General features: G+C 35.1%; 1 protein-coding gene across 1 annotated transcript; it reads left to right on the top strand.

Moving 5' to 3' along the window:
* Positions 1-38,399: 38,399 nt before the first annotated feature.
* On the top strand, positions 38,400-67,236 carry LOC149558201 (uncharacterized). The gene is made up of 4 exons (XM_089830679.1): positions 38,400-38,448; positions 38,546-38,659; positions 38,751-39,157; positions 66,355-67,236. Exons 1-4 carry the CDS (start codon positions 38,400-38,402, stop codon positions 67,234-67,236), a joined length of 1,452 nt encoding a protein of 483 aa, XP_089686805.1.
* Positions 67,237-72,089: the final 4,853 nt, after the last annotated feature.

The following is a 72,089-nucleotide window of genomic DNA, read 5'->3' as shown; positions in this document are numbered from 1 at the left end:
GAAGAGTTCCCAAATGGATTTCCTCCTCAAATAGACATCCCCATATTTGATATTGCCATGTTTTTGAGTGATTCTAATGATCTCTATAGGTAAAAGGAATTGAAGAAACTTGGTATTGCATGCCAGTAATAGGGATTTTTTCAACTGTGTACATCCAAATTGATTATCTACATGACTAATAATTTCTTAAAAAGATTTTCTTTTGTGTATTAGGAATTTTTGACAATTTGAAAAGAGGATCTTGTAGTTTAAATGACCAATATTCTCAAGGCTAGGAATCAGGATTAAGGAAAAACTTTGCTTTCTTAGATTATTGTTGTTGCAGGATATGGTCATTTATCTATGTGATGAGGAATTACTCTCTAGTGGATTCCAATCACCAAATCATCTTTGTTCTCCTATTTTGTTTATTTTACTAAGATAGTATCTATTCCTCTATATTGTCAGGTTGTGAATCATGGAGTCCCTTTGTCTTTGATGGAAAGAATGAAGGAAATCATTAGGGAACTCATTCAACTACCTCTAGAAGAAAAACTCAAATACAAAATGCAAGAGTTAGAAGGCTTTGCCATGCCTTTGTAGGCTCAGATGACCAAATACTAGATTGGGCAGATATCATATCCTTGACTACTCTACCTCCGCAAAATAGAAAAATGAATGAGAGGTTGGGAAGGAAAATGATATACACTTACAATTTGATGAGATTTTTCTCTCATGGGTATTTTTGGATTTTTAGTTTAAGTAAGTGTTCAGAGATCACTAATGTAATGAATTGCATGATTTTGGAAAAAGAGGGGTAAAAATTTATTAAGATAAAAAGGAATACAACAAGGAGAGCTCAACAAGGAGCTAGATCCTGAGCAACAAGATCATCAAATTCTTGCACCATCTCAAAGGAAAGTTGCCACCTATCCATATTATTCCAACCCGGATCATGACTAGAAGCCCATTTGGCTAAACAATTAATAGCTCTGTTCCATTCATGAGGAATATAAGTGAATCTAATGAACTGAAAAGATGTAGAGAAGAGTATAATCTGATTCATAATAGTGGCCAGCTACCAACTTACATCATCAAGCTCCTGCGAGGAAAGAAAGTTCACCACCACTTGGGAATTAGACTCACAGATAATCTAACTCCATCCCCGCAAGCAACACTATTCCATAGCATATAAAATAGCTTGAGTTTCCATGAGATTGTTAGTGTAATCACCCTTATGAACTGAGAAAAAAGAATTTAACATCACCAAAACTAAAACGAACCACTCCCCTAATACCAGCAGGTCCTAGATTCCCTCAGGAAGAACCATTAGTGTTAATTTTCAGAACTCCATAGGGAGGAGGAGTCCACTGCCCATCCTGATTTACCTGACCTTTCCTCTGATGCTGAAGCTACTTGGACATGAAAGGAAACCTTTGAGCTACAACCCCATCCTGAAGATGAAAATTGAGGTAATTGCATATAGCAAGATCAACCAGATCCATACCCCCATCTAGCTCACACTTCACTTGAATAGTTTCCTAAAGAGAATGTGAGATCTTCCACCAAAGATGGAAAACACCAAGTTGAACATCTTGGAATATTCGATGATTCCTCTCCAACCAGATATGCCAAAGCATGAATGATGGGCCAGCAATCCAAGCAGAATGGAGAGGAGAAGACTTGGAGGGAGCACTACCCAAGTGGGCCCAGAACTCAGGCAAAGAGGAAGCATGCCTACAAGAGCAACCCCAAGCACTCCACCAAAGGTGCCATAGCTAAGTCAAATAGGAGCAATTGAAGAACAAAACACAATAAGAGGGGCCCTAAAATCCATGTTTACAAAGATTATCCCATGTAAGGCTGTGGTTGTGAGCCACTAGCCACATGAAAAAATTGCACTTGGACCAAGAAACTTTATTCCAAACTTGCTTCCACCAAGGGACCTCAACATCCCCAAATAATTGTCTGGTTATCTCGTGATACCTAGCAAAGACATGATATTTACCAGACAAGGTACCTCCCCAAGCCAAAAGATATGTACCTAGCAAAGAGGAATACTCTCTAGAGGCTAGAATCTGAGAAAGCACCTAACAATCCACGTCTGTGCCTCCAAGAGGCCAATCAGAAGAATGCTTTCATTTATAACCAACATTTCCCAATTGATAAGGAGTCTTGTAATGAGCCACTTTATCCCATCCAGTAGCATGAAAAGAGTCACAAAGAGACTGAAGATGAGGATACATGGATAAAATGGAAGGGAATCCATCCCAAGCATCAGACCAAAACAAAGCCTTAGAACCTCCTTTACATATCCAAAATAGACCCCTCTTGACTAACACCACACCTGTCTTCAAATTATGCTAGACCATTTAGCCATGACCTTCAAGAGGAAGTGCAGAAACAGAGTAAGGATCAGCACCATGAAAATATTTATGAGTGATAATATGAGCCCAAAGTTGATGTTGTTAGAGCACCATCACCAATAGAGTTTAGCAGCTAATGCTTGACTACTCAAGAGAGTTGATCGAAGACCAAGACCACCTTCCTTTTTAGGCCTACAAATAGTTGCTTAACTAATCAAGCTCCATTTAGTACTATGAAAATTACCACACCAAAGGAATTGCTTAGAAAGAGCATCAAACTCCTTGAGAAAGTAAATAGGAGCAGCCTGAACCATGCTTCTATAAGTAGGAAGAGTTGGATAACAAATTGAAGAAGAGTAACCTAGGCAGCAATAGAAAGCCATCTATGACTCCAATGAAACAACAATAGGAATGCAAAGATAAGTCAGAGGAAGTGACCCAATCTGAAACTGCAGGATACCAACAATCCTATGCTAAATAGGATTAGGAGTGTTAAAAAATTAAATGGAAGATGTGTACTCATTAACTTTCTGGCCTGAAGTTGCTAAATAAATGTTTGAAGCATGTCGAAAGGCTTCAGCTTCCTTGATCATAGCAAGACCCACAAGAGAAAAATCATCAAAAAATTGAAGATGGGAAAGAGAGGGTAAGCCATTACCCCACTGCCACCCTTGAACAGAATTCTAGGACACTTGATACTTAATGAATCTACCAAAGCCTTTGGCCATGATGATGAATAGATATGGGGAGAAAGGATCACCCTAGTAGAGGCCTCTAGAGGCAACAAATAGCTAAGAAGGTTGACCATTAATAAGAACAGAAAAGGAGGTAGAAGTAACACAACTCATAGTCCAACTCACCCAGTCAGAGCTAAATCCAAAAGAAAGAAGAATATGCCTTAGAAAGCTCCATTTAACTCTATCATAGGCTTTAGCCATATCCAGCTTAACAAACATAGCTCTCTCCCTTGAAGTAGCCATAGAGTGAATAGCCTCAGTAGCAATAACCACCCCATCCAAAATTTGTCTTCCCGCAACAAAACCACCTTGTTCTTCTGATATAATAATGGGAAGCCACTTTTTAGTTCTCTTAGCAATCAACTTAGTAATAACTTTGTAAACCACATTACATAAGGCAATTGGTCTAAAAAAGTCCAATTGATTAGCACCTTTTCTCTTAGGAATAAGAGTCAAGAATGTAGAATTCAAAGTCCAAAGCATCTGCTTGCTAGAATAGGATTCCTTAACCACCTCCAACAAATCATGATTAATGATGTCCCAAAATTCCTAAAAGAACTCAACTAGAAAGCCATCAGGACTAGGAGCCTTCCCCTTAGGCATGCCAAAGACCACCTCCTCTAGCTCTTCCAAAGATATTGGACGCATGAGATAATCATTCATTTCCTGAGTGATAAGGGAAGGAATACAAGACAAAATAATATTTTCTTCATTATTAGCAGGAGGAGAGTCCTCAGAGAAGAGGGTAGAAAAGTACTGAGTAGCCTCCTAGAACAAAGCCGGCAAGGAATTCAGTTGGATACCTTGAGAATTAACCAAAGAAGAGATATTGCTCTGATTCCGATGAGATTGCACTATTTTATGGAAAAAGGCAGTGTTTCGATCACCTTCCTAGAGCTAATCAACTCTAGCCTTTGCTTCCAAAAAATTTCCTCTTGAAGTTCTCATTCTTCTAAAGCTCTAGAAGCAAAGAATTCAACCCTTCCAAGATCCTCTGAGAAACCTAGATCTCTAATCTCCCTTGTGATGACATCAAGATCTTCTTGAGCAAGTCTCTTCATAGAGTGAAGGTTCCCAAAGCATTGTCTATTCCATATCCTAAGCTACCTTTTAACATATTGAAGCCTTTTAGAAAATGAGAATATTGCAGTACCATATGCAGGAGCACCATCTTTCCACCAACATAAAACAAAATCATGAAGAGAGGAGTCACAAAGCCACATCAACTAGAACTTAAAAGGAGGATTCTTTGGAACACAAGCTCCAATAGCAAAAAATTTGATTGGCCAATGATCAGAACCTCTCCAATCAAGGATTTCCAAAGAGAGAGTAAGGGTGCCACTAATCCAGAAGCAAGAAACAATAAATTTGTCTAGACATTCTGAGATAGCATCAACTCTAGTCCTTCAATTATTCCAAGTATAGAGACCAATAGAAAGCTTAACATCAGAGAGATGCAAAAAAGATATGTGTTACCAAAGAAGAGCAGAAGAAGGCCCTAGTCTAGCCAAACCACCTTGCTTCTCCTCCAGACTTAAAACTAAATTGAAGTCCCCTACTAACACCTAAGGATGATAAGGGTGAAAATTTCTAACATATTGAATATGGCTCCAAAGTTCCTCCTTTCCCACAAGATCAACAAGCGCATACACATTATTAAGCATGATTACCTCTCCTAAGTCTAAAGCAGAAGTTACCATAGAGAGAGCTGAGCGAGAAGACACCCAACCAAGGGGAGAAATTTTTTGTGGATCCCAAAATATAGCTAAACCACCAGCACTGCCTATTGCCCCAACACACTAGCATTGGCCACGAGACCAAATACTAGAGGTATGTTGGACCATAGAATCCATAGAGAGCTTAGTCTCTTGGATACAAAAAACATGAGGACTGTGGTCAACCACCAAGTTCTGAATAGCCTTTTGTCTAGGGATTCTATTCAACCCCCTAACATTCCATGAGAGAATAATCCTCATTGGGTAGAATTGGGAAAATGAGCATCCAAAGGTTTCACTAACCTAGACTCAATCAATATATCTCCTATGAGTTTTATCTTCTCTTGGTCTGTTTTGTGCCCACTCCTTAGAGGGGGAGTAAAAGAAGCTCACTTAAAGGGTCTAGGAATCAACCCCAAAGGGAGAGGAAATCCCTTGCCCTTACTTGATGGCAGCACATCCTTAATCAAGTCAGCCAGAACAAAATCATTATCCTGCAACACCACAAGTGTCAGTAGAGCCTCTGACATAGGAGCTACAAGGACCTCACAGTTTTGATATACCACAACTTGGGGTGCACCACAAGCATCATTAGGAACAAATCCCTCATCTAGGAAAACTGGATCAGAAGAGATAGGAGGAGGAATACCCTCCTCTAGAACCATACTATCTAGCACCTCAAAGTGATTAAAACTTGAATAAGATAATCTTTCTTTCAAAGGGCTCTTTTGAAATTGCCCCTTAGCTCATGGGTGAGTAGGGGTAAATCCATCCTTATCTTGCATTTGAGCCTTACCCTTACCTGTAGCATCTTGTGGATTCGACCCCTTGGTAGTATTAGCCATCTGAGATTGTCCTTTCCCTATAGTATCTGCCAAACCACCAGCATTGCTAGCTATAGAACCATCCACTCCTTTGGAAGTCAAGTTACAGGGGCACTAACACTGTAAATGACCACACTCATGACAAATTCGATAGCAAAAAGGGAGGGATTCATAATCTAACTGCTACACCCAGGAAGAAGCCCCAAGACAAATTTCCAAAGAATCTAGTAATGGGTTATTCAAATTAATTTCAACACAAATTCTAGCATAAGAATTAACCTTTTTATCAAGGGATTGATGTGCAATCGGAGTCGGCTTTTCCACCAAAGTAGCAATTTTTTAGAGGATGTCTTCACGCCAAAATTTCAGGGGAAGGTGAGGCAAGAAAACCCAAACTGGCACTGTTGAAGGGAGATCCTCAGCAGAATTAAATCCTGAATGCCAGGGTTTGACAAATAACCCCACATAATTGTAGAAATAAGGGCCTCCTTCAAAAACACGATCATGATCAGACATGTAAGAGAATACAACAAAAAAATAACTATTCCCTGCCAACATAATCTCCATATCACCTCCCACCTGCCATGAGCGGCAGATCCATGCCTGAAGAGCGGATAGGGAAATCCAGATTCCAAGAAATTTGCATATCAAAGCATGCTTGGTCTAATATTCAATGTCCTCCATTACAACTGCTAGAGGAATAACCAAAACAAGGTGATCATGGCTACGTGGAAAACAACCATTAACTTTTTTCAACTTGGAGCTCTCCTTGAATAAAATGATTTAGATCTCATTGCATGCACAGTTGGAGAAGAACCATCTGTTTTCACCAACACAGAAGAAATCCCAGGCCCTGCCATGCAAACAATAAAATCCTCAATCCGAAATTGACTACAAAAGATTTCCAAAATCACCCACGCAAACTATATCTAGCAGTCGGCAATCCAAATAGAACAGGGAAAAAAATCATTAAAGATCAAACAACAATTACAGGCTAGGGAAAGAGCCCTAGCCTAGCGGGCAGCCAACACTTCTATATTTTAAGAAAGATAAATGTTCCAATTGCATGATTAAGTAATGTGGAGAGTCCTAGTTTTTAACATTGACAAGACTATTACTCATTTAAAATGTTTCAAAATTATTAATGGAAGAAATTTAACTTTAAGATCTATATTTTGTTTATAGATTTTTCAACTTAAATAATTCTTAAAACTGTGTATTTTGTTATCTTTAGATATATTATTTGATTTGACACTATTTTTACTCCTTGTTACTATTAAGTAAAGTAACAAGAATCGAAATCAGATCGGCAAGGCTGAATCGAATCATGAATTAGCCATGAATCCCAACCGAATTGGCCATGAATCAGCGAATTTAAAAAACCTTTGAAATTTAGTAACTTATTTCATAAACCCTTTATCACTGATATCATTCACCAATTCAAAAAAAATCGTTTGACATGAATCGAATCACCGAATAGCATGAATTGCGTGAATTGCAGTGATTGTTGAAACTAAGTCTATGCTGACAACTATGCTATATTTAGAATCTTTGATTTAGAGAGAAAATGTTGAGACTTGTTAAATTATTCTAATGTGTATATAATAAGACCAATGAGATTGAGATTCGTTGAATTAGCTACACAGAGATGTATATAATAAGGCCAATGCTGATGAACATTAGAAAATGTAGTAGCGGGTCTCAAATTTCTAATTCATTTAATCTCAGAACATTTAGTTGCCCTTTGTTATTCATTGACTTAATAAAGAAATCAAATTATCTTATCTGTCCAGGCTACGTCATCTGATTTTCAGATTGGTTACACTGTTACATTATCTGTCACATGATTCCTTATGTATGTACCGATTTAATCGGCAATAAAATTGAAATGAAATTATTGGAGATGGTGGTGAACCTTTAATAATGTCAAATAATGCTAAACCATCTGCAATAACTAATTTTCATAACTTTCATATCATGCCTATCTTCTTGAATCATATTGAGTAAATCAGTTGAAGGTAGTTATATCACCTTCTTTCTTGTTCTATTTTGTGGGAAAATTTGGGGAAAAATAGGAGATTTGTAGCTGGAGAAGCCCATAGAAACACTTTTTTTTCCCTCCTACAATAGGAGGCCTTGAAAACCAACTATCTTTATCTGAGTGCGGGATCCACCTTGTATCAAAAGAAATATCCATGATATGATAGATGGCTATAGCAAGAGATCATGATTAGACCAAACCACGACATTGTAGATGGTAGTACTTGGCAAATGAAGCTTTCCAAGGCTCCAGCCATGCCTCACAACAAAGATTGGAGTACAAAGCCATCTTCCTAAATAAAATAAAAATAGAGATATTTTCCATTAGATTAGGTTTTACCATCTACAGAACACGGAGATATCACTCGGAGCTAGAGAGTTGGAGAAGAAATGAGGAAAGACAAGAAATGATATAGGAGGAAAATGAACTTGAAGTCGGTATATATCGTCTGACATTACAGGTTCCCATTCTTGCAAAATACTCAAATTATTGTCTATATATATATATATATATATATTGGAAGAAGATATTCTCTGTGCATTGAAGCTTGTTCATATTGAATGATCATGCTCTCAGTATATTAATTTAAAAGAAATAGGATAATGTTTATAGAAGGAATCGTTTTTTGCTATATATATATACTCTTATATACAATAAGAATCTATGTCATTCTGAGTGTCAAATGTCATACGGCATTAATAACCCATTTTCAACATGCTTACTGATTTCATATCCAGTTCTTGGCTGATGAAATCTTGATTGGGATCAACTATATTCTATGTATGCTCTAACCCTTGTATCAGCTCATGAGCTAGTCTGAAGGATTGCACAAGTTGCACTATTTTCTTTCTTGTGTGGATGGATATATCTACATGTGGTCCTCGATTTGGTCATTTCCATGTTGTGTTGCTCTAATTGCTTGTAAAAAGTACAAAGTTGTGTCACCTTTTAGGCTGAGTTATCAGAATGACTAAATTTGAGTATTTCTATCTAAATATCAATTTGGTTGAAACATATGATCTAAATAAATTCATTCTAGCTAAGTTATATATGGTCTTATACTTTTTCAATTGGAAACGTCTATTAAATGCATGTTTTATACTAGTTTGTATCCAATTATTAAATAAATAAAATTATTTGAGAAAAGTGGTGCTTCAATAACTCTTACTATTTGTGATGATATATATTTAATAATAAACACCATTTTGTATAACTCAGAGTCAAGACTATTCTCATATAGACTTTATAGTGTTTTCATTAGTTATAGTATTTTATAGTTAAAAAATTCTATAACCATGCAATTTAACACTCAAAAAAACGTCAGATTTGAGAAAGAAAAAAATATTAAATCATATTAAAAAAATTTAAAAAATTATATGACATTCTAGAGGAGAGAGTTCTCTTCTAGAATGTATAACTTTTCTCCCTGTTAGAATAGATTTATTGTGAAAAATGTGGTAGGATATGAAAACTACCGATGTTAAATGAGTTGAAATTTGAATTATTATAAAAGAGAAAATATAGGTGTAAAGCTGATTTTAACTTTTTGATTGTTCTAGCTATATATGTTATCTATAACATAGTTTGAGATCAAAGGAAAATCAGTTTATTTCCATATGGTTTTGTGGTAGGAACTAGACCCCTAATTTTTAGTATTTTTTAGCAGCTAAAAAATTATATATAAAAATTAAAAAAATATATCAATTCTTATTCCAAATAATTATTAAAAATTATAATACTAAACTTCCTCCATTTCTACACATTTCATTAGTTTACTTCATTTTCAAATTCAAAATAATAATACCAATTTTAAGTCATTCAATGTGAACAATTATACTTTTCTTAGTCTTTTCCTTTACAAAAGGGTGACATAGGTTTGTGCTTTGACTTCACTATCTCTGACTATACCCTACTTAATTAATGTTTCCACGCAAGCAACCAGCTAGAATAGGGTGCTCAAGAGCTCTTTGTTGCTATTCTTATTTAGTTTATTCCTCCAAGCAGTCCACAAAGATGTATATTTGGGACCAAAAGCCAAATTGTAGACAATTCCCTTGTGATCTGTGAAGCTTAGATGGAATCGAGCCATTATTATTCGATTGAGAACTCCATTGTCTCACTTATTGTGCCACAAGTTTCTTACTTATTGTTTCTTGCATTAAGTAGGATTGAATTAAATTCTAGAAGTTTACTAGATCGCTTGGAGCACCACTTTGACTAGTCGACCAAATGAAACATATATGTTATGTTATGGCATGTGGTGGCATGCATGTTTGAATGATCCTCTAGAAATTTATGTCTTTGACATTATTAAAATTACTTTTTGAATCACACATTGAGACTATAAATGTGTGTTCTTAAATTCATTCAAGCACATTGAGTACCTTAGTACCTAGGATTATTATTGTGATATAGTAAAACTATGTTATTTCAAATGAGTACTTACAAAATTATATTTCAAATGTGTTCTTACACTGTGATATATTCTTTTTATTGAGAAAGGCATAATAGACACCTTTATCTATTGATATAGAACCTTAGATCTTTATGAGAGTAAATTTGTAAGTGTAAGTCTTGCTTTCATGACTATGTAGATTAATGGAGTGTCCTAGGTAAGAATTATATCCAAAATATGAAGTCATGATTTGTTTTAAATTGTAGGTTGGATCATAGGGATAGTAAAGACTCTTTTTTTTATGTTTCTTCCAACCTCTTACTGGTCTCTAGAATTGGTGTTGCTAATGGTGCTACTACAATTTACTTATAAATTGAGAATATCTCAGTATCCATGTTTATTGTGTAATATGTTACTGGTACACATCACAATTATTTTACAGTGAGATTGTCTTAAAATGCATATTTTTATTGAATTCATGCATATGAGATAGCTTAGACAATACATGGTTAGTGGAACCATGCTCTATTATGGTAGACTTTCTTACATGATTAAGAAAAGTAAATGAGATTACTTCATGGTGCATTTGAAATTCAAATATGACAAATAAAATTACTTTATTAAAGCTTCTTATTCTCTTAGTGATGTTAGAAGTAATTAAATGTAGTCTTTTTAGTCATTAATGTTTTCATACATTCGATTATGTAGTCATTTTATCCTTCATTCTGGTTATCATATAGATTGCATATATGATTTGATGATGATATGTTCGAAGAAGTAATTTGAGAGTCTTATACTAATTGAGTGATGGTTCTATATGATATGTTCAATGATGTCACATTTGAAATTACTCATGATGCTTATCTTCCATGTTTCACATGCATTTATGATGGTTATGATGTGAATTGGAAATAAGGATGATAAATTTATATTTGATTTTGTTAAGCTGGATACTGACTTAATTATGTGCTTTGTGAGTGTCTCAATGGTTTTAGAATACAACTTCCTTGACCACACAATTCAATTATCACTCTTGATTTTACCTTATTAGACTTTCTCATTTCCAAGCTGAGCATCTTTCATGTTAGGAAAGATTCTAAGGAAGCTTAATAGCTTTGTGGTAGGGAGGTAAAGCACTCATACAATATTCTTGTCCCTCGTGTTCTTAGATAGGGTCTACAACCCATTTCAACTTGGTCATAATGTTTAGACCATTTGGTATCTAGTATATGTATTCTTTTAAATTTGATGTTAATTAAATATTAATGTTGATTGGTAAATATTCAAATTACCTTGACTCTCTTTGACCTTTTGCATTTTATGGAGATCGTTGATGTGGCACTCTAGGAAGGTCAGAGACCCTCCTGTTTCTCTATAGATATGAAAATGCTATAATTTAATTTCTTTCCCTTTGGGGACAACATGTCTATGACCAGACTTTAGTGTTGTGTAGAAAAATCATTTGTAGAATCAAATCTAGAATCATGCTTGACATACCCGCTCTATAAGGTTTTTGTTTGTGTCCATCATTTTTCTCCATTATCAGGGCTTTCATTTGACCGTTGATTGAGGTAAGTGAAATTTCTTAGCAAACAAATAAAAGGTAGCTTTTATTTTTTCTTGCCTTCAAAATTATATATTAAGGTTTTATTATTAGACAAAAAATGTTAAATTGTAAAAAATTTCTTACCTTTTTTATACTCACATTTTGGAAAATTATAATAGGTTGCTATCTTGAAAATAACAACTTCCTACTTCTTTGTCCATTTATAATTTACAGAATTTTGACACTATTATATTATATAATGAATAGATGGCATAGAAATAGGTTGCTATCATGAAAATAACAACTTCCTACTTCTTTGTATATTTAGACTTATACAAAAAAATTGCACTATTACACTTTATAATTAATAGCTTTTTTAAACATCACATTAAAACTTGATTTCTGAATAAAATTATCAAATAGTCAAATATGTAATTTATAAAGGTAGCACCCACATAAAGGTATATTAATTCCAATCAAAAATTGGATGGGAAAAAATGTTGTCATTGGGTTAACTGGACGATTGTGTATATTTTGTTCTCAAATTAAAGAGAGGCTTAGTAGTTTTAAAATGTTGCCAACCTAACATCGTGATTGAATGGATGATGACTCCATTCTCCTGCATTGAATTCAAGCCTTGCTATTTCATACCTGAAAATATTGTACTTTGAATTTTGTTCTAGGTTTTTGTAGGCTGGATCAAACTATATTTGAGCATAAGAAGAGAAAATAAGATGAATAAGGAGCTCTTCCTTGCTCTAGAAATTGGAGATGTCACCAAAACTAAAGTGATAGATAGGCAAGTTCTTCTTGAAGTTACTTTTGAGGGAGATACTCCTCTACATATTACTGCGAGAGAACGCCATCTACATATTGTTGAATGGATTATTTTAGTGAAACTTTCTCTAGATTGAAAAGTAAATTAGTTATCAATTGTATTTGGTTGGCATAGTTGAAGCACTGGCCAATAAGCTCAATCGTCTTCATCACCAATATCAACCACTTATCATTAAAAATTTTAGTAAACTTCATGACATAGTGAAATAGCATTTATTATGTATTTTGCTATAAATATAATGAATGGGGCATGTGTTTAGTAGAGCCCATTGTTTGGGTTTCTCCTTTGGCTTCATCTATGTGATATTATAATTGGGTTTCTCTCCTATATTGTGTTATGGTTTTTAACTTCTGGCATAATCTTGAAATAAGATTTGGAATTCGTTGTTGCATGAAGCTACTAAATATGGTAATCTAGATCTAATAAGATATCTCCTTCAGCAGAGGAAATATTTTGCGTACAATTACAATATGTTCGAAGAGACATCAATGATAATAGCTTGCAAGTATGGTCTAAGATGATGGATAGGCAGAGGACAAAAAAATAAATGCACAGAACAATACAATGTGATGCCGCACAATAAACTATATTATATTTCATTCCACTGTAATATCAAATGAGTACATACAACCTTTTATAAGAAAGCATACAATATTCTAGAGAAATCTATTATTAGCCAAGAAGACGAAACATCTACAAACTTCTAGAAAAAATATTACAGCCGACTCTTTGGAAAAACCCTAAACCTAAACCTAACAATCTAGAAGCATAGTTTAAAATGAGAGATCTAGAACTCTCGATGAGAAGAAGCAATAAATGAAGTAGTTGGAGTAGGTAATGGCAGGGAATATTAAACCGACAACTGGAAGCCTACATCACCAACACTCCCCCTTAATCTTCACTGCCATGTATGTCTATAATGTCAATACTTTCTCGAAGACGTTCAAAGACATTCTTTGCAAGAGGCTTTGTGAAAATGTCTGCCAGTTGTTCTTTGGACCTGCAAAACTTAAGACATATATCACCATTGTTCACTAATTCACGAATATAATGATATCTTATATCTATATGTTTACTATGTTGATGAAAGACATGATTTTTTGATAAAGCAATTGCAGAATTATTATCACAATATATTCTTGTAGGTTCTTCTTGTGGATGCTTCAAGTCTGAAAGTACTCTTCTCATCCATATTGCTTGATAGGTTGTTGATGTTTCTATAACATATTCTGCTTCAGCTGATGATAAGTTCACAATTGGTTGCTTCTTTGAAGCCCAAGAAATAGCTCCTGACCTTAGGTGAAAGATATGTCCTGAAGTGCTTCTTTTGTCATCAAAGCTACCTGCCCAGTCACAGTCTATATAGCCAATCAGCTTGTAATGATTTGAATGTGCATATAAGATCCCAAAGTTCTTTGTTCCAGTTATATACCTCAGAATCCTCTTTCCAGCTTTCCAATGAGTTTCTTTTGGTTTATCCATGAATCTTGAAATGAGACTAACTCCATGCATTATATATGGTCTTGTAGCTGTCAAATATAAAAGGCTGGCAACTAATCTTTTGAATAAAGTTGAGTCTACATTAGGACTTTCATCATTCTTGCTAAGTTTTATACCCAATGCAACTGGTGTAAGGGCTGAATTCACATTTGACATTTTAAATCTTTTCAACAAATCAGTAGCATACTTACTTTGACAAATGAAAATGCCTTGATCATTTTGATTTACTTGTATCCCAAGAAAATATATCATGAGTCCCAAATCAGTCATATCAAATTCATTTTTCATGGTTGCCTTGAAATTGTTAATTGACATATTACCTGTGAATATCAAATCATCTACATATAAGCAAACTATTAATTTTTCTCCTTCATTGTTCACTTTGACATACAAAGTTGGTTCATAGCCACACTTACTAAAACCATTATTCACAAAATAAGATTCTATTTTGCTGTACCAAGCTCTAGGAGCTTGCTTCAAGGCATATAGTGCCTTCTTCAGCTTGTATACCTTATGTTCTTCTCCCAAAATTTCATATCCTAGTGGTTGTTTTATATACACTTCTTCTAAAATGCCATTCAAGAATGCTGATTTCACATCCATTTGATAAACCTTCCAATTATTTTGAGCTGCAATGGATAAAATCATTCTAATAGTGTCTAATCTTGCCACAGGTGCAAATGTCTCATTGTAGTCTATACCTGGTTGTTGTGTGAAGCCTTTGGCTACTAGCCTTGCCTTGTGTTTCTCTTCTTTTCCATCAGCATTATATTTTGTTTTATATACCCACTTAACTCCAATCACATCCTTGCCTTTAGGAAGATCTACTAAGTCCCAAGTATCATTCTTTTCTATTGACTGAATTTCTTCATCCATGGCTGAAATTCATGTGTCATCTTTAATAGCTTCTTCAAAATAAATTGGATCAACATGTGCTAAGAGTGCAAAATTAATGCTTAAGTCATCATTTTCAGCCTCTTGTAATTCATCATATATATCTCTAAGACTTCATGTCTTCCTTGAAGTATTTATAGTTCTTGATCTTAATGAAGCAAGTGTTGGATTAGATGATTCACTGCTATTAGTGCTTGCTGGAGTAGTAGTGTTTTGAGTGGTAAGTACCCTTGTAGGTGTTTTAGGAACATTTTTTTGTGTTGTAAAATGCACATCTTGAGTTTCATTTTCTTCATTTTCTTGTGGAACACTAGCTGCAACTATAGTTGACTTATCCAAGCTACTATCGCATGCTTCTTCTTCTACAAACTCAACGTCACGACTTATTATTAACTTCTTTGTGATAGGATTGTATAGCCTATATGCCTTGGATTGTTCACTATATCCCACAAATATTCACTTCTCTCGTCTATCATCTAATTTTTGTCTCACTTCTTGAGGTACCAATGAGTATGCCACACAACCAAACACTCTCAAATGTGCTATATTGTGCTTCCTTCTACTCCAAGCTTCTTCAGGTGTTTTATTTATTACTGCTTTTGTTGGACATCTATTTAGTATGTATGTTGAACATGCAATTGATTCAACCCAATACTCATTTGGCAAGTGTTTTTCCTTTAACATACTCCTTGCCATCTCTATAATTGTTCTATTTTTTCTTTCTGCTACTCCATTTTGTTGTGGAGTGTACCTTGCTGTAAATTGTTTCCATATGCCATTTTCTTTGCAAAAATTCAGAAAATCATTTGATATGTATTCTCCACCTTGATCAGTTCTTAATGTTTTAATAGGGTATCCACTTTCTTTCTCAACTTTTTCCTTGAATTCTTTAAAGACAAAAAATACATCTGATTTATACTTCACAAAATAAACCCAAACTTTTCTACTGAAATCATCAATAAATGTCAAGAAATAAAGTTTTCCACTTAAGGATGGTGTTTGCATTGGTCCACAAAGATCTGAATGGACTATCTCAAGTGGATGTTTTGCTCTATAAGACTTTCCAACTGAAAATTTTTCTCTATGTTGCTTTGCCAAAATACAACTCTCACTTGTTGTCTTAAGTGGCTCTATTGATGGCAACCCATAGACCATTTGTTTCTTATATAAGATTTGTAACCCTTTAAAGTTTAAATGACAAAACCTTAAATGCCATAGCCAAGATTCATTTTTGTGGAAAGCTTTGAATGCAGATTCAGCTACTTTTTGCAATTCATTTGGCTCTAAGAATAATTCACTTTGGATTTTAAGTGGGAACATTCTATTTTGAGTGATTTCAACTTTTGCAATCAACCTATTGCTTGGTCTTTTATCTAGAATCACACATTCACCATTTTCAAAATGTATTCTATATGCCTTTTATACTAGTTGTCCAATGCTTATGAGATTGTGTTGCAATCCGGGAACATAATATACATCAGGAATTTCCTTTTCTTCACCTTTCTTAGTTCTTATGCTAATTGACCCTTTTCCCATGTGTAATGTCCCTTTTCTGATTTTACATGATATTTCCAACCTTTAATCAGATCTTTAAGATCAAACAACTAATATCACAAAGATCCTCCAAATTTCTCAAGAAACCCCAAATCGGGTATGTTGAAAATAGTGCTAAAAGCTTCACAACATCACAAATTATTAATGAATCTGAAAATGGAAATTTTTACAGAACTTTCAGCAGCATAACAGCCTACAAATTGACATTTCCAGATCCGTATAGCCTTTACACAACAGCTCGAAAATGTAGGACCAAAACTATGCTCATCGGGCTCCCGAAATAACACAAAATATGCCCGGAAACACCACAAGAACACTAATAATCTATCTCAGAAGTTTAATCACATCCCAATATATATATTCAGATCTATTTTAACAGCTTAAAGTATAAAATACAGCAGCAACCAAAACTGATATGAAATACTCAACCGGAAACACCAAACTCTTACAAAAATACACCCGGAAACTCACAAATCTGCACTGTTCAGCACAAAGGCAAACTCTGTATGAGCATGCACATGGAATGGCTTCAAACTCCCGTCCTTAGCCTTCCTGGAAACCTGCAAACTCCCGTTCTTGGGTCTCCCTGGAAACCTGCAAACTCCCGTTCTTGGGTCTCCTTCTCCACAGGTTTGGCAGCCTCTGAAGAATAACAAAGAATGAGCAAAAATCAAGTTCTGGAATGAGCCCAAAATGCCTCCAAACCCCTTAAAAGAGGGCATAACTGTAACTCACGTCCAAGAGAGGTTAATGAAACTTATTTTAATAATAATTTTCATTTATTAGTGCAACGGTTTCCAAAGATTAACCCCCTTTTTCCGAAACTTCACTTTCTTGGGCCTGCCTGCCTTAGCAAAGATTTTCTTTTTTAATTATTTGAAAAGGGGACATGACACCATGACTAAGATTTGATGATCATTCCCCAACTTAACCTCTGATTTTACTGATTCATCTATTGTTGAGAATATCTCCTTAGACCCACTCATATGGTTACTACAACCACTATCTAAGAACCATACTTCTTCAGAACTCTCTTGTGAAACATTGCATGTTATCAAGATGGTGTTTTGCTCACTAGTGTTGGGCTGACTTTCATTTGTAAAATGTGCCTTTTGCCTATTCATCTCATATTGTCTTCTTCTACACTTAGATGCAAAATGTCCAAATTTATTACAATAATGACATTGGATGTTAGATTTGTCATACCTTTCTCCTTGATGATGGTTGCTCCCCCTTCCTCTTGTTGATGTGAAATTGGTTTGTGAGCTTCACGTTGGCCTTCTACTATCAAACTATGGATTTTCTCTTCCTCCTCTTGGTGTAAAACATCCCCTACCTCTATTGTGATATGATCTTCCTCTAGTTCTTCCAAATGAAAGTTGAGTCTTCAAAGCATTCCCCAATGATGAAGTTCCTGAACGATTCAACCTTTGTTCATGTGATAAGAGAGAAACCATTAACCCATCTATTGATAGCAAGGAGAGATCCTTAGATTCTTCAATGGCTGCAACTCTTGAATCAAACTTATTTGGTAGACTTCTAAGTATTTTCTCTACAACTTGTTGATCTCCAAGGGTTTCTCCATATGATCTAATCTGATTTACTATCCCCATTGTTTGAGTGAAAAATGAGTCTGTTGAATCTGAATCTTTCATTTGCAAATTTTCAAAATCTCTTCTAAGATTTTGTAACTTTGAAGTTTTTACTTTTCCTGTGCCCTGGTATGTTGATTGCAAGTTGTCCCATGCTTGCTTTGAGCTTGTGGTAGCAGCTACCTTTGGAAATATTGCTTCCTCCAGTGCCTGCTGAATAAAGAATAGTGCCTTAGCATCCTTTTTCCTATTTTCTTTTAATAAATCCTTTTCAGCTTGTGAAAGAGCTTGATATGCTTGCTGGTCTACTGGTTCAAGGAACCCACTTTCAACTAGATCCCAAACATCCTGAGAACGAAAAAGTGTTTTGATTTTGATGCTCCAATAATCATAATTTTTGCCATTAAAAGTAGGAATTTCTGGCTGTGAAATACTTCCACTAGTTCCTGCCATGATTTGATAGTAAAACTTTCTGACTTGTAACCACTACAAACCATTTTTCTTCCTTCCTCACATAGAAACTATGATCTCCTCCTTAGATATTTTTGCTCTCATTTGCCCTTCACCCACAATGACATCTTCCCATTAAAACAATGCCCAGAATTTCTACGGCTCTGATACCAATCTGATGGATAGGCAGAGGACAAAAAAATAAATGCACAGAACAATACGATGTGATGCCGCACAATAAACTATGTTATATTTCATTCCACCATAATATCAAATGAGTACATACAACCTTTTATAAGAAAGTATACAATATTCTAGAGAAATCTATTATTAGCCGAGAAGACGAAACATCTACAAACTTCTAGAAAAAATATTACAGCCAACTCTTTGAAAAAACCCTAAACCTAAACCTAACAATCTAGAAGCATAGTTTAAAATGAGAGATCTAGAACTCTCGATGAGAAGAAGAAATAAATGAAGTAGTTGGAGTAGGTAAGGGTAGGGAAGATTAAACTGATAGCTAGAAGCCTACATCACCAACATAAGACTCGAAGGTTGCATGGGATATTCAGGTTAGCATGCGCCTTTTTGTTTAAAGTTATAGAAAATATTATGTATTTATATTATCTATGTAAGCTAGTGACCATTGGGCTATGTGATTCATATGAGGCATGTTGGAAGCATTCATTTCTCTACCAGCCCCTTGTTCCTCAGCTGTTTACAACCCATTTTATGTATTCAATGCAATAGAGAATCCAACTATTTTAGTCTTTCATCACCACTTGACTTCTAGCCTCCCTATCAACCCATAATAAATTCAATGCATTGATAGAATATTTTAAAATATTTGCCGATAGGCTTTCATTTGTGGGCGAGATTAGCCCCTTGAATTTCCTCACACTACAGCTTCCAAACTAGAAATTTGTCGTTGAAATGTTTTTTGTCTAGCAGTGTTGGCAGATGCTCTGACTCACAATGTCCAAACAGGTTTGCAGAGGAAATATTTTTCTTTGTGGGACACGGATATGCTTTCAAAATTCGTGGTGTAGTGAACAGATAGTGATTGCCATTGCGTTCTCCATCAGGGATAAAGGCAAAATCCCTGCATTCAACATATTATCCTTGAAAATTTCTAGGTACATCACCATATGTATATTATTATTTCAAGTAAATTGTATGGCTACAGAGGTTTTGTTTCTACAATAGTACATCAATTCATTCCACAAAGCATGTTAATAGAATGTGGATGAAGCTATAGGATATGGTCTTTGCAAATAAATTAGTCGGTATTTGAATATGGAAACATCTTCACCTTTAGTTCCCCATGAAACAAATAAAAAAGAAAGATATGAAATTGCTAGTGAAGAAGAAATAGGCCCTCTAACCTCTAATTCAATAGGCATGTTTTTAGTTTCCGTTTCACCCATTCTATGTGAAACCGATCTTGGTCTTTCTAGTGCTATGTTGGGGATGCCACTGAATTTATGGTGAACACATTACTGCTTCACCACCACTACACCCATTACAAATTGTAGGAATCAATTTCAACGAAATGTCATTTCTCCATTAACTGTTAGTTCATGATTAATTTATTGCGCTTTTAGGTTACTATTTCTAATTATTGTATTCCAGCCCCAGTTAATACATACTTTAAGATCATACTGTAAATACGCTTGCAAATGTAATTTGGTCTCTTTCTCAACCTTCTTGGTTCACCAAGGTAAGGGCCACATGGGTGAGTTCGACATGGTAGTCCCAATTTATCAAAACTTGTATGCTACTTCAATGTCTGATTTCATTTAAACATGCAACTTGAATTTGTTTGTGTGATGGTAGTTCAATGATTTTCCAAACATGGTTTTCAATTCAACACCAACAATTGCACTAATAATTGCAGTATTTCTAGACAATACACTACAAGTTCACAAAGCAAAGAAGGATAGGGGAATGGCTTGGTGGCTTAAATTTTGAACATTCAAAGATGATAGCCATAGAGAGGAGTTCTACGCACTTCCATTCAATCTCAATACATTCTTCCCTCCTACATGTGAAAATATTTGTTATCTTTTATATATTTGAGTGTACAGAGAAAACTGGAATGATTTCATCGCAAACATGAGAGTAGATATGAGGTTGATATGAATTATGGTAGCTCATTGATCAGTGCTTGTGTTGTTGGAAATTAAAATGCATCTTTCCTCAATTGCACTTATGAGATGGGCTTAAATTATTTTTTGGTTATTTTGTTCATCAAACTTACATCCATTTTTAATCAAAATGAGTATCTCATTCAAAAGTGAATTACAATTGCAATATATCTAGGATATTGAATCATTTTATGCGATTCTTTTCATCTATAGTATCTCAGTAGTAAAGCTTGGCATGCTTGCTTCAGTAAGTAAAACATGTTTTTTTCTAGCTCCTTTTGCTGCTTCGTTTGTCATCACCCAATCATCTATCCCCGAACCCAGATTAGTACTTTAACTTAACCTAGCCAATGAACCCATTCCCTTAGTAGCAAAGAAAGCATAGGAATAATGGGATGGTAATCATAAGAGCTCGAGGAATAGGGTTGTTGATGTGTTGACAGAGAAACAGATGGAGGAGTGCTCTTGCTAATTTTTACAAAACAAAATTGCCTCAAAGTCGCTGCAACTTTTTAAATTTATTTTGCCAATTTTCTATTGTTTGTTGCAATTCATGTTGATTTAGATTCTAGATATGGACGCCTATCAGCTATACTCTTGGACCATCCTGGGTTACAAGGGCTAGTTGTATTAATGTGTTTTTTATTCAAGAAGGTTCTCATACCTCTATAAATAGAAGATTTATATAATGCATTTTACAAAGCAATGAAATCAATTTTTCTTTGTTTAGTATATATATCTTCTCTCTCATTTTCTTCAAATTAGTATCAGCACATGAAGAGTTGGGCCTAGGAAGAAACAAAATTATTGTTGATATTTATAACTATTGTAGTACTGAATGGATCTTCTAATGTTTTATTGATTGTACGTCATAAGCTTCTAAAGTTGGAGATTGGTGATTGTGAAGATCTAAAGAAGAGAAGATGTCACTTTAATGTTTGAGAGGTGTGAGTTTGATTTCAAAGACTGGAGTCTATTGAGAAGATATTTGTTAAAAGGGGAAAATATGTATTGTATTATTGTTTGTTTAAGCTATACTTCATTGGCTTAGAATTTCTTTGTGTTTTTTCTTTGTAAAGAAAAATTTAAAATTGTTTACTATAGTTGTTATTGCAAGTATTAATATGACATCAGGGAGTAGTATAGTTCAACTACAAATTCTAATATTTTCTGGTAATGATTATGAGTTTTGGGCTATAAAACTCATAGTTTTAATGAACCACAAGATGAGTTTGGTTTATCACAAGAAGAAAAAGACAAATTGCAAGATAACAAGGAAAAGGATGCTAAATCATTATTTCTAATTCAACAATCTTTAAATGTATCATTTTTTCCTAAGGTTTCTACAACTAAAAAGTCTATAATTGCATGAGATATTTTAGAAACAACATATCAAGGGACATCAAAAGTTAAGATACCTAAATTGCAAACTTTAAGACATGATTTTGAAAATTTGTGTATGAAAGATTTACACTGAGTCGATCAATTTCTAAATCAAGTAATGAGTGTGATTAATTAGATTAGATCATATGATGATGATTTGACTGATCAAAAAGTAGTTAAAAAGATACTTCATAGTTTGCATAGAGAATTTAATGCCATTATCATTGGCATTGAAAAGTCTAATGATTTCACAATACTCTCTATTGATGATTTAATGGGGTCTCTTTTATCTCATGAATCTAGAATGAACAAAAATGATAGTTCTTCTGTAGAGAATGCTTTTAGATCATGGGTATCTTTTGGCTGAGGAAGAGGAAGATCAAACTACAGAGAAAGAGGAAGAGGTGGAAACATAGATGGATGTATAAGTCAAAATCAAGAAGAAGGAAAAACTCAATCCATCCAAAGTTTCAACAGAGGACATGTGAGAAGTTCATTCCAACATTCATCATCAACGTTTGATAAATCTCAAATTCAGTGAAATTATTGTAAGAGATTTGGTCATTTTGCAAGTGAATGTAGAAAGAAACAAGAGGAGATTGGAAAGAATGGTGTTAATTACTCATATGTATTTGATAACAATTAAGGATGTTTATTCATAACCTGTAATGTCTCTCAAGAAAGTTCTGGTGATATATGGTTCCTAAATAGTGGATGTAATAACCATGTGATTGGAAATAATGATTTATTTACTAGTTTGGATGATTTTGTAAAAATTGAAGTAAAGATGGGAAATGATAGTAAAGTCTCTATAATGGGTAAAGGTGTTATAAATGTCTTGACCAAAAATGGAGGAAAAAGGTTTATTGCTGATCTATATTTTGTGCCTAGATTAAAGCATAATCTCATGATTGTTGGTCAACTAATGCAAAATGGGTACAAATTCTCCTTTGATAATGATGTTTGCACAATTTTGGATAGAAATCCTAGTGCAAGATTAATTGCAAGATTAATTGCAAGGGTCAACATGACACAAAAAAGAATGTTCCTACTCAAGATTAATTGCATTCAAGGAGAAGAAGTTAGTTTCAAGATGAAATTTTTAGACCATTCATGGCTATGACATTTGAGGTATGGTCATCTCCATTTTGATGCTTTGAGCTTGATACAAAAGAAAAATATGGTGAAAGGATTACCTCAAATAGTGCAACCACCAAGTTCATGTGAAAGTTGTATATTGACAAAATAACATAGAGAAAGCTTTCTAGTAGGAGATTCATATAGAGGTAGAACACTATTGGAATTATTTCACACTAATATCTATGTACCTATGTAAACTCCATCATTAGGAGGAAGTGTATGTTTCTAAACATCTATTGATGATTTTAGCAGGAAGAGTTAGATATACTTTCTGAAACAAAAGAGTGAAACTTTTGAAGTATTCAAGGAGTTCAAGAATTTGGTAGAAAAGAAAAGTGGTCTATACATCAAGGTATTGCAATCTGATAGAGGTGATGAATTTAGTTCTAATGATTTTGTAGACTTTTGCACATGTTATGGAATTAAAAAGCAATTTATGACATGGTACACACCACAACAAAATGGTGTAGCAAAGAGGAAGAAAAAACCATGATGGAAATGGTAATGAGTATGTTGAAGGCCAAAAATTTATTGAATTATTTTTAGGCAGAAGTAGTAGCATGTGTTGTATACATCTTGAACATAAGTCCTACAAAATGTGTTAAGAGCACAATTCCACAAGAAGCATGGAATGGTAAGAAACACAATGTATCCCATTTTAGAGTTTTTGGATGTGTTGCATATTCATCGATGCCATCTGAATTAAGAAGGAAATTAGATGATAGAAGTGAAAAATGTATCTTTATTAGTTATAGTGAGGAATCAAAAGCTTATAGATTGTATAACCTTGTTTTAAATAAATTGAATCAGTAGGGATGTTAAATTTGATGAAGAAGATTTATGGGATGGAAATGATAATAAAAAATCAAGAAGAGGAGCACCAATATTTCAAACTAAAACTGAATCAAAGGAAGAAGGTACTCAAACACCACTTAGTACTCCACCAAGACACTTTGTGCAAGGAGAATTACCTATAGGTTCAAATGTAAGTGATGAATCAAATGCTACATTCTTAAAATCAATGTATGAATGTAAGAAATAAAGAACCTTAAAAGAGATATATGATCAAGAAGAAGACAATGTAGACATATGCTTAAATTTTACTTTATTTTCTTGTGATCCATTGTATTTTGAAGAAGCAATCAAAGAAGCTAAATGGATTGAGGCAATGAATGAATAATTTGACTCTATTGAAAGGAATAAAACATAAATTAATCTATTTAACTAAAGGAAAAGAATGTATAGGAGTCAAATGGGTCTATAAAACTAAATTTGATGCAAAAGGTGAAATTGTTAAGCATAAGGCAAGGCTAGTTGCTATAGGTTTTTCAAAACAATATGGGGTTGATTATAAAGAAAAAATTCTCTAGTTGCTAGACTTGATATAGTTCTAACAAAATGATTGGAAAGTGTATCAAATGGATGTAAAATCATCTTTTTGGATTGTTTTCTTAATGAAGTGCATGTTAAATAACCACCTGGTTATGAGGTTTGTTGGCATAAAAATAAAGTATATAAAGTAAACAAGGCACTTTATGGTTTGAAACAAGCTCCTATGGATTGGTATAAGAGGATTGATTTATAGATGATAAGTAATAAATTTAATATATATAATAGTGAGCCCACATTGTATGTTAAGACTAATAATGAAGATTAGAATTTGGTTGTGTGTTTGTATATTGATGACTTGATATTGACAAGAAATAAATTAATAGACATGTTTAAGTAAAAAATGATGAAAGAATTTGAAATGACAGATTTGGGGTTGATGAGATACTTCTTAGGTATTGAAGTTATTCATTCTAACAAAGGTATCTTCATTTGTCAATCCAACTATATAAAGGATATTTTAAAGAGATTTAAAATGACAAATTGCAATGTAGTGTCAAATCCTGTTGCAACAAGAACAAAAATTAGTAAGTAGGAGAGGGCTCAATCTTGATCCAACTATGTTCAAAACACTTGTTGGAAGTTTAATGTATATGATAGCTACAAGGTTAGACATAATTTATGGTGTATTTTTTATCTCAAGGTTGATGGAATCACCACAAAATTGTCATTGGAAAGTTGGCTTAAGGATATTGAGATAGGTTGTAAGAACAACAGGCTATGGAATCCTACACTCCAAATCTAATGGATTTGGTTTGATTGGCTATACTAATAGTGATTTTACAAGTAGCATTGATGATAGGAAGAGCATTTCTAGATATATCTTTCACTTTTTATCAGGAGAAACATCATGGGAATCAAAGAAGAAGCCTATAGTGACAATTTCATCAGCTGGAGTAGGATATGTAGATGTTGCTACTATTACATGTCAAGTAATATGGATGTGTCAAGATCTCATAGATCTACAACATAATCAAGAAGAACCAACACCAATATTTTGTGATAAGAAATCAGCAATTACATTATCCAAGAATCATGTATTTCAAAAAAGTAGAAAACATATTGATACAAAGTATCACTTCATTAGAGAAATGACAAACAATAGAGAAATCCACCTTGAGTTCTATAAATCTAAAGATCAATTGGCAGATATTTTCACTAAGGTATTACAACAAAGTAACTTTGAATGTCTACGAGAGAAACTGGGTATTATTGATGTAAAATATGTTAATGGTACTGTCATTACCAAATATTATATGGCAATGTCATTACATGTGCATCAAACCCTCAATCCAAAATTTAATATGGTATTAGATTAGATACAAATTCTTGGATTATGATATTTATGAGAAAATATAATCCATTTTGATGTGAATATTAATTTATTTGACCTTTCTAAGACCAAATATTGGACATCTTTATTAACGATAATTGAATTTATTAATATCTACCACCAGTGTCTTCAAGCTTCAATGAGGAGTTTCAGTTCATGGGGGAGAATAAAAAGTACTTTAAATACTATTAATGGATCAAGGGTAGTTATCTTGGGACATTACTCTGAATAGGGATAGTAAAGATAGAAAGGTCCACCTTTCTAATAAGGTTTAGATTCATAAATTGTGAATATATGGTGAAGAACAAGAACAACAACCAAGCATAGAGAATGGTGTTGTAGAGGCTATAATTTTTCCTTGTGTAACAAGAAGAAATTTTTAGGAAAGAAATGGTGTAGAAACACTTTTTGAATGCCAAATGATAGGGAAATAAGCATTAAAAAAAATTACAAAAATGTACAAATTAATAAACTATCAAAAAATGTATCGGACAAAGGACACAAAGAAAACATAGATTTAAAATGGGAAACCATTCTAGGAAAAACCCACCACCCAAAACCTCGAGCAAGCTTTTGTACTACAGTAAACAAAATTTACATACAACACTCAAAATTTTCTTAGGCTCAAATTGCTTTTACAGTCAACCCTATTTCATCAATATATATTCAAATGAATTCTTGCAGCCATTAAAACACCCTGCAAGTTTGTTACATAATACCACAAATGATTACAGGAAAAACAGTCTGTCAACCATCTGTCACACATGGATGCCTTCAGTGAACATGGATAGCTTTAATCACATAGATGCTTCAGTTAATCCATCATTTATTGTACTGTCTGGCACCATGACACCACTATACTATCACACCACTATACTATTTGACACACAACATCATTCACTTTGTGTCGCACCACTATACTGTCTAACACCACTATACAATACAATGTTCACATCCACTGTACACCTCTTTACATCTCTAATTATTAAAAAAATATTATCACTATACATTAAAAAAATATAACTATCATTGTATAGTGACTTACCTCCACCATACAGTTGACTCACTGTATAGTGCACTTCATCATCGTAACAATCTCCCACTTGACAAAGTGCAGAATCACTCTCTTAGTATGTTTAACAAAAGTCATGGGTATTAAGCCCCATGGAGTTTGTGCACCATTTGAACTTAGTTGTGTTCACTGGCTTTGTCAATGCATTTGCAACATTTTTTTGAGTATCAACCTTTTCAAGATTTACCTTTCCATCTTGACCATGTCACGTACAAAGTAGTATTATACATCAATATTTTTTGTTCTATCATGAAAAGTAGGATTTTTCATCGAACATATTGCACTTTAATTGTCTCAAAGAATTGTAATTCTTCTTGCATTATAGCCAATATCTGAACTTAAATGCTTAAGCCAAATTGCCTCCTTCATACATGAGTAGATGCCATGTACTCTATCTCCATTGTTGACAATGTAGTTACACTTTGTTGTTTTCTCATCCAACTGATAGCAACATCATTCGCCATGAATACATATCCACTGGTGGACCTTCTCCTGTCAATGTCCTCGGCCTAATCTACGTCAAAATAACCTTGAATGCTAACTGACCTATTAGATCCCACCAAATTACCTTGATAACATAACGTGTAATGTGACATACCCTTCAAATATCATAGAACTCTTTTCACAACATCCCAATGTGACTTGCCCAGATTCACCATAAACCAACTCAATATTCCCACTACTTGTGCAATGTCTAGTCTCATACTAACCATTGCTTACATAAGGCTTCCAACAACACTTGCATATAGTTCTCACTTCATCTCTTCAACCTCATTAGGATTTTTTGAACTGTCATTAACTGATAGCTTTGTTCCATGTAACACTGGAACTACCTGTTGCTTGTAGTCAGTCATATTAAACTGCTCCAAGACATTGGTAATATATTTTCTTTGGCTGAGCCAAATTTTTCTCCGTACCCAATCCCTTATGATTTCCATCCCAAAAATAAATTTTGTTGACCCTAAATTTTTCATTTCAATGTTCAGGGATAACTGAAATTTTAATTCTAAAATCATTTCCTTACTATTTCCTATAAACAACATATCATCTACACATAGAGCAATAATAAGTATCTAATGACCTTCAACTTTATAATATGCATAGTGATCTAATTTAGATCTTCTAAAACCCAAAGAAAAAACATATGTATCACATTTTTGGTACCACATTCTGGGTGATTGTTCCAAACCATAGAGAGATATTTGTACACCAAATGTACTTTACCTTTTTCTACAAAGTACTCTAGTTGGGAGATATATATCTCTTCTTCAAGATCACCATGAAGAAATGTTGTCATCACATCCATTTGCTCAATTTCAAAGTTATGTTTCACTACAAGTGACAGTAGAAATATGATAGATGTTAGCTTAGCTATAGGAAAAAATATTTCTCCATAATCAATCCCTTCTTTCTGAGAACACCCCTTCGCAGCCAATCTTGCCTTGTACTTGTCAATCCTTCTGTCAGGACTGTACTTCTTCTTAAAAACCCATTTACATCCTATGGGTTTCCTCCCATAAGGTAAAGGTACTAGATCCTAGGTTTTGTTCTTTTCCAAAGATTTCATTTTATCCTTCATGGTTGGCAATGAGGAATCTAAATTTGGCATATTAATTGCTTCTTTAATAGTCCTAGGTTCATCAACATCTATAAGAAAATCATAGGCACAATTAACATTCAACATGGAATACCTAAATCTCTATGGTGAATAACCATACCAATCAGGTTGTTGCCTCTCCTAAGTAGAACTCGTCACTTGTTGTGGTAAAACTTCTTGGGCTTCATAATCAAGTTCAGGATCCTGTTCTTCTTCAATTGCATGATCTCTCAAACTCTCCTTGTTCTCATTCTCAACTTCATTTCAAGTCTAAAATACCTCCTATTTGGAAGCTAAAGGGATTTGAACTGCTTCCTTTATCTTCCTAGTTTTCTCTAGCTGATCAAGTGAGTTAGGTTTCATTTCATGAAAGATAACACTCCTACTATACAAGACCTTTTTAGTGAGAGGGTTCCACAATTTGTATCCCTTCACACCAATTTCATACCCAATGAAGGTACACGTCATAAATTTGTTATCCAACTTTGACCTACTCACTTCATGTACATGAGCATACACCTTATACCTAAAAACACACAAATGCCTTAATGAGGGATTCTTACTAGACCATGCTTCCATAGGCAAGTTGTCAATTAGTGCTGCCATAAGAGAATGGTTCAACAAGTAGCACATTGTTGCCACTACTTTGGCCCAAAACTTTTGTTCTAGCCTAGGACCTCCCAACATGCTCCTTGCTCTTTCCATCAATGACCAATTCATCCTTTCCACTACTCCATTTTTTAACAAATTATAAGGCATCATCATATGCCTCTTGATGCCATGATCTACACAAAATTTTTCAAAATCTTCATTGTAAAATTCTCCACAATTATTTGTCCTTAGGCATTTAATCTTTCTTCTAGTCTAAGTTTCAGCAAGGCTTTTAAATTCCTTAAACTAACTGAACACTTCTAATTTGTTCTTCAAAAACTAAAAAAATGTTCTTCTTGAATAATCATCAATAAACGATACATAATGTCTTGAATTAGATAGAGAAGGAACATCCACATGACCAAACACATAATAATGAATAAAGTCCAACAAACCAGAAGATTTTTGAGAAATGGAATAAAATTGAACATGGTTTTGTTTTCCATAGATGCAATGTTCATAGAAATCAAATTCAAGATTACAATCAACCAACCCCTCAACCAAGTTTTTATTTTTCAAGGTTTTTGAACCTTTCTCACCAATATGGCCAAGCTTGTGATGCCAGAGCATTGTTTTCTCTATAGGAAGTTTAACTTCCATAGCATTTGCACTATGGGTTGTGTCATTACTTCTACTAGACTTTATAGAGATACTATTACATCATACAGGTTTGGCATCTAACTTATATAGTGTTCTACTACGTTCACCCCTAGCTAAAACAATAGAACCCCTAGTCATCTTGCAACCACCCTGGACAAACATTACCCGAACTTTGACATCATTCAACTTGCTTATAGACAAAAAGCTTCAAGCTAGTCTGGGAACGTGAAGCACTCCATCAATTCCTTTTATTCTGCCATTAGGAAACTAAATTCTAGCTCTTCCTCTACCAACAATTTCTAGTGTAGAATCGCTCACCAAGAATACCTTTCCACCATTGTATGGTTCACATTTTGAGAACCATTATTTATAAGATGTCATGTGGAATGATGCTCCTAAATCTACCAACCATATGTCATCAGACATGGGCACTTCCAAGGTTTTTACAAAGGCATCAACATCAGTTTGAGAAGATTTAGTGTTGGAAGTAAATTTCTTCTTCTTCTTTTTCTCCTCCTTATAGTCCTTTTGCAAATGACCTTTCTGCCTGTAGTTCCAACACTTCTACTTGGACTTCTTTCCAAGAGTGGTAGATCAATCCTGAGACTTCGACTTCGTGTCCTTTTTCTTACTCTTTTCCTTAAATCTTCCTCTAACATTTAGAGGTTCTTTGGTTTCCTTAGAGGACTTCTTTCACATCTCCTCCAATAGAAGTGTAGCAACTATTTCGTCCATTTTCAACTTGGTAGTCGTACATCCAAGGGTTATTACCAAATGATCCCACCAATCAGGCAATGAGCATAACAGTAATATGCATCAATCTTCTTGATCAATAGACACACCAATAGATGTTGACTATGCAATCACCATATTAAATGAGTATAGGTGATTTACCACAACCATTCCTCTATCCATCTTCAAGGAGTTTAGTTTCTTTCTCAAGAAAATCTTGTTTACCAAGGATTTTCCCTGATAAATGTCTCCTAATTTTTTCCACAAGGAATTGTGGTTTTCTCTTCATGGACATTTAACAAAACTGATTCTACAAGACTCAATCTTATCAATCCTCTAGCCTTTTGATCCATTAGTTCCCAATCTCCCTATTTCATGCTTAAAGGCTTAATGCCTGACATGGCATTCCATAGGTCTCGATCAACTCACAAATCTTCTACTTTAGGTTTCCACAACTCAAAGTTTGTGACATCAAACATTTTAGTTTCTACTCATCCTTATGTACGTTTCACCTCAATTTACAAAAAAAAAAATTGTAAAATCCCATTGAAACCAAATTGGCACAAAAAACCAAACCCTACCTAAGAAGGATAACACAACAACCCAGGCTTTGATACCACTTGTTAGGAAAGTGATGATGTGGAAATTCTTTCCAAATGCCAAATGAAAGGGAAATAAGCATAAAATTTTTTATAGAGATGTGCAGATTAATAAACTATCAAAAACGTATCGGACACAAGACACAAAGAAAACACAAGTTTAACATGGGAAACCCTTCCAAGAAAAACCCACCACCCAAAACCTCAAGCAAGCTTTTGTATTATAGTAAACAAAATTTACATACAACACTCTACATTTTCTCAAGATCAGAATGCTTTTAAAATCATCCTAATTTAATCAAGATATATTCAAATGAATTCTTGCATCCATGAAAACACCTTGCAAATTCATTAAAAAATACCACAAATGGTTATAGGCAAAATGGTTTGCCAACTGTTTGTCACACATGGATTCCTTCAATGAACATGGACATCTTCAATCACATAGATGCTTCAGTCACTCCATCATTCATCATATTGTCTGACACCGTGACATGACTATATTGTCACACCACCATTTTGTCCAACACACAACATCATTCACTATGTCTAGCACCACCGTAGTGTCTGACACCACTGTATAGTACAATGTTCACATCCACCATACAACTCTTTACATCTCCAATTATTAAAAAAAATATTATCACTATACATTTTTTTTAAAAAACTATCACCGTACTATGACTTATGTCCACTGTATGGTGCACTTTGTCACCATAACAAAAATCACATATGATGCACTGTATAGTTTGTGGCTATAAATTATCCAACCTGAGTGGTGTATCATGAAGAAAGGATCTCATAATAGGAATTTATATGTTGATAGAGGATCAAAAATATAAGAATAGCGATTGAATCCAAGGGAACCATGGATACCTTCAATTCAGAAGTGGAATTGATAGATAGCACCTAGACGAATTCATTGTCATTGATTAGGAATTTATTTATGTGTTGTACAAATTTGAATTAGAGGATTAAACTCATATTTGAAAGAAAAACATGATATTATGGACCATAGTGTCTGCACCACCATGCCAAAAACTATGTATGTCAAAGAGGGAGTGAATGTCAAACAACAGTCTACATGGATAGTACCATACAAGGGGATGTGAGGCATAACTAAAGAAGAGGGCATCAAAGGAATTGGAAAGAAAGTGAGAGGACTAATTCATTTTTATATTGAGGAATGCAACCAAAGGACATCCATGATCAACTCTTTGTAAATGAGAGGAATAGATACACTGACTTCAAATCTCAAATAGTGTGCTAACATAGTCAAAGGTTACAAAGGTGGCAATAATAACTGAGAAATGTTGCATTGAGACTTTGGTATGATCATAGACTAGTAAGATGCAAAACATGAAGACATAACAAAAATTGCTTTCTTTTGACAAGGGATGTATCAACTACCAAAAACATCAATTACAGACTGTTAGATTTATTACATTAATCAAGCTAGTTTCTAGGTTTAGTTTAAATAAATAAATTAGTTAAATGTATAGTTGCTGGAAGTTATTCTCATAACTAGTTTTTGTAAGGAAAAATAAGGCTATATAAAGATTCTCAGACATCAATGTATATAATATTAAGTATCATTTTAGTATCAATTATGTTTATATCAGAATGTATCTAGAAAATTTGAATCAAGTAAATCAGCATTTTATATTTTAGCTCTTTCATTTGATATCGATGGGGAGAAGAGTGCTTTTAATGGATTTTAGATGACCATAACCTAATTTTTGTGAATAAATAAGGAGGTTGGAGGTAATAGAGGTTGGAGGATTTTTATCATGTTGAGCTAGCTTCTTGCTCAAAGATGATTACTACATCAGAAGCACCTATTTGTGTCCCTATAAAGTCAAGGCTTGGCAAACTCATCCCTGAAGATAAGAAGGAGCTTGATAGATTTTTGTCCCTAAAGAAAAGAGGGGCCTTTGCTACTTGATTGTCCTTCTATGAAGTGAGGAGAGGTAGGATTTGAAGAACGGCATTAAAGACACTCGGAGGAGATGTCGACTTTTAGAGGAAAGGCGTCCATGACATATTAGTGGTGATTGTTTCTACGACACTTGAGGAGGTGTTAGACACACTCGGAGGAGATGTGGACTTTCAAAGGAAAGGTGTCTCATGTGCAACACCAGAAGAGGCATCAAGCACACTCTATGGTGATGTCAAATTTTGGAGGAACTATGTCTCACTATGTAAGTGAGGTGGAAACAATGTTATTATGAGGACAACTTTTGGATTTGCAGTCTAAAGTTGGGATATGAGGGCAACTTCAGGATTAGGATTTGCAATCTGAAGTTGCAGAGAGAGAGAGATCTACTTTCAAAGATTGGTGAATGAGCTTCATCAAAGTTTCTAGAGAAATAATATTGGTAAAGGCTTTCACTTTTATTGGATTAATGTAATAAGGGGGAATGTTGGACTTATTACATTAATTAGGTTAGTTTCTAATATGTGAGAATGTTAGATATGTTAGATTAATGTAATAAGGGGGAAATGTTAGACTTATTACATTAATTAGGTTAGTTTGGGAATGTTAGATTTGTTGGATTAATGTAATAAGGGGGAATGTTAGATTTATTACATTAATCAAGCTAGTTTCTAAGTTTAGTTTAAATAAATAAATTAGTTAAATGTATAGTTGCTGGAAGTTATTACCTTAAGCAGTTTTTGTAAAGGAAAATAAGGCTATATAAAGATGCTTGGACATCAATGTATATAATATTAAGTATCATTTTAGTATCAATTATGTTTGTATCAGAATGTGTCTAGAAAATCTGAATCAAGAAAATCAGTATTTTATATTTTAGCTCTCTCACAAAGGACATCAAATCACCATTTCTATATCTTGCAAAGTGACCACTATTTTGATTAGTGATAACTGTCAAATGAGTATGCAAGTCTTATGAATGAAGATAGCCCAAGCATGGACTAAGTAAGGAACAATAAGGGATGAAGTGAATATTATAACTATGTACAATTGATCATTTCTAGTAGAGAAATATAGTAGCAACGATTTCATAGCTTGGTCATCAACGGATGTTATAACAAATATTATCATTCATACAACATAGGCATACGACATCAATCATCTCACAATTATCATAACTAACATATAATAACCATAATGTCATCAAAGGATTAAGATCACCATTCATCACATCCTACGTGAATGTATATTAATGTGAACGAAGACTTATACAAGGAGATAGAAGCTTCAGGAATAAAGATTATGGACGTGATTTTAAAAGGTCCCAATATAGAAGCAAAACTGTTAGATACCTCCCTTGCCATGAAGATTATTTCCATTAGAATATCTCCAAGTGGACATCATATGGATATAATGATATGATCATAAACTGATGGCTCATTACCGTATGCTATAATGGTAGATTAAATTTAGATAAGTGACGCCAACAGACCAAAAGGTAGTGAGCAGATTTACAATCACACAGATATATTGAAAAGGCGACTAGATTATTATGCATCCATGCATGACATACCAATCTGGCTCCGCATGCAAAGGTGACAATAAATCCAAAGTTGTCATTCTACATGGAGTGTGAAAATTCATAAAATAATAGAAAGAATTATTTTTTGAAAAATTAAGAGCGATGTGAGCAAGAAAACCGAGCACCTCAGATTAGGTGAGTTGAATGTGGACCCAACAATTGACCAGACCTAATCACAAAAACATTTTCAAATCATCCAACCTACCCACTGCGCGGAAATCCTATAGACTGACCACTCTAAACTGAAAGACTTCCAAGACAGTTGAAGGGACGGTCATGAGCAAGCCATGTGACGAAAACATTATCTTTCATGCCCAAGGACATTAATTGGTCTAGGATCAGCCTCGGTGAATAACCAGACCTCGTACATAATAAGTGATCCTTAGAAAATAAATATCGTATCATTAGAAAAACAAACTATATTTTCCAAAAATAGAAACATTGTAAATTGTCTATTCGGGCCACGTAATCTGATTCCATTCAGACTGGTTACAGTATATTATATTGTACACAGGACAGAAATGTAGCGCTCTAGGAAGATGTGTACATGATATTTTACTTTTTTCCGTGTGGGGACAATATGTCTGTGATCAGATTTTAGTGCCGTGTGGGGACTGGGTAAATCACTTGTGCGATCAGATTATAGCCGTGGTTGACAGCCAATGGCTACGGCGGCATCAAAACGGCACTTCCCTGTTTTTAATAATTAAATTTAAAATTATTTTAGAACTGTATCTTAAATTTTAATTTAATTATAGATTACTGTTTCGATGCCGGTCAATGTGTTACATCCCAATTTTTGCCCTAATTTATTTTTAAAGGATAGTCGTTGTGATCATGTGAAATGAATATGGTTTATAGCCGTTGTGTTCATGTGAAATGAATAGAGTTTATAGCCGTTGTGTTCATGTGAAATGAATAGAGTTTATAGCCATTGTGTTCATGTGAAAATGAATATAGGTTATAGCCCAAACGAATATAATTTTTCTTTAACCATTGTTCAATCAATTATTATGTATGATGAAATTCCTAACGATATTATTTAATTATGAAATTGACGTTTTGGCGAGGATGATTGTTTTTTAAGGTTGCAGGATAAAGACTCGAAAAGTAGGGGAAGCATTATGAAATGAGGTCATACGGAAATGGAATGATCATATGATATAGTTATCAAGAATATCAGGGTTGATCAAAAGTCGCCATGGCAGGACTGTCAAAGCTTGACAACAAATAACAAAGTGGGAATTTTCATGAGCTAAAAATAATATAAGATTTTTTTTAAAAAGAACTAAATAAGAAAATTCTTACCTTTATTTAATAGTAATATCATTTAATAATATATCATTATTTTGATTAAAATCATAATTAAATATTTATAAAGTGGCACTATTATATTAGATTTATAATAAAATAATGTCACCTTATTTATACTTAACTATAATTTAACCAAAATAATAATACAACATTAAAATTTATATTAGCAAAACCTTTATCCACCTTTTGTTCCAACTTTTCGTATTCCAATCGTTGGAATTTCAAAAACGCAATGCATTCTTGTAACAGCGGAAGATGTAAAGCCATGCATACGAATTTATATGTTGTCTTGTCATTTTCGAGAGACAAGAAGGAACATCTGCCTATTCATGTTCTTGCCTTGGTCTGAGTTTTTGTTTTCTCTGTAACCCAAGCTAGTGCATGAAGAAGTCTCTCTCTCTCTGCTGCGAGTAGCCGGCCCTGGGTCTTCCACCCAAATATCCTTTGACCTCTCTGATCAGTCTCCAGCATATTCTTTTAAGATCTAATTCCATTACCAAGCATTCAACAGTATTTACGTGAAGCATCCTTGCATACAGTTTGAGCTATGAATTTTAGTGTGGGCGGTAGACTTCCTCAATCTGAACGCACAGTATACTATAGACAAGTAAGAGTGAACTAAAAAATTTACATTTTTTTGCATACGATTCATTTTTCCATCTCATTTCCTGTCCTCTTTTCTGAGCCGAGTTGGATCACTGTGAATAAGATAAATATACAGATTGAGTCATATTTCATCACTTGTGCTTATCACGTTAGTTGTTCAGCAATAACAGTGAGCAATGTCTTAGATTGAGTTGATAAAATTTTATAAAACCTCTGATCTCTTTCAATGTCTGACTCTACCTCAATGATATTTCTTTCTTGTGTGAAAATTGTACCAATATCAATCCATGACATAAAATTGTGAAGTTATGTTTTAAACTGTTATATAATAAAGATCAAGTCTAAATACTAAGGAAGATCTGAGTAGGTAGAACCAAATATCTTATAATTAAGATGTAATGGATTCAGGCACCGAGGAATCACTGATCTAACGATCTGCTGATGATGAAAAGTGTAGATGAATCTGTCACAAGATAAATAAGAAAGGTTATCAGTAATTGTTATTAAGAATATAATTTGATTTAGCTCATGTAAAAACCTACTTTGAAGAATAAATTGTCAAGCTGAGCGGTGGAGATCGGGTTATAGAAACCCACCTCTGAAATTCCTGGCCAGGGCGATAAAAGGGCGAACATGCCACAACAAAATGGTCATGTTGTTGTCCTGATACTTCAACTATTCAATCGAATAGTTGTTGGGACCTCAACCCACCTGAGTACTCCGATGACTGGATCGATAAACATCCCAAGCCTGACCTCAAGGTAGGGAGGGCCGTTATATTTATTTAGAACTTGTGAGGATAAGTAAAAAGGTCCGTGGTTGGGAGGTTAAGCCTATGTTAATGCTTCTCCTCTCTCTAAAGTCAGAGTTTGGTCAATTAATTTGGAAAAGTCTTTCAAGTAAATCAGTACGTATCTTTGTTTCATTCATTCTTTTTTTATTTCTATAACTGATAGATTCTTCCCTGTAATTAGATGTTTTATATATTGATTCTTAAAGTAGAATGGATACAATTTCCTATCAATAATTTAGAATAAATTTGATGATCAGTAATGAAATTAGATGTAGAATTTTAGGTTAACTTCAGTAATAGTTTAGATATTTCTTATCAGTTGAATTGTAATTGTAGAATACTCTGATGTAAGATATGGAGGTAGAATACTCTGATGTTACATAAAATACTCTGATGTTACACAATGATTCCAAAAAGTCGGTGAGAATAGTCTTACCGATGGACTGTGGACATTTCCTAATCAATTTTAAGAGATGCTTACCGACTGGTGCCTGTAAAATGTTCCCAACTTCACATCCTGACCGAAATAGATGTTGATTCGATCCTCCTTCCCTGAATTTAAGCCTTGTTGTTTCATCCACATCTCTCAAAATACAACTTTTGTTCTACCTCACTAGTTATTTTTGGTGGGCATAAGAAGAGATAATAAAATGAATAAGGAGCTCTTTATCGCTCTGATAGCTGGTGATGCCTCCTTGATTAGAGGGTTAGACAGGCAAGTTCTGCTTGAAGTTACTTTCGAGGGAGATAGTCCTTTGCATATTGCTGCAAGGGAAGGCCATCAGCCTATTTTTCAATGGATTCTTTCAGATAAATCTTGTAAGGCTGTAAGGGAAGGCCACCTGCCTTTTGGTGAATGGATTCTTTCAAAGAAATATTGTATGGCTGCAATGAAGAACAATAATGAGAATACTCCACTGCATGAAGCTGCTAAATGCAATAATTTAGATATAGTCAAAGATCTCCTTCAACACAGGAAACAATCTGCCTACTGTTACAATAATTTCGAAGAAACAGCCATGGTAATAGCTTGCAAGTATGGTCATGTAGAAACAGGCAAACTCTTGTGTGATGCCAAGAAATAAATTGACACAATGGAGATGCAGAAGTGTCTTAGACTGGCAGGTTATATGGGATATTCAGGTCAGTTCGCACTTTGTTTTTTGTGTGTTGCATGAAATATTATATTTGTAGGTTGTCTCTCAAGTTACTAACTATGGGCAATGTGAATATGAGGCAGATATAGTGACTGCGATACTTGATAAATCAAAAGTCCCTCTGTACTCTAATTCTTGCCATCGGTTACTTGGCTTTCTGATCGGTTTATTGAGTGGTTCACTTGTTGAATATCAAGGTAAATTTATACATCATTTGCACATATTGAATTGTACTTTTTTGTACTATAAATAAATATATTGATTTTAGGTAATGCAAAATGTAAGCAGATGAAGCTAGTATTGAAAATAGAAGGGCAATACCAAGTCTGGTTGCAGTCATCCATGGAGAAAATCTTGAGACTGTAAAGGCGGTGCTAAAGTTGGTTTCAAGCCATCAAGATTTAATGACCAAAAAAGATGAATTCGGAATATGCGCAATTCATGTAGCAGCCATCAAAGACTGTTCGGACATGATAGAGGAATTTATATCGACGTGGCCAGATTGTGTTGAAATCCGGACTTCAGATCATAAAACAATTTTCCATATTGTGGTGGAATATGATAAATTTACGGTGGTGCAAAAATTACTGGCATATAAAGATGCAGAAAAAGTTGCGCAATTGGTGAGCCACGATGAGGACTGCTTTCAGAATACAACACTACATTTGGCAGCCGAAAAAGGAGTCGATCCCCAGGTTTGACAGCCTCAGCTTCCTTATCGTTCTGCTTCTTGCTACTTACCCTTGCTTAATTAAAAAGGTTTACTATTGAAAAAACGTTGACAGCCACATATATATATTTATTTAATGTTTAAAATAAAAATAAAAATTAAATAGTTCATTTCTATTAATAAATTAATATACTAGTTACAAATTTACAAAAGGGGGCCGGTGTATACAAGATCACCCCACGAAAATTCATATGGCCGAAGCCGGAATCAACAACTATTCATCAAAAAATCATATAAGCAGCTCCTTCAGGCCACAAGAGTGCCAGCTGAGGGAGGTGGATCATCACAATTATTATATCCCTAGGAATCTCTAGGATTGACATATGGATTAGGAACAATCCAGCTATCAGTAGCGCCATCATCAGCAACTTTTTCTTTGTCTTTCTCCTCCACCCACAATGGAGAAATAGTCAATCCAAGTGGGGGAAAGACCACTTAGAGCCACCAAAGCCAGGAGGAGCAACAAGAGGGGGAGCCACAGGCAATAGGGACCAGCTAGAGCTGCGATAAGGTGGGGAAGCCAAGTGTTGCCACCAACCAACATCACCACCACTTGGAGAGCACTAATGGGGAGCCTACAAGCCCAGTGTATGCAAGTGATGAGGAGAAGAACTGTGACCCTGACGATGGCCTCAGGGTGGGGGTATGGTCAGTCGAGGAGTTAGTAGGAACTTTGGTGACCATGCAAGGCACACGTTACCCTAATGATTGAGCAATTCCTAAAGGTGGGCCACCTTGAATGCCACCTTTTTGGCTTAGACCTAAAACTACGACCTAACATTACTAAAAATGCATGCTTTAGTGTACATAGCAACATTGATATGAAGAAAGTTGTGAGTCAAAAGACAACATTCCTATCCTTCCACAAAGTAAAAAAAATCTCCATCGTGAAAGTGTGTCAGATTTGGGTAAATTGCCTAGGAATCCTAGGGGAATCACCCAGTACAATCATGTGCCAAGAAATGAATTCTGGCCAAAGGGCTTAAAATTTTTTTTGTATCCATTGCCAATAATTTTGAGCATGCCTATAGAACCAAAAAATATGCAAAAATGACTCAGGATGCCCACAAAAAGGACACCAAGGATCTAGAACGCTAATATGCTTGAGCCATGACCCAAATCGAAGCCCTTGAAATAATAGGCACCAAGAAAAATAGGTAATCTTAGGCTCAGCGATAGCACTCCAAATAATATCAAATCACATGCTCCAATGATAAGTAGAAGATTGAAGATGCCAGCATTGGTTGAGAGTATCCAACATAGGGAGAAGGGGATACTGCCATTGATATCCTAAGTTGAGCTTGTAACTAGTGAAAGGTGTGGCAGGATACCACTTCTAGTCTTTCCACCAAGGTCGCATAGACTGGATTCCCATGTTGTGAAGAAAATGATCTGGAATGGCAAAGAGCAGAAGATCAAAAGTCTGTCGATCTAGATAGGCAAGACAAAACTGGACCCGCATATCCTCCCAAGATCTAAGACTCATAGAGATCTTGGAAAAAAGGTTCTTAGGAGTCTTCATGCTGCGTTTGAAAAAACACAGAGCATTGATGCCTTGAGTCTTGGCCAGAGAAACACCCTGAATGGAAAACTACAAGGACCACCAAAGGTTCTATTGATCTAAAGAAAGCCCATCATGAAACCCATCACTATCCTAGCAAAGCCAAGGCTTCACAGCTTCCCAAGCTTTCCAAATGCTCTTGATAACTAAAAAGCCTTGTATATTAATAGGTTCCTGCATGACGAGAAGGGTCTAAAGACCAATCCCCTTCCACACAGGTCTGTTAATAGGAAACACATAAGAGATACAGTGTTGAACCAACACTTTCCAAGCTTCAACACTAGTGAGAGCACGAAGAATCCACTTGGCACAAATTGTAAGCCCATGCTTTTGAGTGAAAAGAAGGCCAAGACCTGCAAATTCTTGGGGGAGAGAAGAAAAATTCTAGGTGACCCTGTGAAAGCCACGATGATCAGAATTGGAAGCCCAAAGAAAGTCATAGAGAAAATGTTCTAGCTTGAGGTAGGAGGATTTGGAAGGAGCCCAACATGAGGACCTTCGAGCAAATATGGAATTTTCCCAAAAGAGAAAGGGGTTTAGTAATCTAGTAGTCAAGCTTTTTCTCAATTTTCATGAGCACATCATTCCACAATTCAATTGGAGAAGCTTGAAAGCCAAAGGGGATGCCCAAAAACTAGATTATATCACCACGAGTGACCCATTTCCACTCAAATTGAGCAAGCCAGGGTGGAGCTGAAATAAAAGATTGCCTTTAATAGAGCATCTTGTGCCATTGAATAGCCGAACCAGAAGCTTGACAAAAAGGTGTCCAAGCATTACAAGGCATTGGTGATATTCTCCTTGTCCTCTAGTAGAGTGAGAAAAGAGTTAGCAACAAAGTGACCATTGACAAGCTAGGAAGAAGACTCGGGGAAGGAAATGCCATGAACTGAACCAGAAGAAATAGAGTGGGCAAGTAAGTAACCAAACCCTTCAACATCAAGAACATACAAAGCCGAAGCCAGAGGGCAAGCCTAGCGGATAGATTGAAAGAGCTCAAAGGTTTTAGATTGAGAACTATTAATGGTAATGATACAAACATTAGCATATCCAAAAGGAATCTCCATAGACTAAAGAAACTTAGGGCCGAAACCCAAAGCCTGAAGCACAGCCAAAAGGAAGGGTCATTCAATTCCATCATAAGCTTTGACAAAATCAATTTTAAAAAATAATCTCTATTGATTGGACTTGCGAGCCAATTTCATGCCTTCCCAAATAGCAATAATGTTGTCAAAAATATACTTGGACTTGATAAAACTAGTTTTCTTTGGTTGCATAATTAAGGGAAGAAGATGCCAAATTTTGAGAGCTAAGGCCTTAGCAATAATCTTGTATGACACATTAAGCAAGGTGATGGGCAAATAGTTGCAAATATCCTCAAGGTCATCAGCTTTAGGTATGAATTTAATGTTTCATTTGTTAACAATGGCTCCAAGACTCTTAGTATGATAAGCTTCAAGATTGACTTTGTGTAGGTCTTGACCAATAGACTCCCAGAGGTGCTTGTAAAATTCATAGGGGAACCTATCACACCCAAGGAGCTTGTCATCTGCCATAAATAAGACAACCTCCTTGAGGTCCCTAATTGTGAGAAGCTAATCACAGAAAGCTCATTGCTCGACCGTCAGGCGATTTGGAGTAACGTAACTGCACTTTCTAAGAGCTCCCTCTTGGGCAACTAAATTTCCCTACGAAGCAAAAGCATTTTCACAATGATGCACAAAAGCTTGCAGGATGTCAGGGAGATTGGAGAGAATAGTATTGCCCTATTTAATCTTTTTAATCCAAAAATTGGTATGATGGGCTCTGAGAGCCTAGAAGAATTCTTTAGAAGCTTTATCGCCAACCTCCAATCAATGGAGGTGAGCTTTGATTTGGGCACCTCGAGTAGAATAGTTATCAATAATTTTTATATCATAATGAGGCTTGGCAAGCTAGACTTGCAATTCAAAATCAAACAAGTTTAGGGTAATAGCTTTAAAAGACTTCTTGAGAGCCTTGGTATTGGTTTCATTAGACCTTTTTTAGAAAACAACCAATTGCCTCCCATTGATGCGAAGAAACCTAGTAGTTTTGGTAACAACATCATTCCACCATTGAATCCAACCTATTTGAGAATGGGGTCATGGCTCCAAATTCTAGACATGTCGGATATCAAAAATAGTGAAAGCATGCATCAACACCGATGTGTTAAGGAGAAATTGCATTCTAATAGATCATTATACATTAGTTTGCCACTTGAAATGGTAAAATTAATGGGATAGTGGTCTAATAGTGTTACATCCTACAGAGGAATGACATGTAATTCTCAATCTTTAGAAAAAGGAGAGAAATGATTGTGTAGTAATCATGGTATGATTGAGACATTTTAATATATGGTCAGAGCTAGCTCAAAAATTAGACAAAATGTACATGACCCCACTCTGCTAGTGGCAATTAGCAATGGGATAAAAAAGGCCCAATTTATTGCACATAACTTAGTACCACACTTCCCTTTCTGTAGTTGTCCAATGAAAAGGCTAAATACCTTCCTTGTTAGAAGCCAACTGAAATTTATTAAAATCACCACACATAACCCAAGTAGCTGGAGGCAAGTTGTCATCCATCCAACACTAAAGTTGAGATCTTTCCAAAGCATCATTGGGGGCATAAATAGTGACTATACCAAAGGAATGATTATTGATAGAAAGAAAAATCCAAACAATTTTGTGCATGGGGTCATAACCATGCAAAATAATAATAGAATTAAGACGAGGTGATAAGAGAGTAACTACCACTTCTACTAGATTTGTCTTGAGAAGAAAACAAAATGTCGTCTGGCCAAATGGTGTGACATGAAGAAGAAAGCATAAAACTAGAGATTTTAACCTCTTGTATACAAAGGAAATCTAGATTACCAAGTATATGATGGATATCCTACACATAGTACTTTATAGAGAGGTATATAAGACCTCACACATGTGCCATGATAAAAAATTCATGAAAGCTCTTCCATATATGTTTTGTCCTCAAGGGAGGAGTAACTATTTTGCAAAAAGATAGAAATTGGGTTGAAACCAGAGGGAAACCCTTCAGGTGTGATGCCCCGCTGCTTCTCTTTTGGTTTCTTAGCATGCTTGGGAGGATTGTGAGAATGTTACAAATTGTGTGTCTTAATGGAGGATGTAACAAGCAGAGTGTGAACCAATACAGGAGTGGTGGCCCTTGCAGCCACCTTGATCCCCTATGAACCGACATAGTTTGAAACATGTGAAATAATAGGAATTGACTCCTGTGAAACCATCATCAACCTTGCAATGGCTGAGGTTTGCACTCCATTCTACATAGGAGGAGTAGATTTATTTAATGTTTAATTAGTGCATATATCATTCTTTTTAGAAAACAAAAAAATTGATTCTTTTAATCCTTAATCATCTAATGCTTCATGGATTAACTACAATCAACTCAAAATAATGTAAGAGCCTAACATGCTTATATGTTGCTTTCTTTCAGTATATATAATCAAATTGATAAGCCACATTAACCCTTATATATCTATTTATGTGTAATTTTAAGTTCTCAATTTGTTATACTTGTTTAACAATGTGTATAAGAGTCTGAGGTATTTAGAGAGGGTAAGGAAGAGGGCTATTGTGACCATAATTAGAATTTGATGGTCACTCCTATTTGTCATTTGTGTTTTTTATAATGATGGGTTGGCTATGATACTAAAATTTTATTTAAATTTTAAGATAAATATTTATCATAAAAAATCAACACTATATAAGTATAAATTGGTAATATTTCTAAGAATCTTTCATTACATGTTTTTAAATTCATACTTTTATAAAGTAATATAAAATCCTAGAAAGTTGTTATAAATTAGTAATTTATAGAAACTTAATTTTAAAAAATTATGGAGGATGTATACCTAGGAAGCGACCCATCTAGGCATAAGGCAACCCATCGAAATATGAGACCTACAAACTACCAACCAACAAAGGACACCACTAAAATGATTTAGAAACTTGATATGGGTCCACTCATCCCTAAAACCTCTTTTGACTAGAGCCAAGGGCTAGGGGACATCCACACCATCAAAATCATCCAAGGCATGATCATGACTTCATCCCTTATGGTGTCCAAGTCTTGCACTTAGCAAGACTTGACCCTTGGTGGCTCTTTATGAGCCATTCAACTTCACTTGTAGACAAAGGGTCCATTGACATTTCTAAGTTTCTTTTTTACTTTTCATACTTATATTATAAATTGTAAAACTGTTTAATGGACTATGTTTTAAAAATATTTGAACATACTATTTTTTTATAGTTTATTGATAAATGTAAGTATCATATTGATGGTTTTATCAAAAATTACCTTGTCAATCAATATGATCCAAAAAGCCAATGGGAGCCGAGTAAGATTGATGTGATAAAATGATCGACATGGTCCCATCAGCCATTAATTGAATCTTGGAGGGAAAGTATCTCAAAAAGGAGAGTTCTTATAAGCTAAAGATGATTTGCTAGATGGGTTGTGCTTGAAAGTATCCATGTTAATGCAGTAGAAATTAAACTTGGGCTTCTATTTCTTGTATTTTTATGTAAAATAAGTAAGGTATCTATATTATTTGTTTGCTATTGTGAAATTTTCTAATTGATTCCTCTATTTATCGAATTGAACATGTTGAATAGCATTTCTTTATCTTCACTTTCTAAACCAGTTTTATATTTATTTTTATAAGGATATTGAGCCTAATTATAGGAGAAAATTATAAGGTAACCATTTTTTATAGTAATGATAATTGAGAAATGGTGGTTTATTTGTATGTTATTTTTTAATTGATACTGATATGTAAAAGGTATCTTATATTGGTATTTTCCTTCCAGAAGTAAGGCTTGTTAGAAAGAATAAATAAAAAAGATTCAAAGATGTTTTCACCTAGGTGGGGCATATTGCAATAAAATCAAAAGAAAGTGTTGGATTTATTGATGGTTATTGCAATGAACCAATTGGAGCTTTCCAAAGTCTATGCGGGTATGTTTGATTGGTCTTGAGTATATAGGGTAATAGAGAGTAATTAGAGCTTTAGTTATAACATTTTACATTTATAATGTTGATATTATTTTCAAAACATTATTCACCACATTTACAAATATGACTATTACTAGTATATTAGCATGTTAGATCTAATGTTGTTCCAATATTTCAATTTTGAAGGTCTACAAACTATCTTCAAAGAGGTGGTGATTGGCATATTTCTACTAGACATTTAACATTCACATTTGATTGGAAATTCTTTGGCAATTTGAGTTGTATTTTTATGAAATGGTTATATTCATTTTATTGGAGATAATCATGCTATGGATGACTCTTGATTCAATTTTTGGCATGATACATGTTCTATTGACAAATTATACTTTTTGAAGTATGTGGTCTTCCTTTGCAGATATGTTAGGTTATGTTCTAGATTATGCAAATGTGTATTGGGAGATCCCAATGGTGGTTATAAGAATATTAGTTATTTGGTTATGAGGTCTTCCTTTTTGAAGATGTTCAGCCATGAACCTCCCATATGAAATTAGAGCCAATTCTAACAAGAGATGCAACTATGCACTTTATCCCATAACCCCTTCCTTCCAAGACTCAAGAGTGTTGGCCATGTTCCCCTCCGATAACCTTTTCATCCTTCCATTTACATATAGTCTCTTCATCCTCCTAGTCCTCATAATTCCTCCAAGTGGAGCTCTGGTTCTATGTTTAGGGCCAATTTTATTTCCTGAATTATCAATGGACTCAAATTTTTTTGGTTTTTCCTTACCAATTGTAGCAAAGGTTTTCTTCTCTCACAGTCTTTTTCTTGACCTAATATTTCCCTACCTAGTAGTGGTACTAGTACATCCAACATCTAGGATACCTTGGATACCTTAAAAGATACAAGAAGATCCAAGAATGGTTTCGATGGAAGTTCCTCAAGAATGTGATCTTGCAGTATGTATAGGAATGCTCTACCTTCTAGTAAAACAAATATGAGCACACCCTATGAGTAGGAATTCTCCAACAATTGCCAATCTTTAATAAAAAATAGAAAAGTATTTAAATAGTTTTAATTACTGGGCTACCAAGAGTTTAGGTGAAGGATTTCATTTTTGCCGTGTTTGATCATTTTACTAAGTATTCCCATTTCTTTGTCATTTCCACCAAATACCAAGCATCTAAAGTGGTAGAGTTTTTCTTCCATGAGGTTTTCCATAGAACATAGTAACTGACAGGGAGAGTCATTTCCTTATCACTCTTTGGATGGAGTTATTTAGGCTAGCAGGAATAAAGTTGTCACCAATTATGAACTATCATCCATAATTAGATGGATAGATAAAGATTGTGAATAAATGGTTGGAGGGCTATCTCAAGAACTATCTTTAAGCATAGAAGAAAGCATGGGTGTCTTGGTTATATTTTTGTGATCATGTTACAACACTACTTATCGTATATCAATAGGCATTGCACCCTTCCAAGTATTGTATGGTTATGAACCTTCATCTGTAATGACCCTTTCCAATAGGCCACTAAACAAACCCCTAAATTTAATACACTGCTAAAGTATATTGCTAAAATAAGGAAATAATAGTGCCAATGTATTCATTCAATGAAAACCAAATGTTTTTACAAATGATATGGAAATTTTTAGCACCAAAACATTATGACATGGCACATTACAAACAAACCCTAACTGGTTGTATACAATTGAGAACTTGTTACAACTACAAACTGAAATGAAGAACCTATATTGATCAGATATCGGAGACTGACTGCTAAAGATGATATGGTGAAAGTGCAACTCCTCTTGAAAATCCAAACCAACAATTAAGCACAAGTGAAAGGACTGAAATATCCTTCCCATAGTTGCAATAATTCGGGTGATCTTTCACATCCTCAAAATTGTGTACCAATTGAGAGTTTTCGTTCTCAATGGCCAATTGTGACTACTTGCAGAAACCCTAGGCTCCACAATGCACATCAGCAAAAATCAATAATAAATCTCCATGATAGGCAATGAGCCCTCAATGCCTATTTATTCTTTTTTCCTTCATAGGTTGGCCTCTTTTTTTAATTATTTCTCTACTCCTTCTAGCAACCGCTGGAACATTATTTTATTTAATGACTTTATAGGATATATCACTTAATTAAATATAAAGTTACCTTGTAATTTTATTTTTTATCGATAACTTTATAAATAATTAACTCCTCCAAAACAGGGACATTCCAAGTCTATACCCCCTAAAATTGCTTGGGCTCAAGCAATCTTAATGCTGAATGCTGCAAAATCACTTCTCCCTCCCAAGTAGCATCTTCAATAGGTAAATCTTTCCACTTAACCAGATACTTTTTGATTACTCTCTTACGAAGCTGCTTCTCTCTACTATGCAAAATGGATTCTGGCACTAAGATCAATTTTCCCTCATCATCCAAGGGAGGTAATACTGCAAAAGTGTAAGAATTTGGCTTAGGCCAGAATTCACCCAAGAACAAAAGAACTCAACAATAGCACACAGTAGACCAAAATAGGCAGAGTATGATCAGAATGATGATATTCATTCAATAATGGATAAAACCAACATATTATGAGTACACTACGAGTGCCTGAATATAAAGGCCTCAGGAGAGCTTCTAGAATGCCTAGAAGTTAGCACCATGACATGTCATACAACCAGGCACATGTCCACCAGATATGGATTATCCTCCATTAAGCACGGGAATAAGTGCGATGATGTGAGGATAAGACTAAAATGGTGTAGTGCGGAAATCAGTGGAGTAGACAACATCTGCTAAATGAGGAGTGCGGAAAACAAGTGAATGATGCATACTCCTGTGTTGTAGACACCATGTGCCTAATTAGAGTTGCCTAACTCAATGAGAGTTCACAAACTCCTAAGTGTCTCACCTCAAATAATAATAAAACAATGCAAAATAATTAAATAATGCATTAACCTAAGTAAAACTTAAGTAAGTGTAATAAGTAAATACTTATTTACACCAACACCCCCCCCTTAAGTGCAAATTAGGGGAATGCCCTTAAGCTTACGCAATCTAGGATGAAAATGCAAGATGGGTCCCGGCTACTAGACCATGTTAGGTACCCATGTACATAATGATATGCAATCTCCCATAAAGCGGGGAAAGAGGGAAAACCTCATGGGAAAAACCCTCCCCCAAAAAGAGAGATAGATAGGATGCATGGATGGATGGAGTAATCAAGACCCTCCCATTATGACATACATCCAATATATACATAAGAGAATGATAGAAGGAAGAGAGACAGAATGGGCTCCCCCCCCCAAAGAAGAATGCCAAACAGTGAACGCTCCAATGAAGAAGCTGATCCAAGACTGCAAAATGGTGTTCCTCCCCTTAGGAAGAAACAATGCCAAGGGTACAAATGAGATGCTTCCGCTGTGTGTGGAAAGAATCCCATGGATAAGTGATGTCTCTGAAACCTACTCATCTGGCTGAAGAACCTGTCCCAAAGAACTATCTATCCCTGCAACTGATGAAGAACCCTGCTGCAACTGCTGATCATAAGTATCCACATTCACTTCAACCTGTAAGGATTGATCATGTAGAGAATGAACAAGAGAGTCTGAAACTCCCGTGACAACTAAAGAAGGTAATTCTGCATCAAGAAGAAGAGGCAAATTATGAATACTGTCCCCCAAATTTGTCACTGAACTTGTATCTAGAAGACTGAATGTACCCTGTTGTTCTGGACCTATCACTGTGGCGATGTATGCATGCGGACTGAACTGATGAAGTGACCTCTCACTGTATCTGTTGATAGAACTCCATGTGTCTGAAGCTATTGAAGCACTATCACTGGTGTCACTATCAGTTTCCACACTGTATGATGTGCGAAGAGGAGTAGAGAACAAGCTCGGAGAACTTTCCTTAAAATGTACATCCTTCTCCACAAAAATCTGATGTGTCTCAGGATCAAGAAGTCTATATGCCTTCACACTGTCTTCATAACCAATGAAAGTACAAGGCCGAGATGTCTGTGTCTTGCGACCCCTGGAAGATCTGTTTGCCCAAGCAGGACAACCGAAGACTCTGAAGTGTGTCACAATAGGTTTTCTACCACACCATGCCTCAAAAGGAGTTTTACCATCTAAGGCAGGATGAGGAGAACGATTAAGAATGTGAGTGGCACTTGAGATTGCTTCGACTTCTAATGATGGATCTAGAGACTTGGCATGAGTCATGCAACTTGCCATAGACTTAAGAGTTTGGATCCTCAAAGCTGCAACATCTGTCTTATGCGAATTGAATGCTGAAGGAATCTGAAGATCAATGCCCTCATGTCTGCAAAAATCCTTAAGTCTTTTGTTCACATCCATGTTTCCATTGTCCATGCGGAGTACTTTGATGTCATTTCTGGATTGACGTTCTACATGAGCCTTGAAGTCTAGAAATGTGTCCAAAACTTCACCCTTACTATGCAAAAAGTAGACCCAAGTGAACCTTGAAAAGTCATCAACTAAGGTAAGGATGTAGCGACCCTGGCTGAATGCAAAAGGACCTGCTAATACCATGTGAACCATTTGAAGAACACTTGTTGCTCTAGAAGACTTCCCTCTTTGTAACTTCCCCTCTGGATGCATATCCACTGAATCTGATGAACACTTACCCTTAGAAAATTTTATTTGAGGTAGACCTTTGACCAGGTGGTATGTGCAAAGTTGCTGAAGATAGCGATAGTTAAGATGACCATACCGCTCATGTCATAATTGCATGTTTGAATGTGATTGTGATAACAAGGCCTTTGAAGGAGGCTTGGATACAAAATGCGAGAAAGAGTACAACCTCTTGTGATCATTCACTTTCCCTACTGCAACCAAGGAATTATCTTTAAGACTGTGCACTTGAACTGAGTCAGGAAGGAACTCAACTCTATGTCCATCTCCGAGGTGTGTAATTTGGTAGATTGAAAGGAGATTTGGACTTAGGTTTGGAACATAGAGAACCTCTTGAAACTCTCCATTTTCCATTTCCACGTTTCCCTTTCCTTCAACATCCATTTTTCTATCATTCCCCATGAAGATGTGTGGTACCCTTGAGCGATTCAATGAAGAAAAATCCCCCATTGAAGAACCCATATGATATGAGGCATCGGAGTCAAATATCCATTCCTTCGAAGAGTTTGCATTTGCCATGAGTGCTTGCCCTTTGTTCTTTGATTCTGAAGAAGATCCCTTCTCCTTGTAAGCATTAGGCAATGGAACATTATGTTTCTTCATGATGTTGGTCAATTCATCAATCTTTTTAAGATAGCAATCATGCTCTTCATGACCCGTTTTCTTGCAATAAGTACACTTCTTCTTCTCCTTATTATTGTTGTCCCCTTTCTTGTTGGAATTCAAGGACTTGCCTTGTTGATTAGATTGAGGTGTTTTCTTTTCTGCATCCTCAGATTTGTTCTTCCATTTCTTCTTACCCTTTCCTTTATTTGAAGATTGTCCAACTAAATGTTGAGAACCCTCATTGGCCACCAATGCTTTGGTCTGAGGTGATTTGAGAATCCCCATTGTTTTCAACTTCTTTTCTTCATCATCCAATAGTTTAGCATATTCATCAAAAGTTACTTTCTTGTAGGCAGACCCTAAGGTAGTCTTTGAAGTGTTAAAAGAAGATACAAGTGTGGAATATTCGGATGGCAGCTTGTTGTGAATAAGATAGATTAGTCTGTCATCTTTGTTAGAATTCCCACAATCAGTAAGCTTTGTCCTTAATTCATTCACCTTGATGATGAAGTCCTGTATTGAGTCATATGACTTAGGATCTAAGGAAACTAGCTCATCTTCTATTTTGAACACATCTTCTTCAGACACTTTACCATAAAGGTTTTCGAGGGTATCCCAAGCTTCCTTGGATGTAGTACATTTTATGATTTGATACATGATCTTATCATCTACGCCCAAACATATATCACCTAGGGCTTTCCTGTCCATGGCTACCCAATTAGAAATTTCACTTGTTGATACATTATCACCTGCTGGTTTAGGAAGAGTACCATCTACATATTGTGAAAGTCCATTATGCATTAAGTGATACAACATTTTTATAGACCACATAGCATAGTTATGAGGAGTTAACTTAGGAAACTTAAAGTTGCCCATGATGCAGAAAAATGAAAGAAATTTGCAGAAAAGAGAGAACACAACACCAAGAATACCCCCCCTTTTCACTAAATCAAGAAACCCCCCAAAAATAGATGCTTTGGGCACTTTATCAGTAGTGCGATTACAATGAGCCACTTGCCAATTTATGCCTTTGTGGACTTCTAATTTTGCTTGTTACAACTTCTCAATAGAGTACACAACTGAAACTTTACAATGTGCTACAAAACTGATTGTTGATTTGCACATAATTCCTCAAATACCCTTCCACCCATTTGTTTACAATCTCTGTTTGACCATTAGTCTATGGATGATAACTAGCACTATGTGTAAGCTCAGTACCACACAACTGAAATACCTCCTGCCAAAAGTGACTCATGAAGCAGCTATCCCTGTCACTCTCAATGCTCTGAGGCAAACCATGTAATTTGAAAACCTCCCTGAAGAAGACCTCTGCCACCTGAGCTGCTGAGTATGTAGTAGCGATAGGGAAGAAGTGAGCATATTTTTTCAGCCTAGCCACCACCACATAGATACAATCGCACCCGTGGGCCCTGGGAAAGCTCGTAATAAAAACCATAAAGATGCACTCCCACTTCCTATCAAGAATAGGAAGTGGTTGTAGAAGCCCTTTGGATAAGTGTGCTCTTGTTTGTTCTACTAGCAAACATGACACTCATGCACATACTGCAAAACATCAGCATTAAGTCCCTTCCAAGTGAACCATTCTTGTAATAACCTATAAGTCTTGAAATACTGAGGATGGCCTACTGTAGGTGAATTATGGAATGCTCTCAAAATCAATTGCTTCACTTTTGATCCTGGGACTAAGTAAATCTTGTTCTTGTAAATGATCAAATCATCTATGAGAGTGTATCTGGTGTCGATTGTTGTTCCCTCCACTATAGCAAAGGCCCATGTGTCTTTGGCATATTCTGCTACAATCAAGTGTTGCCAATCCTCTAATGTCTGAATCATAGAAGTGAGGTGTGGCCTATGGGATAAATCATCTGCAACAATATTTTGTGTCCCCTTAACATATGTGATATCAAAATCATATACCTCCAACTTACCCACCCACTTCTGCTGACAATCATTTAGGTCCCGTTGTCCCAAAAAGTGCCTCAAACTATTATGATCAGTTTTAATACAAAATTTTCTGCCCACAAGATACTGTCTAAATTTGGCCAAGGCATGCATGATGGCAAACATCTCCTTATCATATATGTTGAATAATCTCTCAGGACCTCTAAGTTTTCTACTCTCATAAGCTATAGGATGCTTGTCCTGCATGAGTATAGCACCAACTCCCTCTCCAGAAGCATCACATTGAAGCTCAAATGGCTTCATGAAATTAGGCAATGCTAATGCTAAGCATGTAGTCATTATTTCCTTGAACCACATCAAACACTCCTATGCCTCCGGAGTCCACACAAATGCCCCTTTGTTTAAAATTTGTCATGGACACTGCATGCCATGAGTAGCCATTGACAAACTTGTGATAGAATCCACATAGACCAAGGAACCCTCTTAAATATGTAAGGTTCTCTGGTGGGGGCCAATCAACAATGGCACGGATCTTTTCAAGATCCATTAACACTCATTTTGCACTAATGATGTTTCCAAGATACAACAATTCTATCATCCCCAAATCACGCATACAAGAACTCCCTCTATAAAATGCTCAATACTATCTCCAAGTGCTCTAAATGTTCCTGCCATGTCCTACTATAGATCAAAATATCATCAAAGAACACCAGCACAAATTTCCTCAACTGATGGTGGAAGACCTTGTTCATAGTGGACTGAAAAGTGGCAAGTGCATTAGTCAAACCAAAAGGCATGACTACAAACTCAAAGTTCCCACAATGACACCTAAAAGTAGTTTTTTTCAATATCTTGCTCTCGAACTCTAATTTGGTGATAGCCTGATCTCAAATCAATTTTTGTGAAATAACAAGCCCCATGCAATTCATCTATCAACTCATCGATGTGTGGGATGGGATACTTATTCTTTATAGTTCTCTTATTCAATACCCTGTAATCAATACACATTCGTAGAGTACCATCCTTCTTTTTTACCAAAATAACAAAAGATGCAAAAGGTGACTTACTTGGTTTGATGTGTCCCATTGCTAGGAACTCCTTGATGGTCCTCTTGATCTCATCTTTGAGTCATTTTTGGTGCCACTATGGTGTGATCATGACAGGCTTAGTGGCTTCCTCCAGCTTAATAATGTGATCAATGCCTCTGTCTGGTGGCCTACCTAGTGGAATCTCGCTAAAAACCTTCTCATACTTGATTCTCAATTTTTGAATATCTAGATGACATTCAGTCTTATGCTACTCTTCCTAGGTAGGCATCAAGGCACATATTGTCACCCACCCTATATTATTATGCCTAGCTAATCTCTCCATCCATCTAAGTGAGATAGTCATGACATCACCATTATGAATAGCCTTCAGCACATGAGTCTTGTCATCCACCTCAAACCATATCTCCATATCCTCTAGTCTTAGAGTAACCTCCTTCAAAGAATGTAGCCATTGCATCCCAAGTACTATGTCCATGTCATCCATGTTGCCCACATGATAGTCCACCTTGAATTCAGAGTTTTTTAGGCACAAAGGTAGATCTCGCACCATCCTATTATAGCGAAGAGTATATCCATCAGCTACCTTGACTCTCAATCCTTCAAACTCCTCAATAATGAGTCCACGCCTCTTCAAAAATTGTGCATCAATGAAATTATGTGTGGCACCTATATCCAATAGAGTAATAACCTTCTACCCTACCAAGACTCCCCAGAGCTTGAAAGATCCCTCTCTTTGAATACTAGACAGACGTGCTTCTTGTAATTGTAGCTCTGGAGCCTCTTTTTTCTCAGCACTATCTATCTCCTATTCACCCTATACCCCATTAGGATCCTCATCATGGTACTCTAAGTTGTCTAAATCTGAACCATCGTAATAAGCCCACATCACCTGGTTAGCCTTCCCCTTAGGCCTCATAGGACAATCATGACCAAACTAAATAGGGACCTTTGTAAAAGAAGCATAGCTTCTTCCTACATAGGTCATTAAGTGTTTCCTTATCCAAGGGTATAGCTGACTTTCCTTTTGAGTCACTAACCTTCTCTTTACCCTTGCTGAATTTCCCTTTGTCATCTCTAAATGATGAAGAACCCTTCGAACTAAACCGGTTTTTTGGAGTAGCGAGTTCCATACTGTGGGCTTTCTTCATGGCTTCCTGTAATGTAGGAGGATCAAAAGCCTTTACCCACCCCTTGAGTGGTTCAATTAATCCCTCTGTGAATAATATCACTAGCCTCCATTCTGAAATGTCAGGCACCATCACTCTAAGATTCTAGAAGTCATTGATAAATTATTCTAAGCTTCTTGATTGTCTCAATTGGGCTAACTCCTAGAAATAAACTTCAAGATTTTTTTATCAAACCTTTCTATCATTCTATCCATGAATTCTTGATAAGTGGTTATTTGATTGTGTTGCGATGTGATCATGCCATGTGTCCACCAATCATGTGCTGCCCTATCTAAGTGTAAAGTGGCATACTTGAGTGCTTTAAATTCTGTCATAGTCTTCAGAGATAGGAAAGTATCCACCTTATGAATCCAAGCACGAGTAGTCATTTTCCACTACCATCAAATGTGGGTAATACCAACTTGTTGGTGACCTGTTGCAACTCACTATGTTTATTTGTCTACTTCTGCCTGGTAGCTCTGTAGTTTAGGTACCTATCAAATGTCCACCCATCCTATACATATGTTGGTAATGAATCACACTCATTCCTTTCTTTTCAAAGTTTATCTACAATATATGTTACCATAGTATCAGGTGCGCGTGCTAGAGTTTCTTCCTTGAATGTAAGATGTGTGGGTCTATCAGCTATTCTAGACTGTATCTTGTGTTGTGATCCTACTATGCTCCTATCATCCTGGTTAGTATCATGATTATTTCTCCTATTTTCCCCAATCAAATGCTGCATCATAACCATCATTTCATGTGTACTTGCCTCTATTGATAGTAGAAGCCTCTCTTGATGCCGTAAAGTCTCATCATCTCGAACACTTTTGGATGGGCTTTGAGAATGTCTCTCAGCCATATTCTTACTTATGTTGGTTCCCTATGTAAATTGGCTAGATAAACCCTATCAAGCTGGTAGGAAACCTTCTCTGATACCACTGTAATGACCCTTTCCAATAGGCTAGTAAACAAAACCCTAAATTTAATACACCACTAAAGTATATTGCTAAAATAAGGAAATAATAGTGCCAATGTATTAATTCAATGAAAACCAAATGTTTTTACAAATAATATGGCAATTTTCAGCACCAAAACATTATGACATGGCACATTATAGACAAACCCTAACTGGCTATATATAATTGAGAACTTGTTACAACTACAAATTTAAATGAAGAACCTGGATTGATTAGATACTGGAGACTGACTACTGAAGATGATATGGTGAAAGTGCAACTCCACTTGAAACTTCAAACCAGCAATTAAGAACAAGTGAAAGGATTGAAATATCCTTCCCACAACTGCAATAATTCAGGTGATCTTTAACACCCTCAAAGTTGCATACCCATCGAGAGTTTTCGTTCTCAATGACCAATTGTGGCTACTTGCAAAAACCCTAGGCTCCACAATGCACATCAGCAAAATCAATAATAAATCTTCATGATAGGCAATGAGCCCTCAATGCCTATTTATTATTTTTTCCTTGATAGGTCGACCTCTTTTTTAAATTACTTCTTTGCTCCTTCCAACAACCTCTAGAACATTATTTTATTTAATGACTTTATAAGATATATTACTTAATTAAATATAAAGTTACCATGTAATATATTTTTTTATCGATAACTTTATAAATAATTAACTCCTCCAAAAAGGGGACATTACAACATCATTCTTGAATTTGGCATTGGGTCATTGCCATGTACTGAGGGCTAAAGATTTTCTATAGGAGAGTTAAGATATCATGAGATCTCTCAAGGAAAATCTATAAAGGGCTGAAGACCAAAAAAAGATGTATACCAACTGACATCGGGTTGAGAGAAGGTTTTAGGTTGGTGATCCGATATACCTTTCACATTAACCAGATAGACAATCCTCCATGAAGTCATTTGGTAAGGAAAAACTAAAGCCCTACTTGTATGGACTATATGGAGTGGTTTAAAAGGCAAGAGAAGCTACCTACAAGTATGAGCTACTTGAAGGGGGTTGAATCCACAATATTTTTCATGTGCCATGACTAAAGAAGGCTATTAAACAATATGTCATACTATAGAAGGAATTGCCTCCCATTGAGAAGAGGGGAAATGTAATGTCCCCACTTTAGTAGTTAAATTAATTTCTTATAAAGTCATTAAATAAATTAAAAATTAAAAGGTGACTTTATATTTAATTAATTTAATTAATTATTGTATTACAAGGGAGAAGCTTCTAGAGTGTGTATTAATTATTGGAAAGAAGCCTCTAATAATTTAATTTTTTAGAAGCACAATTAATTATTTTATTGCAAGGGAGGAGTTTCTAGAGAGTGCATTAATTATTGGAAGGGGGAAGCTTCTAGTACTTGCAATTAATTAATATTTGATTTCCTTCTAGAAGGGTGTAGGAAAACTATAAATAGAGGTGGAAGAGTCATTGTTAAGCATTGGATGATTGTGAATTACATATTATAAGAGTTTGGATGTGTGAGTCACATATCTTTCTTGGCATTAGATGACATTCATCCTCTCTTGTAAGATTCTAGACATCATTCCCTTGGGGTTTGGCCTTTGGAATCCATTTCTATGTACTTTATTTTATGATTGTGAGAACTAATATTATTTCAGCAGCGGTTCACTCTTCAATTTGCATAAATTCCTTCTTGCTCATGTTATGTGGATTGAAACCTATGCAAAGACATTAAAATCATTTTTCAGCAATTGTTTGAGTTTTTGGGCATTTTCCAAGGTGCCCATTATAGTGGTATCAGAGCTATAAGTCCTACCATCTTGTGGAGGTCTTATAGGGAATTTGGGACAGCCGGATAGAGGGAAAAGTGTTTGACAAAATGTATATCAGTCTAGATCAGAAAAATGTAATGTTTAGGTTACTGGGTACATTAGAGGAGCAGAATAGGTGAATGGATATGATGTTGCATCTTATGGCTAGACAAATGGGCATTAATATTAATGATTTGTATGTTGCTCTAGTTAAGGAGGTAGTTGATTCCTATGGCGAGATCGAGAGAAGTATAGAGCCACCTAGCTCTGATGTTGGTGATGTGGGAATTTTAAAAAAGTTAGTAGATGTGGGTTTATGCTCTAGTATTATTGATTCACAATCTAGTGTTGAGTCATGTGTGTAGGATTAGGAGTCCATATATGAAGCTTCGTCAGGGGATGGTGATGCAACAATAGCGGGAGTAGAAGAATGTGAGAATACTATCATATCAACAACCACCTTTGTGTCAATTGAACCATCCAATGACGAGATTAGCAATATCCATGTAGTGGCTAATGTGTGTTGTAATGATGGCACACATGTTGATTATGAGTTTTTATCAACTATAGATTTGATTAAGTTTTTGTTGCAGCAATTAGTGTTGTTCCTATGTCCACATATTTCGATGCGGCTACACCTATTGTTGATATAGTTAGCATGAATGCATATGGTTCTCTTGTCATTACATCTTCTTCAATGCATGTTGGTGATGATGGCAATTCTAGTCCAATATATATTATGTGGGTGGATACAAAGAAGAAAAGGTTACAAAGATCTTCTACGGAGTTACCTTCTAGTGACATTCTGACTTCTACATCATCAACACAAATTTTTGGTACTGGGCTTCAGGACATATGGTTGGTCTTGATGATGCTAGTTTATAGTTGGTTTAGTGTCCACATGGATGTCACATACTACTTCAATTGGGATCCAGCTGGAGGTTGGAGTTCATTGTATTGTTGGATTTCTTGAGTACAAGAAATTTCAAGGAGGGCGAACTATAATGTCCCCACTTTAGTAGTTAAATTAATTTCTTATTAAGTCATTAAATAAATTAAAAATTAAAAGGTGACTTTATATTTAATTAATTATTGTATTATAAGGGAGAAGCTTTTAGAGTGTGTATTAATTATTGGAAAGGGGGAAGCCTCTAGTAATTTAATTTTCTAGAAGCACAATTAATTATTGTATTGCAAGGGAGGAGTTTCTAGAGAGTGCATTAATTATTGGAAGGGGGAAGCTTCTAGTACTTGCAATTAATTAATATTTGATTTCCTTCTAGAAGGTGTAGGAAAAGTATAAATAGAGGTAGGAGAGTCATTGTTGAGAATCGGATGATTGTGAATTGCATTTGATAAGAGCTTGGATGTGTGAGTCACATATCTTTCTTGGCATTACAGGACGTTCATCCTCTCTTGTAACATTCTAGACGTCATTTCCTTGGGGTTTAGTCTTTGGAATACATTTCTATGTACTTGATTTTATCATTGTGAGAATGATTTCCAAGCTTGATAGATTATGCTATAGGTATGACCAAGACAAACTAGTAGGACTACTTCAACCACTACTAGTACCTATTCATCCCTAGGCAAGTGTAAGAATGGACTTCATTACACAATTGCCCCTTGTTAAGGATTATTCAAGCATTATGGTCGTAGTGGAAAAATTCAGCAAGTACACTACATTTGTTCCATGTAAGACCCCCTACTCGGCCAAGGATGTGGCCGAGCTATTCTTTAAACATGTTGTAAAATACTGGGGTATTGCTCTATGCATAGTAAGTGACAAAGATCCACGATTTACTTCAATATTTTGGCAAGAGTTATTTTAAATTGTTGGTACTCAACTGTTGATGAGCTTGGGCTTCCATCCCAAAACTGATGGACAAATAGAGAGGATAAATGGGATTCTTGAAGATTAATTGAGACATTATATGGCATCTGATCAAAGGAATTGGCCCAGACTATTGGATGCAACCCAATTTTCTTATAATCTTAAGAGCAAGTCTTCTCAATACAGCTCATTCGAGCTTGCCACAGGATAATAGCCGATCACACCTCACACTATCTTGCCTGGTTATCAAGGTCTTGATAAGGAAGCGACTAAACTCCTTTCAAGTTGGAATGAAAGGGTCGACTTGGCACAATATCATTTAACCCAAGCTTCTGATAGGATGAAGAAATTTGCTGACAAGCATAGGCAAAAATTTGAATTCAAATGGGGAGACAAGGTTATGTTGTGGATAGATCAAAATCAATTCAAAGCTCCAAAAGGACTAAGGGCATCAATGGTAAGGCATTGGGATGGCCCATTTGAGGTGGTTCAAAAGCTCACCCCTCTAGCCTACAAGATCAACTTACCTTTGCATATGAAAGTGCATCTGGTCTTTTATGTTTCTCAGCTAAAACCTCACTACCCTGATGAGGAAGACTTAGTGAGAAATATTTCAAGTAGAGGACCTGCTAATGTATTGGACAATCTCAATCAGTGGGTAACCAAAGTATTGGCTATAAAAGTGTGAGGTGGAGGAAAATGAGGTATCATAGAATTTTTGGTTGTGTTCCATGGATAGGGTTGAGAGACTGCAACATGGGAAGGCAAAGAGACCCTGTGGCAAGATGAAGAAATCATTATGGAGTTCCTTCTAGGGAAGAACCCCAACCATCCTAATTGATACTCAATCTCCTAAAACTCCCAGTGCGAACAGGCTGCATAGGCATCGGGATGCTACCACTAGGTAAGTGGGAGAGGATGTAACATACCTGCACTAGTTGCCAACTCAGCCCTCTTATTTTTCCTTTTGTGTAATGGCTAACTGGGCCAACTCATGTAATGTTGTGATGTAATGACTAACTTGGCTGACTTAAGAATTATGCTTAGGAGGGTATCATCTCATTGGGCATTGTTGTAATATCTAGGACCATGTGGGCTAAGACAAAATGTGTGGTATCCTTAGTTGAGCCCTATTTTATAAAAAGGGTTAGAATGGAGTCGACCCCCTTATCCATTGTTAGTGCTACCTTGGTGAATGTGACTGATAGGTCAGAACCTATCCTGATAATGGCTAGTTTTGGGATCGCTACTCGAGGAACTCCACTATAAAAGGAGACCCAAGGAATTTCATTTGGCATCATCCAATATTCGGCAATCAAGATCAAAGGTGAGGCAATGAACTTGGAAGCTTTACTTCTTGGAGTAGACTTTGGAGCCCTTGGACAAGGAGCAAATTCGAGCAAGGAAGTGCAAGGTGAAACTTGTCACTTATTGTGTTGGGGCTTCTTGTATCTGAGGCATTTGAGTTATTGAGCAAGGAGCTCTTTTTGTCATAACAAACTTGTCAAGATCTTTTGGCAACACCATATACTCGATGGCAATCCATGTTTTTGAACATGGCATCCTATTTGGTATCATTGTAATTGGTTTAAAATATATATATTGGATTTTGGGGAGCCCACCCCACCAACAATCTTGGTTCATGTTATTGCAACATTGTGTTCATCATGGTTGTTTAATCTGACTTGAAACATAATAATTTGGAAGATCTTAGATCTGGATACACTTCTGCATTGCATGTTTGGTAGGCATAGTTTGGTATTCCTAGTTGAGCTTGGCTACTTAACCATTCTGCAAGGAATAGTCAGTGCCACATAGGCTCGTCCCAAAGGTCCGTGCTAGTATGCTTCAAGTTCTCCATACCGGTTCAGATGATCCAATCTGAGTTTCTTGGATGAAATTGATCATGTAAAGCCTACTTAAGATCTACCCAAGTCTTAATCTCCTTAACAGGTTTTCCAACACATTCATCAGCATGATGTGTGCACCTTCCTTGACTTGAGCCTTAGGGCTTAAGTTTGGTATTCTTGCAAGATACTCTTCTACATCCCAGAAGAAGTTGTACAAAATGGTGTCATCTCGATCCCCATCATACTCTCCAATCCTAGAAGCCTTAGACAACTATCCACCTCCCTGAATTAGTGAGTGATAGACCTTCTAACTTTCTTGTAGAAAATGCACACTCTCTTTCAATGTGTCAGTCTACTTAGTAAGAGAAGCCAACTCCCCATTTAGCCTTTCATCCATTCTTTCTTCAAAGTCGAATGCTTCCAAAGCATCCTATCTTTAGTCATGAAGTAAAAGCCAATCCCAGCATTTAAGGCTCTTATTCTTGTTATCATGGGCCTGGACCTATTCCATCTTAGCTTGGCTGTCAGGATCTTTGATACTTCCACTCGTCTTAGATCTGGTCTCCAAAAATGATGTTCCAATATCTCCAAGATCGCACTCACTCTGATAACAACTATCACAGACCTTTGGGATGAGCCCATATGATAATAGCTATTCATTGCGAAATGGTTAAGTAGTTCAGCTCAACTAGGAATACTAGATTACGCCTACCAAACATGCAATGTGGAAGTGTATCTAGATCTAAGATCTCCCAAATTATTATGTTTCAAGTTAGATTAAATAGCCACGATGAACACAATGTTGCAATAACATAGACCAAGATTGTTGGTGGGGTGAGCTCCCCAAAATCCAATATATAGATTGTAAACCAATTACAATGATACCATATAGGATGCCATGTTCACAAACACAGATCGCCCCCAAGTATATGGTGTTGCCAAAAGATCTTGACAAGTCCATTATTACAATAAGAGCTCCTTGCTCAATAACTCAAATGCCTTGGATACAAGAAGCCCCAACATAATAAGTCCCCAGTTCCACCTTGCACTTCCTTGCATAGATCTGCTCCTTGTCCAAGGGCTCCAAAGTCTGCTTCAAGAAGTAAAGCTCCCAAGTTCGTTGCCTCACATCTAAGCTTGATCATCGAATTTTGGATGATGCAAAATGAAATGCCTCGGGTCTCCTTTTATAGTGGAGTTCCTTAAGAAGTGATCCCAAAACTAGCCATTATCAAGATAGGTCCTAACCTATTAGATGCTAACAATGGATAAGGGGGTCGACCCCATTCTAACCCCTTTTATAAAATAGGGCTCAGCTAAGGATACGATGCATTTTGGCTTGGCTCACATTGTCCCAGTTGTTACGACAATGCCCAATGAGATGATATCCACCCAAGCATAATTCCTAAGTCAGCCAAGTTAGTCGTTACATCACAACATTACATGAGTTGACCCAGTTAGCCATTACACCAAAGGCTAAATAAGAGGGTCGAGTCAGCCAATAGTGTAGGTACATTACATCTTTAATGACTTTATAAGAAATTAATTTAACTGCTAAAGTGGGGACATTATAGGAAATTACTTTTAGTGCCAGTTTAGATCATAGATGTGACCCAAGAGTAGAGGCTTAGGTCCTACACCATTAAGTAGTTTCTTGTGCGATGGAAAGATTTTCTAGTTCTGGATGCCACCTAGGAAGGTGAGAAAATTCTAGAGCATCCAAGTTTACAACTACTTAAGGGTAAGAAAATTCCAGGCATGGAGTACTGTGATGTCCCCATTATTATTAAAAATTATTGTTTGGTTATGTGGCCAAAAATCAATGTTTCTATCTCTCATGCCTCCTCTTTATTTTACTTTTGTTGTAACATGTCAGCCTGTTAGTATTTTTGCAATCCTTTAGGAAGCTTCCCCAAATCCCTTTATAAGGTCATCTTGTAGGTTGTTTTAGGAATGTGATTTGGATTATTTTATTGTATGTCAATGCTTGTTGGACTTCAATGTTGTTCATTATTTTGGAACTGAGAGATCTTACCTACTTAGCTCTTGTGGTTTCAGTGGGAATTGACCCTCACCCTGTTTCATTCTTTATACTACTTATTTGAAATTGGCAAGTCCAAGTGCCATCTTAGTCTGCAATATAATATTGAAATTTGTCTATAATTTATTACATCACTATATGTGTCTTGCTTTTGGTATTTGGTGAATATCTGGTATCAAGTAGTTCATAGTTTTCTTCAAATAGTTGAATCTCAAATTAATATCTTCCTTCCCTATGGCCTTTTCCTCCCTTTTCATAACCTTCAGATTCTTCTAGCACACTTTCAAATCCCTCCCATGCAACATTAGGTTCCCTCTAGCATGGTATCAGGCTCCCTCTAGTGCAACCTCATCTCCCTCTAACACAACCTCGGGCTCCCTCCTCGACTACCTCCAACACAGCTCCCTTAGGTAGTTTCCCCTAGGTGATTTCTATCATGGAATCTCCCATGGGTGAATCCTTTTTTTTGGTTTCCCTTGGCTAGTTTCCCTTAGGCACTTTTTATTGGGTGGTCTCCCTCAAGTTCACTCCCTTGGGTAGTTTCCCTCAGACACTTTTTTGTCAGGTGGTTTTCATCAGGTACTTACTCTTAGTTGTGTTGTCTAGGATATTACACCATAAGAGATACATAAGTAGCTTTTATTTATTATAATGGTCACCACGAACTACACCAAATGAAGGATACTCTTAATATAATGAGATAAACTGGCTTAATTTTCAAGTAGACCTAATATCTTTCCTCTACTTCAATAAATTAGTTCGAAGGCATATTTGTAAGCGTAGTATGCTTTGACAGAAATAACTATCCTAGGACTCACTTGAATCAAAAGTATCAAAAATAAAATTGTAAAGTTTACATTCTCATGTTAATTTATATTCCTTTACATGCCCATTTTGAGATAATGGATTTGATGACATTACATATTAAAAAAACTCTAAATAGTGTTGAATTGATTCTACAACAATGCAATTGATTTTTAAATTTTTAGAAACAATTTTATGTGGATTGTTTTACTCATTGAAAGATCTATTCTAGGTTAGTTACACAAATATTTGCAAAATTTAATACTTGTATTTAAATATTTCAATTGCATTGTTTTTATCTTCAAACTTATATCTAGACAATATTGAATATTATTTGTAAAAACAAAATTATACTATAACCTTTTACATAAAGCACCTAAAAAGAACATAATTGTATATCATATCATTCTATAAGATTGTTTTGGCCTCAAGATATTTCATAATTATAAACTCATTCCTCTTCATAAGTTCAACCTAAGAGAACAAATTCTTATTTGACAATCTCCCATAGTTTTATGAGAACACCATTAGTCCTTAACATTATAATACACATAAAAAATTAGACAAATAAAAATATAAGATTATGCATTGTACTAGATCAAAATCCATGAGTTATAGATCATATAGAAATGATAAAAAGTTTTTTAAAAGATCATCATCTTTATTCAATAACTTTCATGATTTTAAATTCAGTCCTCCTAATAAGTACAACGTAAGGGAACAAAACCTTATTAAACATACACAAATAAAAATATATAAGATCATGCATTATATTAGATCCAATGAGTAATAGATCATATATACATATCTAGAAATTAGAAATGTTAAAAAAATCAACTCCTCACATTTATAGATTATTTGGTTAATGAATATATTTAGTTTAGAAATACAAATTTTAAAAAAATTAGTTATCGTCATTTTAAAAAAAAATCGGGCATTCATCCAATCATATTTTACAGTGTAACACTTAATTGTTCAATTAGCTAAAATCAAAGTTGATATTCAAGAGGTTGTAGGAAAATTTTCTAGATTTTTGAAATTCTAATGTACTTGAAATAATTGATTTATATTAGATCATGAAATTAAATTTGACATTAAAGAAGAAGTATCAAATGTTAAGCCTGTATTTTCCCATTGCACAAGTCCAATATTCCATTTTCAACGATCATCCAAAACATTTTCTTTTACAGTTGTACATTTTCATCTTGATGATAGACGATAGATGAGCTCGATCTAAAATGATAATGGAAAAGTTTTTACACAATCGATTCCCAGAACGTTTTATGCAACAACTTATTTCGTTTCCTTCGTATAATTATTGATTTTGAATATTGACAAGTTTCTTCAATAATTGGATCGATACAAATTCGGTGGTAGCTGAAGCATCAATGCTGGTTCTCGGTTATATGTACTAAGGCTACTTCATACGCTACTGACGATTGTTGATGTCACATAAGTTGAGTAGGAACAAAGAATAAAATAAGTGGTGTCTAATCAAATGAACAATGTTTGTACTTTAATATCTTCTTTCAAGAATTATATTTGAATAGTTGGACATATAAAGTAGTATCAATTGAATCCCACAAAAATGTACTGAAGAGAAATGCAGATCATAAAAATCAAATGCTGAAATTTTCAGAAAAATCTATGTTGTACTTTTTGATTTTTTGAGAAATGGTCAAATGTATAGTTTGTAGGGAGGATAGCCATGACCCTATGGTCAAATGTATAGTTTGTAGGGAGGATAGCCATGACCCTATAATTTTAGGTCACTTTTAAACATCACACACTAACAAATTCAGTTTTGAAAAATAAGTCAACATTGACTATTAACACTTTTAGTGTAGGAATCAAGTCTTAATGTGTGATGTTTAAACAGTCACATAATTTTGTGGTATGTGCAGCTCGTAGAATACCTTGTCTCATTTGAAGGTGTAGATGTGAATGGCGTGAACGGTGATGACATGACTGCACTTGACATTGCATCTGCAGCAACCAATGACAACCCCAACTCCAATTTTGCCAGTATTGAAGAACTATTGGAGAGTGTAGGAGGCATTCGATTGAGTCACAAGCCAAAATATGATGGAAAAATTTGTGATTCAGAGAAAAAGGAAGACAGAGATATCATAAAATCTAGGACCGCCTCTGAATCGCGTCGATTGCAATATAAAGATATTGTGAATACACACATGGTAGTGGCAGCACTGATTGCTACCGTCACATTTGCGGCCATCCTTACAATTCCCGGTGGAATTGAAGATGACAAAAACAGTGTACACCACGGAGCTGCGAAAATGGCATTTCATCATCTTTTCATATTCTTTCTATTCTCTAACATCGCAGCATTCACCACTTCCTTTGCACTGGTTGTTGCATGGTTGGTTAGACAGCTTATAGGAGACAGTTACTTTGAAAGAAGATCGATTTTATCCCATATGTCCGTGGTGACCTTGATAGTCTCCATATGTTGGACGACGGCATCATTCGTGAGTGCTACCATTATCATCATACTGCCTGCTAATTATGAGGATTTGAGAAGTACTCATAAGGAAGCTTTCTCCAAGTATAAGTCACTTTGGCAACAAGAGATCTATTTTGCATTCTTATCGTTTCTTTATCCCTGCATACTGCTTCTATGTTCGATATTGCCCGTTAAGAATAGGAAAATTTTGATGAAGAATAGGAAAAGTGGAATACGGTTTCGTTTCTTACAACATCGAAACGAGATAATCGGCACGACGTATTTAGCATTGTTTGCGATCACCGCCTTGATTATTTTTTAGACTTTTAAGTCATTCCACCCTTTCAAGCCTCGTTTTTGAAAGACAAACTTTCTCATGTGTGTATAGCCAATAAAACATCTTGTGAATCATGTGAGCTACTGCATTTTTATACTTTGCCTGTAGGTTATAAAAATATTTGAATACAATTTTTTAAATTATATTTAATATTTTTTTGAATTCAGTGATGTTATTTTAGTAAAATATAATTTTATTCATAGAAAGTATACAATTGTAATAGTTTGAAATATATGTTTGTAAAAAGTTATATTTAGAGGTTATATGTTTTTCTTTTAAAACATTTTTAAAAAAAAATTCTAATGAATTACAAAATTTAAATATAATAATAATAATTGAATTTTTTTTTTTTTTGAAAAGCTTATATTTAGAATTACATTGTTGTGAAACACAAATTTTAAATGAATTCATGCACTTCTATAAGATAACATAAAAGTTATATTAGTCATCATTTAGATAGGTACAAGATTCAGTGTATTGGAATTATGATTCAAGACTACAAGGATTCTATCAAACATTTATAAAAAAAATTCACCATGTCATAACCTTGTGTCTCCTACATTTTAGGGTCTTGAATGTTACTTCAATATTTTTCATTATGTGTTCCTAGTCAAAGATCTCATTGATTATGCCTATCTATTTGTTTGACTACTTGATGATGTGTTTTTTTCTCAGTTACACATTTATGAGAGATGCTTATTCTATGTCATGTTGTTTCGACCTAATTTATGATGAACGTTATACTCTAATTAATTTGTTTATTCAAACTGATGCATTAATTGTTATGTGTACACATCATTGTTGAATACAATGAAAAGTTGTTTAAAATACATGTTAAAGAGATTTGGGATATTTGCAATGGACTATGATGCAATTTGGATTTTGGATATGGTTTTTAGTACAAACATATGATGCAAAATTCAGAAGTTGAGTTGATTTTTAGGTTGATGTGAGGGTGTTGCCCACTTGAAAAGGGTTAGCTTATTAGTGGTTAGCTGAGATAGACTCAACACACACCAAGTCGTATACATTTGCAAGTTAGATTTATGTGTTTTGGTTTTGAAAATGTCTCAATAAGGCTAATGTGTATTCGATGATATTTATTTCATTTTGGTCACCAAAAATGAATTAGGTAAGTCATAGTTAGTTCTCTAAGGGGATCAATGAAGCATAAGCATTTATTTACCATATTACAAATATATTTTCTTTACTAGATTTTTTTTTGAATGAATGATTTTTTATTTAATATAACATATATGTAAGAGTGAACTCAATAGCCTACATCAAAATAGTAAATTGTGAATCTTTCAATTATTTTAATTTACACTTTTAAAATGGTATTTATATAATTTTATTCTTTGAGACACTCAAATTTATTTGTATATGCTTGTAACTTTTTTCTTTATGACATCTAAATTTAGACAATAATAAATGGATAAATCAATATTATCTTCATTTCTCAAAATTTAGCTTTCAATATGAACACTTCTAAACCTTATCAAGTGTGAAGGTATATGATTCTAGATGTTGTTTTGGTATTAAATTTGAAAGAACATGTGAGGTATAATTAATTCACTAGTTTAGGCTTTAATTTAATTTTTTCTCAAAATATAAATTCATTTTATTTTTGAAGGCTATAATAATAGAGCATGTAAGAAAACCATTGTGAAAAATCCTCTTTTCATGTTCATTTATTAATTTTTTCTCAAAATATAAATTCATTTTATTTTTTAAGGCTATAATAATAGTGCATGTAAGACAACCATTGTGAAAAATCCTCTTTTCATGTTCATTTATTAGTATGATTCATAACATTTGGGATAAAAAATCATACGTTACACAATGCGTATCTACACAAGCCTGGTTGATTTGGAGATTTTTACTAGCAATTTTCCTTTAAGAGTCGAGTACTACAATTTGAGATGTTTGCCTACTTGTTTTTTATTAAAAGAGAAAGGAAAAGGGTCTTGAACCTAGGGGACAAAAACAATAGAGAATATTTTTGTGCTTGGCAAGTACAATGAAGACATGGAAAAGACCATCACTAACACAAACTATTATAGAATCACCACTAACCATAACTTAATAAAAAACCGAAGTTATAACTACTAATACTAGATTCTTACTTATCCACCAAAATGTTGTTGATAATCACAAAAATAACTAAGTCTTGGATTATTGTGGATTAACATAATTTAGTTTAAAAATAACAATATTAAAAGTGTATCCAAAAATTACAAGTAGGAGCACAATAACCCACACCAAAGCTAAAGAGAATAAAGAAAATATAAACCCAAAGAGAACAACAAACCCAAGGCTAAGAAAGCTATGTTGGCTATATATTCTCCTAGTCCTTGATCAAGTACCTAAGATCTTCAGTCCAATTATGAATATCCTTTACGCTTTTAATTTCCACTTAAATATTGTTCTTATACAATATAGATTTTTTAAGTTTTCTAGGTCCAGTATTAGTACCAAAGATCATAGCCCTTTGCATCATCTCTTTCTGGACACTGCATAAAGTGGAGATGGCCATGCCCATGGCATTATTAAAATTGTTACTCAAAGACACCACTTTTTTTATTTATTAAGGGCCTCAATTTGGTCTTCTATGTTCTTTATTATCTTTCAAACATTTCCTTCTTCATCAGTGGTAATAGTCTTTGAGATTTATATATTTGCCCAAGCAGAGTTGTCATCATTAGGGATCTCAACTTCAAGCCCTAAAATAAATTCAATACAGGCTTGCTGAGAATCCTACTCAGCCTCATTTGAGTCTTCCCCATCACTTTTGGCTTCGAAATATTCCTCAACTACTCTATTTTCAAATTTCTTAGGCATTTCTTCAACCTCACTATCATAGGTGTCCTCCTCACTTTTATCCTAAGTTTCCCCTCTACTAACTTCCTCATACTTCTTGCCCTTTTCAAACCCTATTCTATCTTACTTCCGTTCACAAGAGTTGGTCTCAATATGGTTCCCTTGAGATTTCAAATTATTGTCACTAACTTCCCTATCAAAATCTTTAGAATCCTATTCATCCAACTTAATAACTTTTCTAAGGACTTTTATTTTTTTAAGGGTACCAAAAGGGCTTAATTTAGTGGCATTTCTTTGTTTAGCTAGGGTTTCAAAACAAAAAGGATTCTTCAAGCATTTTGGTTTTACCCTAGGGGTTTATAGATCTTTTCTTGGAATTAATCTACTCTCTAGGCTCAAGTTGAGGGGCTTCTTTTTCATTATCTAGCTCAATTTCTTCAATAAATGTAGATCTTTTAAGGGTTTTGGAGAGCTCTCTTTACAGGTAAGAAACCTAGCTAAACCCAAGTGATGGAAAAACACATGGTGGTAGAGTATGAAAATCAAATATTGGCGAATGGGAGCATTATCCCTAGTTTAATACTATTGGCCTGAGAGGAAAATAAAAGGAAAGGAATGCCAATATTTCAACCATGTCTTAACATGTTTAGGAGTGAGAAGTGATATCCATGATAAGTAGTAAACTTGCCTTCTAATTTGAGATAAAACATGACCCAAAAAAAATAAATTACAAAGGGGCAAGGGAGAGAAGTGCAATAGTAGCCATTACCAAACTAAACATTGACCAACAATTTCGTACCTTCAAAAAACTAGTGCTTGAATTTTCTATAATCTCTTGTACCTTACCCCTCCACCTTCTCCCTTCACAGCTCAAGCCTGTCACCTCACTAATCAGTTTGGGAGTCACCACAAACTTAACACTACCTATGGTACAAAGATGATTGGAGGAATTCAAAAGCAAAGCATCGACAACATTCAAGGAGAAGAGAATGCCAAGGAGCAACCATGGTGGAGGAAGTTGTAACAGTTCCAGAAGACATGGTAGCAAGTAAGGAGGAACTATGAAGATTTATTACCTTCTCTACATTTACTCTATGGCGAGCGAATGTTCAGACTTTATTATTCCCGCCATAAGTCATTATTCATTCTTCCCACATTTAGTTGTTATCTTCCTATTTTCTCTCTTGCAGATTTTAAGCTAGGTCATTTACTTTTCTGTTATGGAATAAATGGTGATTTCCTATATATATAGGAATTGACCCAAGTGTGTTAAGTTTTAGAACCAGTTAGAAGAAATAGTTTCTAAGAATAAACTGTTAACTTTTACAGTTGTGTTTTTACAATTCTATGTTATGTAATGAATTTCTAAATTGAATGAAATGGTTTTCAGCTTTTATCTTGTGTTAGTAGTTTAGAGAAGCCGACCAAGGTGGCCCACTTGGAAGGTGGACTAGATTAGGATAGAATAGATTTATTTCCAAGCATTCATAGTATCTTAGTTAGAAGTTGTGAGTTCCTTCCTGTAGCATCACACTTTTTGAATGTTCCTACAACATATGTGAGAACAATTTAGTGGATGAGCCAAGTTAGAATATTTGTTATCTTTTTATTGTATTTCCAGTATTCATAGAGTTAAGTGTGTTAGTTTCCTATAGAAATAGTGTAAGTTCGTTTCCTTGCATTTTTACTTTCCTGCAGCATAAGCTTACTGACTCATTAAGAGACCTAGTGCACATACTGTGCTGTGCTAACCATTTCAAGTATACGTCCCTAGGTTGATAAGATTAAATGCACCTCATAGTAGGAAAAATAGTCCTTAGTTTGAATATATTATTCCTAAGTAAGGCCTAGTGCATGACTATGATACACCTATTGTGAGGCAGTCATTTTTGGCACCGTTGTCGGGGATGGTGTCAAGCTAGGAGCATTTTTGAGTCATAGTTCCTAGATAAAGTTTTATTAAAATATCTAGTTTGAAGTTTATTTCACTAGTGTGAAAAGTTTAATTGCATGCATCG

Source organism: Cupressus sempervirens, chromosome 5 (assembly GCF_028749045.1).
Source record: "Cupressus sempervirens isolate cs-2001-9-10 chromosome 5, ASM2874904v1, whole genome shotgun sequence".
NCBI classification, from domain to species: Eukaryota; Viridiplantae; Streptophyta; class Pinopsida; order Cupressales; family Cupressaceae; genus Cupressus; species Cupressus sempervirens.
Note: the sequence above shows the minus strand (reverse complement) of the source record. Positions and strands in the feature narration are given on the sequence as shown.

Coding starts and splice junctions, on each gene's coding strand:
- LOC149558201 (XM_089830679.1), top strand. CDS start 38,400: ATGGAGATGCAGAAGTGTCTTAGACTGGCAGGTTATATGGGATATTCA. Junction 38,660..38,750: donor TTCACTTGTTGAATATCAAG/GTAAATTTATAC, acceptor AAATGTAAGCAG/ATGAAGCTAGTATTGAAAAT. Junction 39,158..66,354: donor AAAAAGGAGTCGATCCCCAG/GTTTGACAGCCT, acceptor TGGTATGTGCAG/CTCGTAGAATACCTTGTCTC.